This window comes from Camellia sinensis, chromosome 4 (genome assembly GCF_055761805.1).
Source record: "Camellia sinensis isolate YWXY chromosome 4, ASM5576180v1, whole genome shotgun sequence".
In the NCBI taxonomy this organism is placed as follows: Eukaryota; Viridiplantae; Streptophyta; class Magnoliopsida; order Ericales; family Theaceae; genus Camellia; species Camellia sinensis.
This window is the reverse complement of record NC_138964.1, coordinates 100,771,655-100,843,743: the sequence shown is the minus strand read 5'-3', so window position 1 is coordinate 100,843,743 and position 72,089 is coordinate 100,771,655. Positions and strand designations below refer to the sequence as shown.

General features: G+C 36.6%; 1 protein-coding gene across 3 annotated transcripts; it reads left to right on the top strand.

Annotated features, from left to right (window-relative positions):
* The first annotated feature begins 42,576 nt into the window (after window positions 1–42,576).
* Window positions 42,577–69,442, top strand: LOC114315627 (Ubiquitin-conjugating enzyme family protein). 3 transcript variants are annotated; one of them, XM_082925413.1, is made up of 12 exons: window positions 42,662–42,780; window positions 46,242–46,299; window positions 48,513–48,578; window positions 48,710–48,777; window positions 49,060–49,093; window positions 49,294–49,363; window positions 50,003–50,060; window positions 50,227–50,355; window positions 64,165–64,256; window positions 68,648–68,732; window positions 68,947–69,025; window positions 69,191–69,442. In XM_082925413.1, the coding sequence occupies exons 3-12, from the start codon at window positions 48,533–48,535 to the stop codon at window positions 69,268–69,270; spliced, it is 741 nt and encodes a 246-aa protein (XP_082781539.1). In that variant the 5' UTR covers window positions 42,662–42,780; window positions 46,242–46,299; window positions 48,513–48,532; the 3' UTR covers window positions 69,271–69,442. The 3 variants fall into 3 exon arrangements, with proteins under 3 accessions (XP_082781540.1, XP_082781538.1, XP_082781539.1); XM_082925414.1 differs by lacking the exon at window positions 46,242–46,299 and having other exon boundaries at window positions 42,577–42,780; window positions 48,524–48,578; XM_082925412.1 differs by lacking the exon at window positions 46,242–46,299 and having other exon boundaries at window positions 42,589–42,780.
* The last annotated feature ends 2,647 nt before the right edge of the window (window positions 69,443–72,089 follow it).

Genomic DNA, 72,089 nt, shown 5'->3' with positions numbered 1-72,089 from the left:
CTATTTTAAATCACTTTTTACATTTCTTTTCTCTCTCTTACTTTCCCAAAACCGATTTTTTGAGAGCTCCTCACTCTAAAACCTAACTTCTCTCTAGGGTTTGATCTAGTAGGAGTGTTTTCCTTACCTTGAGCCTTTGTAAAAAGTGTGTTTATCGTCGAGGGCTTCGTTTTGATCCGGAAATTTTGAGATTTGGAGCAACTTCGAGATTCTCCATCTTGTCCATTTGAGCTCCGAACTTGAGGTAGGGATTCTCCTTGTACTTTTTCAATACTCCGTCTATAGATAGACATGTGGTAGTTTTTGTATTGCATGAAAATGAAATCATGTTGGACTTGTTGAAAATCACGAGGTTGTACCTTGGGTTGGTGGTTGAAATTGGGTTTATTATCATTAGTTGTGGTTTGGGCTAATTGGAGTGTTAATTAGCATGTTGTTGTTGAAAGGAGAGGGAACCCTTATTTTTATTAGACCTAATAAATTAATAAGAGGGGTTTTGATCTTTGGGCAAACACTTATATATTTTGGGTCTTAAACGAGGTCATGGTTGTGTATTGTAGTTGATTGTGCCTTTTTGGTCAATATTTGGAAAGAGGGAGGAGAACCCTAATTTAAGGATTATGACTTATTTGCATAATTAATTTGGAATGGCTTTGGAAAGAATGTAGTGGATTAAAATAAGTTATGGCGTTATCGTCCATGGAATTGATTTTTGTGAAAACAAAAAGGAATGGGATTGGTTTTGGGGAAACAAAAGGGATGAAGTTAGTTTTGTGAAAACAAAAAGGAAGTGGAAACTCGTTTTGTGAAATGGGAAAGGTACTTTCTGAAATAAGTATAAACATTGAAATGTTGTATCTTGAGTGTTGAACACACACTTGTGGGGAATCGTAGCTTTAACTACCATGTTAATGTCGTTGTTGGGTTTGTGGTCTCATAGTAGTTGAGTCCTTAATAGTTGTACTAAATATTTGCATCTAGAGGTTTTGTCCTTGGTCATCGGTGGAGGATGACACGGTTGTGTTGAATTGTCGTGCATGCATTATACCATTATTGATGAAACATCGTATGTGATGAAGTGCTGAGGTACATTATATATGTATGCTTGCTCGGGAAAAGGTAGTTATGTGTTCATATACTTTAACACATTGTTTGTATCTGGATGGTTTATGTAGATGTGTTATACATGTTAGTTGTGCCTTATTGCATTTGGTTGGTGGTGTTATACCCTGCGCTAATAATCAGAGGTACCGTGACCTTCCAGCTAGCGCCTGGAGAACTGTCTGCGCTAATAATCGAAGGTACCATACCCCTCCAGCTAGCGCCTGGTAAACTGGCTTGTTGTTGTGAAAGGTGTATCTTTGGCTTACTACGCACATAGCTAGTAGAGCAAAGTTTAGCTGTTGTTGTTGTTTCAGTGTACCTGAGAACATCATGATTTGTGTTGGTTACAGTCTTAGAGGGCCGAGTTGCCTCATTGGTTTATCTTATGCATGTATAGTTATGATTGAATTGGAAATGAACCAAAATGCCTTTTGTCTTTTGGTAACGTGAAGAAGATCGAACACTTTAGAAACATGTTTTGAAAAGGGCACATCTATCGTATGTGTGAAAAAAAAATGGAAGAGGGTAATGGGCTTAGTGAATTTATTTCCTAAGAAATTGTTAATGTTATGAAAGATTGGGAACGGGGTTTAATGAAAGGAAAAGAAAGATGAATCATTTATAGCATTGAATGAAATGGTTGTTTTCGAGAAAAGTTCATACATATATATATATTTTTTATAAATTGTCACATTACTATTGTAACACCCCTGATAAGTAATATGCTAATTGGTCCCTAATACGTATGTGATTATATGTTTTGATAAGATTTTTGTATGCCATTATGTGAATATATGCGACTTTGGAATTCTACCTGTTCACCGTAGGAATATCTGTTTGAATAATCAGCTTTGGAAATTTAATTGAGGGCCTTATCGGCCACAGAACCCGAAATCGATTACGCCATTGTGGTTGGCATAATTTTTAGAGCCTACGGTGAAATTTAATTAGAAATTGATTCGGGTCAGATTAAGTTGATTAAATTGATAATTTAGTGCCCAATTGTTTATTATTATTATTTTGGAATAGTGGGGTTTGATGTAAAAGGGCACTACACCCTCAATTCCTTCCCTTATGTGGCTTTGACTGATTAAACTCTCTAGAGAGAGAGTGAGAGACCCAAAATGGAGAGAAAGAGAGAGCCGGCTGTAGAGAGGAGGAGAGAAGAGAATTGAGCAAACTTAGCTCAAAGCTTGGGAGCCTTGAAGATTATTCAAGTTTTGACCATAGATTGGGAGAATCAAGCCTCTAGGTAAGTGAATTCATGGATATTAAGTTGTAATTTTGTGAATTCAAGTTGAAATGATGGTCAAGAACATGATTTAGTTTGATTATGAGGAAATTGAAGTGGTTTGGTTGAATTGGAGGCCATTATGTGCATGCATGTAAGAAAGTACCTTGAATTTGCATGTGTTTGTATAATCCATGTATAATTTTAATTGAAGCTCATGTTATAATCATCATTTGTGCCATCTAAGTTAAGGATGTGGCTAATTCATCACATGCATGTACAATTTGAGAAGACATGAGCTTGAATGCATGAGTTTGTTATGTTGATGTTGAGTTTGACATGTTGTGAGACATGCATGTAGATAAATCAAGAAATTGAGCTCCATAATGTTATAATCTTGCATTGGTACCATGTTAGTATGATTATATTTGAGATTTGAGCCATTGCATGCAAGTATTGAGGCTGAGATTTCGAATTGGAGCTCAAGAACTCAATCTGGAAAACCCAGATTTTTGATGTCCGCTCGAGCGGGTGAAGTGCCGCTCGAGCGGGAAAATCGTGCTCCCAGCACTTTTTGCAGAGTTGGATGTCCGCTCGAGCGGGGGAATTTGACGCTCGAGCGGGGAGCTATGTAGACAGGCAGTACGCCCGAGCGGCCGAGTTCACGCTCGAGCTGGAATTGAAGGTAACCAGCACTTTTGCAGGCTTAAGGGTCCGCTCGAGCGGGGAAGTCCACGCTCGAGCGGGGACCTTGTTTTCTGAAACTTTGAAAATGCATTCTGTGATTATAATTTCTCCGTCATCTTTCACTTGTAAGCACTCTTAGGCATGCATTGAGCATTGTAAATGAGTTAGAATAAAGCCTAAAGAGGAATATGTGAATTAGAGAACGGATTGAACTGTTAGTGACCCTTTTGTGTTCATGAAATGTGTAGGGTCAAGCTCCAGGGCAAATCCACAAGCCGATCACTGTGAGTAATATCGATATTTGAATGCTTGTGAATGTCTAATTGTCTATTCCCTTATAAGCTTTATGAATTGCTAATTGGGATTATGGACGTAAGTCTGATATGAATAAACATAAATGGACCCGTGGTCGTTTTGAAATGAATGAATGGACCAAAGGTCGTTTTGATGTGAATGAATGGACCAAAGGTCGTTTTGATGTAAATGAATGGACCAAAGGTCGTCCTGATATAAATGAATGGACCAAAGGTCGTCCTGATGTAAATGAATGGACCAAAGGTCGTTTTGACACATGTGAGTGGGCCGAAGGCCGTTTTGACATGAATGAGTAGGCCGAAAGCCGTTTTGACATGAACGAGTGGGCCAAAGGCCGTTTTGACATAAATGAATGGGCCGAAGGCCATTTTGACAAAAATGAATGGGCCGAAGGCCGTTTCGATATAAGTGAACGGGCCGAAGGCCGTTTTGCCATGAATGGAAACCCAAATGGGCCAAAGGCCAGAATGTTGGAACTACAGTTACTTGATTTGCATTTCGTATAGTCATATATATATTTGCTAATTAGAAGTATGAATTGGGCCCAAGGCCGTTTGGAACATGTTGTTCTACATATTGTGATATAACTGTCATATTTGATATTATTCACTGGGCTATCGCTCACACTCATTCATGTGTTTGTAGGTGAGCCAAGAGAAGTCCAAACCCAGCCCCAGTGAAGTCTGCCAGGAACAACATGAGTTTGGAGAGTCAGCCTTGTGTCTCACGCACGAGACTCAACCTTGCCATTCTGTTATGTATTTCCATTTTTGTCTTGTTGGCAAGGATCTTGTGTATGTCGGTATGTAGTTGTGATATGGGTTGACTTAGTTTAGATGATCCTGTCTGTAAAGGATTTTCTGGTACTGTATTTTGTTGTGAGTTATTAACGTATATGTGCATGGTTTGTTTAAAAGTGCATATAAGCACGGCTCTATGGACAAAGTTTTTAAAATTGCTTCCGTTTGGCCCCCATTAACTCTGTTAAAATTTGTTTTGGTTTGGTCTGAGGCCGTAGGTAATCTCATGATTACTGGCCGGTTACGTCCTTAACCCACGGGGGCGGGTTCGGGTCGTGACAGAGTGGTATCAGAGCACGAGTTAATAACTCACACACTTGTCCAAAAAGAGCAATAAGCGTCTAGATAAGATCTAGGATGCATTCATGTGATAAATATGAGTTTGGAAGCATCGATTATATGCTTAAATGTTTTGATATGAACAATTGTAAGTTATAAGTTGTGAATTACTTGCATTGCAAATTACCTGAATATGTATGCTCCTTGTTACATGCATACTTGTGAATTTTTGTATAAAGTATAATGCAAGTTGAATCAGATGGTGAATAAGAACTCTATAAGGTTATGTTTAGCCTTAATTATTTTCTAATGATATGAAATGACAAGTCTCCTGAAATGCTATGTTTTGTATGCATTAATGATTGTTCAAAATTTTCCTTGAACATAATTGTGGTATCCTTAGTAGAGGCCCTCGCCCAGGGGACATAATACTGTGGCTTATGGTCATGAGGCCCTAGCTCGGGGGAAATAATACCGTGGCACAGGCCCTCGCCCGGGGGAAACAATACCGTGGCCTATGTATGAGATATGTTGATATGCTTGACCAACATGATATGTCACGCTAGAGGAAGTACCACACATGATTCGAATATGAGATATAAATTGTTACACCAATGTGTATAACAAGTTTGTTTTGTTATAATGCACATACATGAATATATGAACCATGAAAAGTTGTTTATGTGCATTCAATTCTGCCTACGGGTGTCTATGTGAAATATGAACATGATTTGAGTATATAATTACTTAGTAAATGTTCAACATGCGATATCTGATAAGTATGTAATTATTTGTTACGTATGTGATTAATTACGTACGGTATGTGAAATGAGAATATAAAGACGTGTCTATGTACGAATGTGACTGTGTGTTTATTTTTGTATTGGACATCCCAGTATTTGGTAAAGTTTGATAAGAATTTGTGTAGAGTATGGGCAAATTAAGGGCATACGGGTTGGAAGGTTCTTCCACAGTCCGACTTGATAGTCCGAAAAAAGTAGTACAAGAATTGGCAGAGATCTTGAGACAACTGCGTCAGTTGCCGCTACGGCAAGAACCTTTGCCACCACCAGTGTGAGAAACACCGAAGAGTTTGTTATCATACTTCTGGGGCTCGTTATAGATATGGTAAAATGGACCATACGGCAAGGAACTGTCCCCGGATTGAACGGAATGTGAATGAATCCTCTGCCTTGGCTAAATCCGTACCAGTGGTAGGAATTGCTACTCAGGATGGAGTAATCGCACTCATCCCAGAAAGCACTCAGAATATTGTGACTGTTATCCTAGGTATCTATACTGCTTACAAACGAATGCTTATGCATTGATTGATCTTGAATTAGTACATGTGTACATTTTTGCTTGGGATACTATTTGATTCGAATCGGCATATCCTTTCGTATCTGCTGCATGTGTATTTAGATTGGTTGGACTCACAAGATCGAGACCGTATTCATTGAATGTGTATGTTCCATCTGGGGAAATTTGTGAAATGTGTATTGGGGTTTCGATTAGCTCTGCACATGCACATGTACATCTGAACCAATGCTTAGGGGGATTTGTTATATTACAGTTTCGAAGACCAAACCACTGGAAGTATGATTCTGTGATCGTGTGACTGAGTTGAGCACCCTAAATGATGAACTCTATAAATGTGAGACCATGCATTTTGATGGGTAGAAAATTGACTGGATTATGTGACTATACTGGGCTCAACTCATAAACCTACATTTTGTGACTAATCTGGAACTTTTGTGTAACAGACCCTATCTTATGTACAACCGAGGGACTCTGTTTAATGTGTTACTATGCACCATGTGCTTGTATATGAGACTTGTTTGGGAATTGCTGTATTGATTATGCTACGTACATCATGATCTGAATAACTGCATGTTTATGTAACCACTCCTGAATTTATGTAGTCAATGCCATATTGTGCATGACTTGAAATGCTTTGATACGAACAGTTGTGATGAATAATTCTGATATGACTTTGAGAACTGATAAACTTAGGACAGTTATGAAACTATCAGCCGTGTGCCTGAACAGACGAAGTATGCCTTACAAGGCTGATTGTACCCCACTTGAGAAAACTTTTATCTAATTCAATCCGATAGAACCTTTGTCTGAATTGACCCGATAGAACCCTCATTGGATTTAATCTGACAAGACCTTTGCTTGGATTGATTGATAAGAACCTCTATCTAAGTTGATTTTGTAAAAAAAGGGGTTAAGAATTGTCTATAAATAAATGACTAGATTATTATTGGCAGGAAAACTGATGGACCCAAAACTTGAATCCGTTTGGAGTGCTTGACTTATTTGAAAGACCTTTTGTGGGCTATCAATAGATTGATCTACCTATGAACACCATTGAGAACCAACCTTCAACTAGTGAGGACATATGTGTTATAGATGAACTGAATTGTACAAATCCCGTGATTGGGTGTCTTAAGGAACGATGCTTGTGTATTGTCCCATCCTGGTTGGTTTGATGCTATGGGGACTGATGATGGCAGATTGATTTGACTATAAGCAGTACTGAACAGTTGTCCTTGACTGATCAGAATATGTTGCGTATGGGAGAGTGGTTGCTTCAGTGTTATCGGATTTTGGAAGATCAGGTTACGGTGAGTGGTATTATGTTTGTTTTGATGACATTCTTAGGGCGTCCTTTCGTGCTAGGGGACGTTAAGCCTATGTAGCACCTTTGATCGAGATACCTTTTGCCACCGACGGTTTCGTACGGGTGGGTTTGACTAATCGATCTCGAGTCGGCCACCGACGGTCGTGAACGGGTGTGCTTGATTACGAGACGATTATTCCTTTGTTTTGTTCGGAATGTCATCCTTTAGTATTATGTAAATGTTTTAACATCCAAGAAGCTTTGAAATCCTGATTATCCATAAGTGTGCGAATTCAGTACACCTTGTGAACGCCTGCCCGGCGCCATTATATTCTGTAATTGGGGCCCTGAGGATGTGTAAATTGTGCTTAACATGTGATTGACTCCTTTGATACTACCTTTGCCATTATGGAGGTTTATATATGAATTGCCTTATGCTTTTGATGACTATCAGATAATGTGGAAAGACTCAATAGAACAGGGAATTGAATATTGAACTGAATTGTGAACTGTAAACTGTTGAATGAATTGAGAACACGTGTATTATGTCAGAAATTGCCTGCTTCGATGTTATTGTACTTTACAATCAGTATTACGGGGATGTCTGGACTATGTGTATTGTGTGGGTAATTACTTCGATGTTATCTTTGTTGTTTCGGGAATCAGTATCTGGATCCACCTTATATTCCTGAAGACTTTTAATTAACCTTGGATAATTGTGATGAGCCACTGGACTAAATACCGAATCAGATCGTGAATTGGGGAATTATTGAAGAATGAATTGAACTTTTGTGACACGGAATAGACCGAACTTTTGTGATAAAGTTAGCTGACATTGAAATAAATATGTTGGTGACCTACCTTGAAGAGGTCAGTTGGTGAATATGTCTAAATATTTTCCGGTGCCAACAGGTCGAAGTTGAATTTCAGATAGTGGCGGGACTACTTCAACCTCTCCCCATTTTGGAATGGAAATGGGAATATGTGGCTACGAGCTTCGTTGTGGGGCTACCTTGAGTACCCAAGGTGTAAGTCCCATTTGGGCTATTGTAGGTAAAATTATTGAAGTTGCCCATTTCTCCCTATAAAATTTTGTATGATGCTTGTAGACTAGCCACTGTTTACATCGATAAGATCGCTCGGTTGCATGGGGTCCCAGTATCTATTGTTTAGACAGAAATTCTAAAATGTGCTTGAATTCTAAAAAGCCTTCAAGAGGCAATGGGGGCTCAACTTCTGTTCTGTTATGTTATCCGGACCCGGAGGTTCCCTTATGAAACTGGTTATTCGTAACCTCACGTGTATATGCTCTGTTCTGTTCTGTTAATGCTAATGGATGTGTCACGTAAACTTAATCATGACTTATGATTTCTGTATATGATCTGGACAAATTACGAATTTGATACGAAACTGAACTATGATTCGGCGCTGTTTTTCCATCCGCAAATTGATGTATGATCAGAAAGAACTTGTTAGACTCTGGGAGAAATGCTCCAAATGTGTACTTTAGATTTTCGAGGAATTGGAAAGATCTATCCATCGTTGGCAGACCTTGCTCACGACGACGGCTTACACTCTAGTTTCGGTATGGCACCACACAGGCCTTGTATGGAAGGAAAGGTAAGTCTCTGACTGAGTAAGAACTGAGTTTTGTTTGACTTTGGGGCTAAGCAAGTGGCTATCAAAAAGAAATGGAATCGTTGAATAAGAAAGTATTCCGAATTATTTTCGGCTACAGGTAAATTAAGTTTGGAGGACCAAACTTCCTAAAGGGGGGAAGACTGTAACACCCCTGTCCCGTAATATGCTAATTGGTCCCTAATACGTATGTGATTATATGTTTTGATAAGATTTTTGTATGCCATTATGTGAATATATGCGACTTTGGAATTCTACCTGTTCACCGTAGGAATATCTGTTTGAATAATCAGCTTTGGAAATTTAATTGAGGGCCTTATCGGCCACAGAACCCGAAATCGATTACGCCATTGTGGTTGGCATAATTTTTAGAGCCTACGGTGAAATTTAATTAGAAATTGATTCGGGTCAGATTAAGTTGATTAAATTGATAATTTAGTGCCCAATTGTTTATTATTATTATTTTGGAATAGTGGGGTTTGATGTAAAAGGGCACTACACCCTTAATTCCTTCCCTTATGTGGCTTTGGCTGATTAAACTCTCTAGAGAGAGAGTGAGAGACCCAAAATGGAGAGAAAGAGAGAGCCGGCTGTAGAGAGGAGGAGAGAAGAGAATTGAGCAAACTTAGCTCAAAGCTTGGGAGCCTTGAAGATTATTCAAGTTTTGACCATAGATTGGGAGAATCAAGCCTCTAGGTAAGTGAATTCATGGATATTAAGTTGTAATTTTGTGAATTCAAGTTGAAATGATGGTCAAGAACATGATTTAGTTTGATTATGAGGAAATTGAAGTGGTTTGGTTGAATTGGAGGCCATTATGTGCATGCATGTAAGAAAGTACCTTGAATTTGCATGTGTTTGTATAATCCATGTATAATTTTAATTGAAGCTCATGTTATAATCATCATTTGTGCCATCTAAGTTAAGGATGTGGCTAATTCATCACATGCATGTACAATTTGAGAAGACATGAGCTTGAATGCATGAGTTTGTTATGTTGATGTTGAGTTTGACATGTTGTGAGACATGCATGTAGATAAATCAAGAAATTGAGCTCCATAATGTTATAATCTTGCATTGGTACCATGTTAGTATGATTATATTTGAGATTTGAGCCATTGCATGCAAGTATTGAGGCTGAGATTTCGAATTGGAGCTCAAGAACTCAATCTGGAAAACCCAGATTTTTGATGTCCGCTCGAGCGGGTGAAGTGCCGCTCGAGCGGGAAAATCGTGCTCCCAGCACTTTTTGCAGAGTTGGATGTCCGCTCGAGCGGGGGAATTTGACGCTCGAGCGGGGAGCTATGTAGACAGGCAGTACGCCCGAGCGGCCGAGTTCACGCTCGAGCTGGAATTGAAGGTAACCAGCACTTTTGCAGGCTTAAGGGTCCGCTCGAGCGGGGAAGTCCACGCTCGAGCGGGGACCTTGTTTTCTGAAACTTTGAAAATGCATTCTGTGATTATAATTTCTCCGTCATCTTTCACTTGTAAGCACTCTTAGGCATGCATTGAGCATTGTAAATGAGTTAGAATAAAGCCTAAAGAGGAATATGTGAATTAGAGAACGGATTGAACTGTTAGTGACCCTTTTGTGTTCATGAAATGTGTAGGGTCAAGCTCCAGGGCAAATCCACAAGCCGATCACTGTGAGTAATATCGATATTTGAATGCTTGTGAATGTCTAATTGTCTATTCCCTTATAAGCTTTATGAATTGCTAATTGGGATTATGGACGTAAGTCTGATATGAATAAACATAAATGGACCCGTGGTCGTTTTGAAATGAATGAATGGACCAAAGGTCGTTTTGATGTGAATGAATGGACCAAAGGTCGTTTTGATGTAAATGAATGGACCAAAGGTCGTCCTGATATAAATGAATGGACCAAAGGTCGTCCTGATGTAAATGAATGGACCAAAGGTCGTTTTGACACATGTGAGTGGGCCGAAGGCCGTTTTGACATGAATGAGTAGGCCGAAAGCCGTTTTGACATGAACGAGTGGGCCAAAGGCCGTTTTGACATAAATGAATGGGCCGAAGGCCATTTTGACAAAAATGAATGGGCCGAAGGCCGTTTCGATATAAGTGAACGGGCCGAAGGCCGTTTTGCTATGAATGGAAACCCAAATGGGCCAAAGGCCAGAATGTTGGAACTACAGTTACTTGATTTGCATTTCGTATAGTCATATATATATTTGCTAATTAGAAGTATGAATTGGGCCCAAGGCCGTTTGGAACATGTTGTTCTACATATTGTGATATAACTGTCATATTTGATATTATTCACTGGGCTATCGCTCACACTCATTCATGTGTTTGTAGGTGAGCCAAGAGAAGTCCAAACCCAGCCCCAGTGAAGTTTGCCAGGAACAACATGAGTTTGGAGAGTCAGCCTTGTGTCTCACGCACGAGACTCAACCTTGCCATTCTGTTATGTATTTCCATTTTTGTCTTGTTGGCAAGGATCTTGTGTATGTCGGTATGTAGTTGTGATATGGGTTGACTTAGTTTAGATGATCCTGTCTGTAAAGGATTTTCTGGTACTGTATTTTGTTGTGAGTTATTAACGTATATGTGCATGGTTTGTTTAAAAGTGCATATAAGCACGGCTCTATGGACAAAGTTTTTAAAATTGCTTCCATTTGGCCCCCATTAACTCTGTTAAAATTTGTTTTGGTTTGGTCTGAGGCCATAGGTAATCTCATGATTACTGGCCGGTTACGTCCTTGACCCACGGGGGCGGGTTCGGGTCGTGACAACTATTCTAGTATGAGATTGAGCATTCATGATCATAGCTATCTGTAAGTTGTTGTTGTTGAGGGCCATGTTGAGATCCCTACTGGACTATATGTTCATCCCACGTTGTTGAATCTTTTTCAGGTGTTTAGCAGGATATAATACAAGATTTGGGTCTTCTTATTTGTTGGCCACGAGGGCTCTTTGTTGTTGGCGGAATACCATATATGTAAAAAGGGTTGTACCCTTCATTTGATTGTTTAATGTTGTAAGCCCGAGGGCAACTTATTTAGAATACTCATGTTGTATTTAATTGGCATTAAAAGAGAGAGTTGTGTTTCATTCCTTTTAGTTGAACACTTGAGTTTATCTCCGCATGTTATCTCTGAAATTGGATTAAGTTAATGAACTTGGTAATGACTTCGAGTAATAAAAAGTGAGGCGTGACATTTCAAATGAAATTCAATTTTGGAATTCATTTATAAATTTCAAATGAAATTGAATTTTAGAACTAAATTTCAGCTTTGTGCAATAAACAATTAATGCCCAAATACTTTAGGTGTTTGTGCGATCTTTAATTTCTTGTTTTGTTATTTCATATACAGTCAACAATAAAGCAAAAAGGTTTGCGAACAATAAAGCAAAAAGTTTTGCGAGCAGGTAAAGAACAAAGTTTTCCAACAATCAAAGCACATACAAACTCAATGTTTGAACTTTCAAGGAAGAAAAAAAAAGAAGCTTGAAAACAAAAACCTATTTGGTAAAAATTGATTTTTTTTACAATAAATCAAAAACCACCTATAAACCATTGAGTGTTCTACACAAAATTGGAAACCAATATGATGAATGTCAAACAAACCATATAGACAAACCAGTTTTCTGATCAAATAAACCATGCCTACTGTTTTATCAAATTTGTTGCTAAAATATAAACCATTAAATGTGTGTGAGAAAATGTAAAATACTAAAGAAATGAAGAAAAACCAATAAAGAGACAATGTAAAATACCTTTGATTTGGTGTTGAATGATGGGTCTTGAAGCCATTATTGGGAAAAAAAAATCAGAATATAAGTTAAATATTAAAAAACCTCAGGATTCGCAAAAAAAATAAAATAAAATAAAATTGTGGGTTTGGAAGAATGGATTGTATTAGATTGATTAAAAACCCTAAAATTTGTGGGTTTGGGACTATTTCGAAAGTTAACAATCGATTAAAGGTTTTTGTTGGGCAAAAGAGATTACCTTGAAGCACCACATAAATCAAACCAAACAATATAAAATGAAAAGAAATCATTTATCCCAGTCAAGCTATTTGATTAGCAAGCCAAAAACAATTAGCAGAATTATTATTAAAGGGTTTTGACACATATGTATAGACACAAAATCAGTTTGTGTACAATCAAACCCATTTTAAATGTATGTATAGACACAAAATCAGTTTGTGCATAATCAAACCCAGATAAACAGGTTATAAACCCAGATAAACAATCAAACCTGACCTCAGGTTATAAAGACGATAGGAAAAGGGAGGGTAACCTCAGGTTATAAAAACAACAGGAAGATAAAAAATGCTAGGGAAATAGAGAGAGAAGGGGAGCGAGTGAAGAGGGAGGGTAGAAAAGAAGGACAGAGAAGGAGAGAGAGATAAAGCCGAGTTAGAGAAGAAGAAATCTTACCTTGCGAGCCAATACTGGATAGCAGCGTCAGGAGCGAGCGAAGAGGAAGGGTAGAGAAGAAGAAGAAGAAAAATAAAAAGAAGAGAGAGAGAGAGAGAGAGAGAGAGAGAGAGAGAGAGAATGAGGAGAAGACGTGGGTGAGAATAGAGAGGGGAAGAGAGAGATAAAGATAGAATGGAGATGAGACGGGGGTAGGTGGAAGCCTAATGCTTAGGCGGGAACTACATAGATCTGAGCCATTGATATGTACTCAGGATTGATATAGACCATTGATTTAAAATGTATCTATCATACATTTTATATATTTTCAAAAATCGTTCTGTTTTATTTTATAGATGTTGGTAAAAAGTCAATTTTTTTAACATTTTACCAAGTTTTTTTTAGAGAGGGGAAGAGAGAGATAAAGATAGAATGGAGATGAGACGGGGGTAGGTGGAAGCCTAATGCTTGGGTGGGAACTACATAGATCTGAGCCATTGATATGTACTCAGGATTGATATAGACCATTGATTTAAAATGTATCTATCATACATTTTATATATTTTCAAAAATCGTTCTGTTTTATTATATAGATGTTGGTAAAAAGTCAATTTTTTTAACATTTTACCAAGGTTTTTTTAAAAAGTTACAAAAAAAGTCATCAAAAAAGTTAGTATTTTTTGCCAAAAAAATCACTAAAAAGTCAAAAAGTTAACTTTTTACCAACTTCCCAAAACACCCCAATAAAATATTACATATAATCAAAAGATGAAAAATCTTTATGAAATATTTTATGATATTTTTTTCATGATCCCTAATATTATTCAAAAAAATAAATTTGATTCAATTTGTTTGATTTGAATTTGATTCAGCTTCCCAAAACACCCCAATAAAATATTACATATAATCAAAAGATGAAAAATCTTTATGAAATATTTTATAATATTTTTTTCATGATCCCTAATATTATTCAAAAAAATAAATTTGATTAAGCTTGTTTGATTTGAATTTGGAAAAATTAGTGTAAGATCCCTCTCTTATTTTTAGTAATGAAAGAGATCCACAATATTATTTTATGATGTCTAAGGTTCCTCAACTCTACACCCACATATCACGGAGAAATTTGACTCTCTCAAATCAAACCTCATCTCTCTCTCTCTTTCTCTCTCTTCGCTCACTATCTGTTTATCAGATTCTCTTTCTCTCTCTTCAACAATGGCGATTCGAACTGCGACATCGATTCAAATTTTGAAGAATTTGTCGATCGCATCATTCAGAGCTCGATCTATGTCCTCTTCGTCGTGGCGAACCGTTGAGCCTGCTCCCAAAGACCCCATTCTTGGTGTCACAGAAGCTTTTCTCGCAGATCTGAGTCCTAATGTCGGAGTGGTAAGCTACGAGCTATGTTTAACTCCTTTTAATTTTCAGTCTGTGTTCCACTATTTCCCTGCACCATGCTCATTTACTTAGTTTTGCAACTATAAAATTGTCTCATATATACTTCATTTCCTTGGTTTACATGGTCACAGTACAAACGATGCCCAGTTACATAAATGCCTGCAACAGTAGACCAGATTAGAAGACTATTTCACGACGTGTAGACGAACCTGTAGTTTGGCGATATACTTCATTATCTCTTGTATGGTGTATGCAACAATCAAGTTCAATTTGAATAAGAGATTTATAATATGCTAAGAAACAAGTTGAGGAAATCATATTCTAACGGAAAACAATGCCCAAAAGTTTGGGATGCACTCGTATTACCAAACACATTGGCAATAGAATTGCATAACAAGAAAGTACCTCTCACTACCGAAGGCACTGGCACTGAATCTGGCGTTGTAACAGCATACACACATCCTATAGGTCTCTGCTCTACCTACTTACCCCTCAGAGCATAAGTCTGTCATGACCCAAACCCGCCCCTATAGGTTTAACATCGTAACTGGCCAGTAATCCGTGGATTACCGAAGGTCTCTTAAGCAGAAATCAAAATATTAGGGGCTAGCAGAAGCAAATAATAAATATGCAACGTCCATTGAGCTGTGCAGACTTATATGAGACGAAAAGATTTGAAACTTTTTATAGACATATTTACATATCATCCTCACGTCATCATATATATACAGATTAGACAAAAAGAGACTTAGCCCTATTTACAAAATAAACAAAGGCTTGTTTAATCAAATAAGAAAACAAAAGTTAAACTTTAATCATATAGCCATAACCACTTGACATATCCGGAACCTCCATGGGAGACACATAGATTGGCTAACAAAAACTAATTCCAGGAAGACGCCTCTAAGTCAGGTCATGCGCCTGATCACCTATATACATATATAAACAGTGAACTGGAGCCCAGTAATTAATAACAGAGTAAAGGATTTTAATGAATGTTATTGTCCATAATAGTTACAGAAAACAAAATTCAGTAGCTATCAGAAATGGATTCATAATAATGTTCAGAAATCATAGTCCATAACATGTACATATTCATGATCAGAATTTGCAGTTAATCATACGTGGTACATACATTAGCACTAGCAGAAACAGTTGACCCATTAAGGGATGGCTATAAAGGCATACAGTTGACCCATTAAGGGACGGCCATAAAGACATACAGTTGACCCATTAAAAGACGACCATAAAGGCATACAGTTGACTCACGTGCACGGAGACGGTATAGTTGGCTCATGAGACGTACAATTGGCCCATAAATAGGACGTATACAGAAGGATCCATAACAATTGGCAAATGAGATGTACAATTGGCCCAAAATTGGGACATAACAGAATAGACAACAGATGTCATCTGAAGCTAATGATGCCACAACACAATGAGAAAAAATCATTTCAAATTAATGTGAATATAATGTTATGGATATTCTTTTCAATTACATGATGTGAATATTCTGTCACGACCCAAACCCGCCCTTATGGGTTTAGTACCGTAACCGGCCAGTAATCCAAGATTACCGAAGGCCTGCTTAACAGTAATACAGTAATACAGAGTGCAGGGGCTGGCGGAAGCCAATACAGTAATTAAAAGATTTCCAATGAGCTGTGACAGTCTGTATGCAAAAAGACTTTTCATATATATGCACATTCAGAACAAAAGAGTGCATACATACATCATATACAGATATTTAGTCTATACGGTAATTACAAAACAGATACAAAAAGGGAAAAACTAAAACACCCTAAAAGCCGTAGCTTGACAGGCTCGGAACCTCGCAGTGAGGCACAATGGTTGGCTTTGACAAAAGGGAGTCTAACCTACGCTCCTAGCTCCGGTTTGGTGCCTGAACACCTACATATATATATATATGAGCAGTGAGCTAAAGCCCAGTGAATAACATAATGCGTAAAGAAGTTAAGAATGAATGTCCTTTCAGTATTGCAAATAGTCAATTGATTCAGTGTATCAATCATTCAGTCATAACGGTCATATGTGGTATATCCATTAGCAGAACAGTACAGTAAATAGTAGGTCTTGAAAGACCGAACAGTCAATGATGGCCATCATAACAGTAAATAGGAGTTCCAAAATAGGAACTGACAGAGATCTCTGTAACAGTAGCAGTAACAGTAATAGTAGTTGCTAATGATGCCACAATATAGTTCAGAATAGAGGACAAACATTCATTCATTTAACAGTAAATAGTTCAGAAAACAGTTCAGTTGATCATTCAGAAAATATTCATTTTCGAACATATCTTTACAACATTGTTACTCATAGAGTTCTGGGCTACAGATAAGCTAGTACGCGTCCTCGGATGCCAACCCTACACAGTTACAAAGTGAACACACACTAAGCTACACAGTTGGGAAAAAGTAACTTAATCCCTATCTTGACTCGGTGTGGCTCTACATCAAAATCCTCATTAAGATGCCCTAAACTAGGCCTAAGAATGCCTAGAATGGAATGAGGATGCAAAGATGCACTTTAAAAACATTTCTAGAAAACAGAAGTCCCGCTTGAGCATGATTTTACTCGCTCGAGCATACAGACAAACACAATACTCCGCTCGAGCGCGAGTTACCCCGCTCGAGCGGATTGTAAAACAGGCTAAAAGTACTGGATGTGTGAAAATCACGCTCGATTGGGCGCTCGATACCCGCTCGAGCGTGTGACACAAGTCCTCGCTCGAGCGTCAAATACCCCGCTCGAGTGGACTGTAAAACAGTGTAAAGTGCTGGATGCACGAATTTCACGCTCGAGCGCCAGTCACCCAGCTCAAGCGTGAGTCCAAAATCTGGAATTTCCAGATTTGAACCTCAAGCTCAAAAACAAGTTTCAATGTACCAAATTCGATCCTTTTAGGCTAATTTTCTGGAAAACACTTCAAAACTCATAATATAACATGTTTCAAAGATCAATTCGAGAAATCAAAGCCCAAAGGTAGGTCGATTAAATCCAATTTCAAACCAATTTTCATGAACATAACTCAAATATGACATGCATGAGTTTAAACCAATTCAAAGCTTCAATTACATGCTCTAATGAGCCTCAACTTCCAAAAACAAGAAGAAAACATGGACTATAACAATAATATGAACATGCATGTACCAAATTCCATGTAATCAACCTCAAAATGCAACAATGTAGACATGCATGCATGATATATGCTACAATTTAACATTTTAGGACCAATTCTAGGCTCAACTCTTCAATTTAGAATGAGCCATGCAAGAACTAACTTAAATACATCAATGAGAGGTTGAATATCCTACCTTGGGTCCTCAATCACAAGACTAGAAACTCAATTTGGCAAATTCTCTAACAATTCTTCCAATTTCCAAGCAAACCATCAAGTTGAACTCAATTCCCTCACTCTCTCTCACTCTAGTCGGCTATGTACTCAAAATGGCTGATGCAATGCTATGAAATAAAGGCTCAATATGTTTTATATGAAGTGGGCCACTAGGCATGGCAAAGTGGTAATTAGTCCATCTTATGTAGTTTAACTTATTTTAATCTAATTTAATTATACCAAATCACATTTCAGTTAAATATGCCATAAAATCACATAAATTATGATTAACACATATCACTAATCAATTTCAGATTCGGCCGCCGATAAGACCTTCAATTTGCAGTTTAAAACATGAACAGATCGTTTAACAGTTTAACAGATAGAGATGCACTTAAACAGATACAAACAATCAATCAGTTCAGGATTCAGTCAATTATCATAATCAGTCTCAGTTTAACAGTAATCAGTGGTGTATCAGTAATCAGTGGTGAGGGTTGTCACATATTCACATCATATAATTGACATCACAATGACAAAAATTTATTTCAAATTAATATGAATATAATAACAGTCAACATCCTGATGTATGGGAACTACCAAAACATAATAACAATCAACATTAAATATCAACATTAATAGGGGGCATGAGAGATTGGGGGTGTTTTCGCCTTCTTACCTCAAATAGGATCTAATGGAATGGTCGAAAAGAATATAGGTTAGATGGAATAAAACTCTTAGAAAGATGACTTATAAAAAAATGATCCCTTTTATATATACCTAACATAAATACACTAAAAAAATATATGGAGACTAAGTTCACCCCGACCTCGCGGGTTACACACTAGCAATAAAGTTCTATCCGCCCGATCCCTCAAGAAATAAAAACAATCACCATTGGAGGTACATACAGGAACCCTCTAACAATAACAGTCTATAACAGCCTGATAAGATGACAATTAATCCATACCCAATGCAAAAAGGAAGTTAGCGACTAGCAACCTCTATTTCACAACCCGACACCCTTGGTCTAACACAACCTCACCATCAATTGGTGACTCTACCCTGAGTGGAGATGCTAACTGAGTCACTTCTAACCCCAATGTCGATACAAATGTAGACGAAATAAAAGAATGGGATGCACTCGTATCAATCAACATATTGGCAATAGAATTGCATAACAAGAAAGTACCTCTCACTATCGAAGGCGCTGGCATTGAATCTGGCGTTGCAACAACATACGCACATCCTATAGGTCTCCGCTCTACCTACTTACCTCTCAGAGCATAAGTCTGTCACGACCTAAACCCGCTCCTATAAGTTTAACATCGTAATTGACCAGTAATCCGTGGATTACAGAAGGCCTCTTAAGCAGAAATCAAAATATTAGGGGCTAGCAGAAGCAAATAATAAATATACAATGTCCAATGAGCTGTGCAGACTTATATGAGATGGAAACGTCATCATGTATATACAGATTAGACAAAAAGGGACTTAGTCCTATTTACAAAATAAACAAAGACTTGTTTGATCAAATAAGAAAACAAAAGTTAAACTTTAATCACATAGCCATAACCATTTGACATATTCGGAACCTCCATGAAAGGCACATAGGTTGGCTGACAAAAACTGGTTCCACGAAGACGCCTCTAAGCCTGGTCACGCACTTGATCACCTACATACATATATATAAACAGTGAGTTGGAGCCCAGTGACTAATAACAAAGTAAAACGTTTTAATGAATGTTGTTGTCCATAACGGTTACAGAAAGCAGAATTCCGTAGCTATCGGAAATGGATTCATAATCATGTTCAGAAATCATAGTTCATAACAAATACAGATTTAGTATCATATTCATAATCAGAATTTGCAGTTAATCATACGTGGTACATACATTAGCACTAGCAGAAACAGTTGACTCATTAAGGGATGGCCATAAAAGCATACAGTTGACCTATTAAAGGACGTCCATAAAGGCATATAGTTGACTCATGTGTATGGAGACGGTACAGTTGGCTCATGAGACGTACAATTAGCCCATAAATGGGATGTATACAGAAGGATTCATAACAGTTGGCTCATGAGATGTACAGTTGGCCCATAATTGGGACATAACAGAACAGATAACAGATGTCATCTAACGCTAATTATGCCACAAGTACATTTCAGAAACATTGGACAACCATTCATTCATACAGAAAATAGTATTTCAGAAAACAGATCATCTTATATCATTCAGAAAATACTTATAAATTGAACATAGCTTTACAAAGTTATTACTCACAGATGACTCCGCTAGCAGATCAGATAATGCAGACAAATTAGATAGATCAGGCAAACGATAGCATGTAACATACACAAACACATAACATATACACATTGTAACACAATATTAATTCTTGATCAAACTCGACTTTTCTTGTCTTCTGTCTAAATAATCCGAAGGTCTACTACGCTTATTTTTTCTTTATTTAAATGAATCGGGTTTCCATTTCACATATTCTTTCATTACTAAATTATTCTTTTCTAAATAAATCAATTTCTTACTTGGCTTCTTAATCAATTATTATTAAGTCAATGACTTTTTTTTTTAACCAACTAATTTATGTTGATTGGTAATTTATTAATCTTGTTAAGTCATAATTCTTGTCTAAGAATGCTTAGAAGTGAAAGAGAACAAAAATCGGAACATAAAACAACTTTTCAAAATTTTCTGAAACAGGACTCTTTGCTCGACCGCAACATTGGTCGCTCGAGTGGACCCTTTGGTCTACAAAAATACTGGTTGCTTGCATTCTATGCTCGTGCGACAACTTCTTCGCTCGAGCGATGGTGACGGATTTTGGATTTTCTAGAATGTTGTTTAAACTTCAAAACACATTACCAACGCTCTAAATTCATGCATGACTCACTCGAATATGCAAAAACATTCTCAATTACATTTATTTATAGTTAATTCCACTTATATTTCAAAATTCCATAATTTTAATTCGCATTTAAACCTTGGATTTCACGTTTAAAATCATCTTTCAATTCTTTCTTTGTTTCATGAAACTTAAACTTGAATCTATAAGGCTCTTTTTAAAAATATTTGTATGTATAAAATTAAATCAAAATCAAACTAATTTTTTGATTCTCAAATATAAATTACAATTTATTTCCATATTGATTAACCTTAACCATGTTCATGAATTAATTCTTTAATTTCTCCAAATTACATGCATGTGACAATAAGATTCAAATTCATATAAGATATTGAAAATCAAACCCAAAATAATTAATTTCTAGTTTAATTTCTATAATCATGAACCTAACTCATCTTCATGCTAATTTATTTTTGTTTACATAAAATTGACTTCAAACTCTTTTCTATCTTCCTTCGAGACATGAAATTAAAATTATAAACTTCTTAGATAACTATTTGCATGTATGGAATTGACATCAAAATTACTAATTTTATATTTTTATAAATCTTTTTCCTTCTCTTCAAAACATGAAATTGATCATCTTAAATTTTTCAAAATCCATGATGCATGTATAAAACACTTATCAAAATCCAACCAATTCTATTTCTTCTTGATTTTCAAAACATGAAATTAAACATGTGAGCCATAATTTTGTTTTTGAAAACATGCAAGATACATACACTCTTATGTTATGCAAGATCTTCAAAACCAAGTTCAAAATGATGAAACATGAGACATGTGGCCATGGATGTGAACTTAGTTTACTATTCATCATCTTCTTGACATTTCTTAACAAATTTCATGTAATTAATACCAATTACTTCATGAATTCAACCCTTAGATGATTCCTTTACAAGAAATAATGGCTAAAATCTTACCTAGAGTCTTTAGCTTGAAGAGTTCTAGCCAAATTTCCAGTTTCTCCTACAATTCTTCTTATCTTCAAAACTTGGAACTCACTCTCTCTAGAGTTGGTCTTTCTCCTTCTCTCTCTCTCTCTCTCTCTCTCTCTCTATCTCTCTCTCTCCCTCTCTCTAAAGTGAGCTCTTAACACAACTAAATGAACAACTCATCTGTAACTCACCAATACATAACACTTATACACACAACACCTCTTCACACCACACTAGCACACGTGCACTCTTCTTGAATTCCAACACATCACTTACACACACACACACACACACACACACAAAATTCTTAGTACACCCACACCCATTTACACCCCCAATTCTAATTTAGTCCATAATTCAATTCTATGATTAAGATTAAGTTAATTAAATAACATTTAGTCTTTATAAATCTTGATTAACACATAATTAATTAATTATAACAATCTCAAATCCCACATAATTTAATTAGTTTAATATGACTTCCATTAGAGCCCAATTAATTATATTTAAATTTATTATTCTGAATCAGATTTTTAATCAAACTCCCAAAAGGCTCCAAATATCAATTTAAATTTATTTCCACCCTCAATTTTGGTTTCTTAAATTATTAAGGTCTTCAATTTCAAATTAAACGTCAATATCATCGTCAATAAATTACATACTCAAGTGAATACCTTAATTGAATGCCTCATAAATAAATTTAATTCATCATAATCTTAACTCCCAATTCTCAAAACTTAATTAACTCCAATTTGGACCCAATTAATCAAATCTCAGTTTTACAAATCTGAATTAGATATTCAATTAAACTCCTATACGGCTCGATACTCGAAAATAAAATGATTCAATTCACCAATTATAATCTTTTGAGCCATTTAGACTTTCAATTTCTAATCCCAAAACAAATCCTCAATAGAATCATATATGAATCAATCTCCATAATTTTCGTAAATCCTAGATTAAATTAGAATAGTTGGCAATTAAAATTCAAATCTCTTTAATTAATTAAATGCTGATCATTATACGTGGTGGGGTCGTCACAAAGTCTGATGCATTGACTGAGTCAAAGAGGCTCCCTAATTGGCCCTCGAGGCCTGTACTAACTGGGTCAACTGATAACTCTATATCTGTATCGAACCAGATGCACCAGGTGTGCCACTCAACTAAGGGCAAAACCTCTTCATATGCCTTGACTTTGGCTTTGAGGACGAGTCGAAGACAGTGCAGACTGTTGTCCTCATCTTCTCTGTGAGCAAGCTAGAGACTTGTAACCCAACTGGCCATACCTAAAACAGGTGAAGCCTTCCTGATTACCTCTCTTTGAACCTGAACTTGGCACAGGAAAGGTGCATCTAGACTGAGCTGCCTGGGACTACTATGGATTACAACCCCTTTATCTCTTATTGTCCCGATTATACACCTCCTGACTCCTCTGTCTGGAGTCCCTCATCCTCTCCTCCTCAGTTTGACTGGGTCGGCTGATAACTCTATGTCTGTCTCGAACCAAACGCACCAGGTATACCACTCAATTGAGGATAAAACCTCTTCATATGCCTTAATTGCCCATATTGAAAACAGGTAGGCGGCTGCCCTTTCCCCTGACTCTAGTTTTGAAGATGAGCCGAAAACAGTGCAGACTGTTGTCCTCCTCCTCTCTGAGGGAAAGCTAGAGACTTGTGACCTAACTGGTCACACTTAAAACAAGTAAAGCCTCCCTGATTACCTCCCCCTGAACCCGAATTTGGCACAGGAAATGTGAATCTAGATTGTGCTGGCTGGGACTGCTGTGGTTTAGAACCCCTCTACCTCTTACTATCTTGATTTTCCCCCTGCACCTCCTGACTCCTCTGTTTGGAGCCTCTCATTCTCTCATCCTCGATCTGAATCACGGTCTCTAAGTGAGCCGCCATCTCCATAAGACGACCCTAATCCCTAAACATGGACGAGGCCACTTTGAAAAGGAGTTCGATCCTCAACCTATTTTCAAACTCCAAGCAACAGCGTTCCTCCGTTGCTGTTAACTCCGATGCAAACCTTGACGAGCTAGTGAAAGTAGCCTTAAACTCGGCCATCGCTATGTTAAGATACTTGAGCTTCAAGAACTACTCTCTTAACTTCTTTCTAATAGTGAGAGGCAAAAACTTGTCCTGGAAGGCGTTGCCGAAAGCTTTCCAAGTCACCCCAATGCGTCCACGCGCAAACTTCCACCATTGACTCGTATCTTCTTTCAGCTGGAAGGATGCCAAGGTCACTCTCAGCCCGTCGTCCATGATGCCAAGCATCTCGAATGTCTTCACCATCTGTTCTAGCCACTCATCCGCCTTTAGTGGCTCCTTAGAATCACCTAAAAACTCATCCGAATTAGACTGGAAGAACTTTCTCTTCAAGAATGACGGCCTTGCTTCAGTAACTTGGGCTTGGACTTGATTATCAGCCTCGAGAATGTCTATAGATTCTCGCAAAGCTCCGGGCATTTCACGAGCTAAAGCGCCCATGGCCTACTGACCCACTAATTCGACCATATTAGCCTGACCAACCCCTTCTTCTTGTGCATGAATCTTATCCGATAACGACACTTCCTGCCGTCTAGGCCTGCCACGCCTACCACCATGCCCACATCCTGACATCCTAATAAAGATAGCACAAGAGATTAGCACATTTACAAATATGCCGAACCTAACTCACTTGCGTCCTAAGAGAATGGACAACAGTAATTCACTCCACATAAGCACGCAGTCACATAAACACATACGAATTTCCTTTCTAGAGATAATGATTATCCCACAACATTACCAGAGTTCCAATTAGAAATAGCAGTGATCAAGTGCTCTTCTAACAGGACTTCTAGAAACTCGTAGACCTAATCAATATCTTAGAAGTTAAATCTTATACCCATACAATTACATAAGCATGTTATCACATAGCATACCATACATACAAATATCTCTATCAAGCAAAATAAACCCATTTTGGTAAGAATCACTTCCTACGTACCCAAAGTATTCAAATCCGTTACGATCTAATACCAAGTTGTAACATCCCAAAATAAATTACCACAACCCACATAATACGTTAATTAAATAACAACCTAAGATGAAATAGTTATCTTTCATTAATCCTAATTACTTGTACAAAAGGGTAACATATGCAGGTATGCATTCACAAGTTTAACCCTAAATCTATAACATATGTTACAACAAGAGATAAGATATGAAAGTAAAACATGTAATAAATGCCCTAAAGGCTTACAACTTTCCAAGATGATGCTTGGTTACTGTCAAGACCCAAACCTGTCCCTATAGGTTCAGCGTCGTAACCGGCCAGTAATCCTAAGATTACTGAAGGCCTCTAACCTGAATAACAAGATGTAAGAGGCTAGCGGAAGTAAATATACATAAAATACATAGTCTATTGAGCTGTGTAGACATACATGGGATATAAATTTCAAAATTTTATATGCATACACATGACGTCATAAATACAATGGTCTTACGTCACATTCATTACAGATATAACCAAAACAGGACTTAGCCCAGTGTACGGGTGAACAAAAACAAAACAAAAACATCATTAACATGATTCACAAAACTTGACTTCTTCAAACGGAAACCTCACTGGGAGGCACGGTGGCTGGCTAACAAAACAAAACTCTTCAGGCGGTAACTTAGGCCTAGTCATGCGCCTGCTCACCTACTTACATAAATAACATAGTGAGCTGGAGCCTAGTGAATAATAACAGAGTAAAGGTTTTAATGAATGATGCCCGTAACAGGTTTGTAACAGAAATAGAGTCTAATACATAATCAGATTTTAAATAAAAAACGGATTCATATACATATTCATATTCATGTTCACAATTCATACATTTCTCAAGATCATACGTGGTACATCCATTAACGTTAACAAATTTGATGACCCATAGAGGGACGGCCATGAAGGCATTCCAATGACTCATGTGCACAGAGACGTTTCGATGACCCATAAAAGGGACAACCATAAAGGCATTCTGATGACCCATAAAGGGACGCATATCATATGATGCTAAGGATGCCACGATTACATTTCAAAAACTTGGACAATCATTCATTCCTACAAAACATAGCATTTCAGAAAACTGATCATTTCATATCATCAGAAATAATTAAAGTTAAAGATAACTTTACAGAGTTATCACTAAAAAAATGGCTCCAGTAGCAAAATAGAGACAGTGAGCAATTCAGATGGTCTATGACTCGTGACCTACACAAACACATAGTAGATACATATTGAAATACACGTTCGGAAGGCAGTGAACTTAATTCTTTTCGTTCCTAGTATGTTTCTAAGTTTTATCCTCATTATCATGTCTTAATTAGGGCTTAAGAATGCTTAGGATGGAATGAGGATGCAATGAGGATGCTAAAATGTGATTCAAAACACTTAGTCAAATTTGCTGAAAACAGGGTCTTCGCTCAAGCGCAACTTCCTTCGTTTGAGTGAAGGGTCAAATATAAAAGTGGTCGCTCGAATACAACTTCGGTTACTCGAGCGGTCTGTAAACTCTGCAAAAATACTGGTTATGTGAATTTTTCACTCGACGGCTGCTCGGGCATGAGACTGAGGTCTTCGTTCAAGCGCAACTCTAGTTGCTCGAGCGGTTTGCAAAACTTGTAAACTTCTGGGAGTGTGCATTTTACGCTCGAGCCAACTTTGTCTCACTCAAACAGAAGTGCAAAACTAAGATTGGATGCTCGAGCGCAGAATATGATAGACAAATTTCTGGAATTTTCAAATTTGCCTTCACGCTTCAAAACTCAACCCAAAGCTGCAAATTATGTGCTTTTAGGCCAAAACTCATGAAAGCATTTAGAAACTTGTAGGATATCATGAATTGAAGATCATTTCACAAAATCAAGGCCCAAAAGCATGCCAATTCTTCCAAAATCTAACTTGAAATTGATGTACAATACATGCATGTAATGCAATGAACTCAAAACTTCCATAACATGTATAAATGAAGTGTTTAAGTATAAAAACACAGTGAGCTCTCATAATATAACAAAAACAAGCTCTTGCATGTATGAATTTGTTAGAATTAAAACTTAAAATCCATGAATTATGCATGCATGCATGGAATGATTACATTTCTACATACTTTGTTCAATTCTCATGCTCAAACTACTATTTTACTTGCTTTCTCACAATTCATGACTTAATCACAAAGTTAGGGATTGATAACTCACCTAAAGTTTTGATTTGGCAAGAACCCCAGGTTGTCTATTCCAATTCTCAAGTCTATAGCTAGATTCCAAGTCAATTCCCTTCAAATCCTTTTCTCCTAGTGTTGATCTCCAATTCTCTCATTCTCTCTCTACATTTTGAGCTCAAAGATGAGGAAAAGAAAGTGTATCTAATGATCCTAAGTCAACAAGTTGCCTTATATAGGCTTGGCATAATTAAGCTTAATTAGACTTAACTTAAGCCAATTAAATTGACATTAATCTAATTTAAATTTGTTCCGAATCGAATTTCAATTAAAGCTACTTGTAGACATCCCATTTTTGACCGACCTTAAGACTCAGACGTCATCGATTGAGTGCTCGATGATTGCGCATGTTGTGCTCGTTCTGAGGTTTCGGAGTTTCGGCTGAGGTCCTTACCTTCGGACTTCGGGACCTTTTTATGCTTTGCCTCGGTTTGCAGACCGGGTCTTGCTTTCTCTTCCCGGAGGGAGGGAGAGGTCTTGTAGACCATCTCTCAGTGGCCGTAGGCTACTTTTTGTGGTCGCAGGCCACTGTTCCTGTTTGGAGACCAGTTTCTGATTTTCGGAGCCGTCGGTCGTACGCCTCGGTTCGAGACCGCTTAACATTCTCCGTTTGGCACGGTTTTGGCACACACCTTGTTTCCTCTGTCTAGAGGGACACTGCGGCCCGGGAGACCACCTTTGTGGTTACATGCCACTTTTGGTGCTTAACAGTCTATTTTCGGGGCACCCGGCCATGCGTTTTGCCCCCGAACCCTTGTTTTGGATCGGTGTTGGTTCATTTTTGGCATGAACCTTGTTTTCATTGTTTGGAAGGTGGTACAAGGGTGGGAGACCACCTTCTCTCTTGGAGATCACTTCTCTCTCTCCGTCAACCAGTTTTCTTGTCGGGAAACTGGTCTCCTTAATTTTTGAGCCACATTTGTTGGTCTCCCACCATACCACTAGCTTACATTCAGTTGGGAGACCATCAAATGGGCTGGCCGACCATTTTTCCTTGAGGGAGACCACTCACCCTGGCCGGCCAACCACCTTAACTGGTTGTCCTGCTCCCTCCAGTTTTGTCTCTGTGAGTCATTGCCAGCTGTGCTAGCTAGAAGGCACATACTGCATCCTCCATATTTGGCCTTGTTTTTTGGCTTCTTTGAGAAGCTTTGGCCTCCTTTGTCTATAAAGGAAGGCCTCCCCCTCCTTTGTGAGGGTTCAGATTTTTGGTGAAGGCAAAAGAATATATCCCTCTCTATATCTCACTATTTTGAGCTCCAAAGTGTGTGATTCTTGGCCCTTTGCACACCACCTCATAGCCTAACACTTCCACCATCAACCTAAGGTTCTTGGAGACCATTTTCAGAGGTTAAGGAGCTGTGTTTTTGGTCCAGAAGTTGCTGGTTTTGTTGAGCTTCAAGGGTAACTCATTTTCTCCCTTTTGAAGCTCTATTTTGATCCTTCTCTTAGCCCTATTTTCATGCATATTTAGGCTTTGTTGTCAACTGAGAAAAGCTTCATTTTTAAGTGTTTTTCATGTTTGTTTAAGGTCATTTTGTTGTTGGGGGTCATCTACCCCCCTTGCATGCTCTATTTTGCCTTGTTTTGAGCCATGCCTTAGGGCCTTTGTGTTGAACTTTGCTTGGCCCATTAGCCAATGAAATCTAGTGGATTTTCAGTGGTTGGTATGTGGTTTTGAGGGCCAAAATCAGAAAGAGGTGACCCTCTCTCTCCTTGTCTTGTCTACTAGCATTTTTGGCCTTACAAAGGAGCCTTTGTTTTCACACTTCCAAGCCTTGGTTCAGGCCCCTTTTGGTGACTTTTAGGGCCTGCCTAGGCTCTTTCCAGAGTTGGTGTTGTCATCTAGGGTTCACCTCTTGCATGTGTAGAATAACCCTCTTCATAGCTTATCAAAGGAGCATGTCATTCTTGCATGCATTGGTCATGTTTCAGTGGGTTTTTGGTCATTATTTGGCATGTCATACCTCTGTCTTTTGCTGGGTTAGTGGCCTCTTGAATGCTTCACATGCTTGTAGTGTAAACCATGCTCACTAGCTTACATTGCATGTGGTTTTGGCCCTTGATTCTAGCACATTTGGCCATGCTATAAACTGATTTTGTTCATATTTTGGGCTACCTCAGCTCTGTTTTTTAGGCCTCTTGGTCGAATGACGCTTGCCATGCATGGTTGTAGTGTAATACTCTTGTCTAGCCTTGTGTTTTGAATCCCATTGCATGCTTAACTTGAGGTGTTTGCATGTTTTAGCATCATTGAACATGATATTTCAGAGTTTATTTCTTGGCCATATTCTCATGTTTCTCACTCCTTCAATATGTTTGAGAGTTGCATCATCATGCCCTATTTATGGATCATTGCATGAGCTTCATTTTTGTACCTTTCAAACTATCATTTTAGTCCATTTTGCTACTGTTTTGGGCCTGCATAGGGACTGTTTGGGGTTGGTTTGGTCATTTGAGCATCGCTTTGCATACCTCTAGTGTAATGTGCTTCACTAGCTTCGGTATTTGAGCCTCCTAATATGCATTGTGTGAGTTGTTTATGTGATTCGGGACCATGTTGCATGTTATTTCAGAGCTGGAACATGTGCCATTGTATGCCATATTTCATCCTTTCAACGCTTTTGTAGAGTTGTATCTCGTACCTTAGGCTTTGATCCCTTGCATTGTGCATGCTTGTGTGTGTGTGTCATTGCCTGGTTTTCATCATGTTTGGCCACTGATTTGGGTGCGGCTAAGGTTCATCCATCTTGGTTTAAGTCCATCTTGCATTGTGTATGCCATATAGTCCATGTTATCGCATGTTCGATCATTGCATTGCGTATGCCTCGTTCATAACATTGCGTATGTTAGTGCATTGTGTATGCATGCCATATAATCCACGTGCATTGAGTATGCCCTTAATTAGTCCATAGCATTGTGTATGCTAGTTGCATGCTTGCATGTCATCCTTTGCATGTTTGCATCGCTTAGTCGCATCACATTTAGGATTGCATACTAGAGTTGCATTTGTACATGCCATGCCATTCTACTTGTTGTATTGTGTTTGCAATAGGAGTTAGTCCAAACACGGAAAACGAGGAACGTTTCATACTCCAAGTGATGAAACGTGCCTCGATTCCCGGTCGCCGACACTCTTGACCATCCATGATGGAGTTGTTGGTTTTAGTTGCTTATATGTGCATTCATGTCCCATTGAGTCGTGCAATTCGACTCCTCAGCCATCATACGTCGGGATACGTGATTGGTGGCCCGAGGATCGAGGACTACACTCCCTAGAGCTTATGCAATGATGAGGAGAATGGTCGGGCACACATATGCTGAAAATACCTTGCCTTCTCTCTCTCTTGCCTTTGTTGCAGAAAAAGCAGAAGCCAGGAGAATGAACTGGCCTGTCGACCAGGTTTTCTAGCAGGCCGACCACGTTTTCTGGTCTTCACCACCAAGGGTGGTCGGCAGGTGGTCTCCCTTGCCCATAGCTGGTCGGCAGCCTTCCCACAGCTTCCCCCCTGGGTGGAGTTTCATCTCTCTGGAGCCTCGTGCAACTTTCTGAAATCAATTGCAAACAAAGGCGAGTCGAGGCATCGCGATGGATTTCCCGACAAGGCGACTCGGGCATGCATGCATCCTTTATCATTCAAGGCAGAGCTGAGGCAATCCATTTCATATAGCTTGCATGCTAACTTATTTGCTTCCTTAGTTAAATTTGTTAATTAGCTAGTGTTGTGTAATAATTAGTTGTAATTCGTTAATCATTTGGATTATGTTATAATTAGTTTGATTAGCTTAGATTAGCTAGTTGGTTGTGTATTATTCATTTGGACCCTCCGAGGAGGGCAATGTTGTAATAAGTGTGCGTATGTGTGATGCATGTCTTTCAACCCCACGTCTTTCTCTCTTTCATTTACCAGCTTATAATGGTTAGTTTTAGGGCACGTTTCAATTAGCATCCTTATGCTCGTATGTTTGCATCCATTCATCTGTTTTACATGCACCGGGCTCGGCGCATCATACTAACTCCATTGTATTTCAATTCCGAGTTGAATACATGTTATCTGTAGCACCTCATATGCCATCTTAGAATAGCCAAGCCTATCTTAGTTGCATCTTGCATGTGTTGCATTAGCCATCTTAACATGAACTAGGATCATGCATTGATTACTAACTAGTTTCTGTTTTGGCTTGGAGTACTCGGTGAGTGTTTATGCTTTAGCATCCTTGCATGTGTGTGAGTGACTGCCATGATAGCATGCTTGCCATGAGGCTAACTGCTTATGTGATATAACTGCCTGAATGCCTGTGGGTGAAGGTTGGATTATTTGAATTAGAACAATTCATTGATTGCGAGTTTTAAGCCCACTTGAGAGTGGGAAATCACCATATTTTTCTAAGCCCACTTGAGGGTGGCAAAATCCGCATTTTAGCTTACTTGCAAGTAGCAAACCGCTTTAAAAAACAAACATGAGATGTTTTGTTCCAACTTAGGGGATCCAGTCTATACTTGTATGTTGTGCGCATCACATAGTAATTCTAGGCTAATAAACTGGAATAAGAGCGCATATGTTTTAAAAAACAAGATATCATGTTTAGTAGTGGCCGATCTTTGATCGGGCGAGCGGGGGTGCTCATTGCATGATCTTCCCCAATCGTACCCAAGTTCACGAGCCGAGGCAACTTTGTTGATGACGGACACGTGGCCTTAGGAGCGAGTCAGGGTTTCCTAAATTCCCCAAAAATAAAATATTTAGGTGGCGACTCTGTATCTGGCAAAGCAGTCCATGTTTGGCACTTCTTTCTAAAATTAGTTTTTCAAAACGATTTGCCGGATTTGGACTCTTTGGTGATTTATCGATCTTGCATTGCACTTTGCAAGATTAGATTCAGAACCGTGACATCGAGTCCGAACTGTAGTGAGCCCAATAAACAAAACAGGATTTTCCCGGGACGTTCGGGGACGTCTACAGTTTCTGGCGACTCTGCTGGGGATTTAGAGAACTTGACTTGAACTCGTGATATCTTGTTTTGATTACACTTATATGTCTCTTTGCATTGCATTTGCATTGGTACGCCTAGGACACCGTGTTTGCCATCTGCTATTCTTGAACGGTTTGCTAGAGGCTTGCTTTGAGAAGCGTGCCATAAGGCTGACCGGTTATGGGCTCTGCCACGATGGGAACACAAACCTCGATTTTTACCGGGGCACCCTTTTGACCATTCGACCTAGTGCATATCGGAATCCATAGTGACTGTCCCAAACTAGGACAGGTTGCTTACCAGATTATAGGTTGTTTGAAACTGCTGCGTGCGTAGTAAAACCCTAGCTCCTGCCAAAATAGGACAGGGAAACCCTACTCCACCATAGGGGTGTTTTGGCTCTCATTTGCTTGTTATGTGCTTTTAGAGTGTACCTCTACAAGGAATGCATGTATCAGTTTGCAAGTCTGGGTATCAGGCTTGAGGGCATCAGTATTTTGGGGGAATCAGTTTTACCTGAGGGTATCAGTTTACAGACAGAATTTTGGGCAGAATTCAGTAGAGAGTGTAGTCATTCAGCTATGCTCATATTTGTTCTGGTGAAATTAGGCTGAGATGCTGCCTGTTTTCTCTTTTGCTAGGGGGTAGTCTTGGAAGCATAGCTTCAGAAGGCTCAAATATTCCCCGGTACATTGGACTTGTGCTGATAGACTTTGTCAGGTCAGAGATTCAGTTCAAGGGCAAATCAGTGTTCCTTCGCCAGAGGCAGGGTAAAAAGGCCAGTCAGGCATAGATCATCAGTTCAACAGTCTTCGGATCAGCAGTCATTATCCATCTCACCTGTGTGCAGTTGGGTTGAGATATCTGCTTTTTCCACAGAGACAGATATACCGATAGATTAGTTAGATCAGGACAGTATGGTGGGAATGGAAAAGATGATGCATCAACTCCAGGAGAGTATGAAAACCATGCAGTAGGACGCTGCTCATTAAGCAGAATTTGCCAAACAACAGGGCGAGGTCATGGCTCAACAAGCAGAGTTAATTGCCAAGCTACAATAGCAAACCGGAGCATCTGCTTCACACCAGGTTCCTTCCCCACCAAGAGTCCCAATACCCGGGGAGACGGCAAATGTCCAGAATGTCCAGGAGGATACAGACATCCCAACAGGGCCACCTCCGCCCCCGATTCTACCTCAACTATCCAAGGCACCCACGCCTATCAATTTACCGAACTCCCCCTTTGAGTTTGAGGTGGACCCCACGGCAGTAAAAGTGAGCAAGCTTGAAAAGCTGTTCAAGAAATCTCAATGTGTGAAGTCCATTCTGGACATTGAGGATGGGTATACCGATGCGGCCGTAACTTTGCCAGACTGATTTAAGATGCCACATATCGACCGCTTTGACGGATCTGGGGATCCCATGGTGCATTTGCGGCTATTTTCGGACATACTGAGGCCGATGGGCCTCACCAGATTACAGAAGCTTTCTTTGTTCGGCCGGACCCTGTCAGGTGTAGTGGCCATTTGGTATGCAAAATTGGAAGATTCCGTCAAGAGGAATTGAGAGGAGATGACTGAGGCCTTCATAGCTCAATACTCTTTAACACGTAGATTGAGATTACAACCCGTGATCTTGAGACCACTAAGTAAGAGCCGAAGGAGACTTTCTCCGATTTTGTAACCCGGTGGAGGGCTAAGGCCTCGATGATGACCATCAGGCCTGTTGACCAAGATCAGATTCGGATGGTTGTACACAACCTCCAGCCCAAGCTCATGCAGAAAATGATCGTTCTCCCTCTTCCCACCTTTGCAGATCTACATGAGATTGGGGTACAGATTGAGGACGCTATGAAGTAGGGCCTTATTAACCAGGAGAAGGAGCAGCCCAGGAGGGCATTTTCCCGCAGTTTGAATGCGACCACCAGTGGTGATGCAGCTGCAAGATCTTCTGAAGTGGGCATGGTCACCACCACCACATCAAAAACAGCTACCCCATTCACCGGTGCGTCCGGAAGTAGCTCACAAAAAACTAAATATCCACCTCGAGTCAAGAGGATTTTTACCCCACTTTATATACTTTTGTCAAAGGCTCTAGAGGTCTTACTCTGGAAAGGACATCTGAAACCGTTGGAATAACGACCTCTACCCGATCCTATCCCTCCAAAGCATGACCAGACTAAGTACTGTGCCTACTATCAACAAACCGGTCATGACACTGACAGTTGCTTTCGTCTTCGCCATGATGTATAGGATCTTTTTGACAATAGGGTCATCGCCGCACCAGTCTTGCAAAGTCTATCGGCACTTGATCAGTGAACTTATGGGGGATAATGTAACTATGTGATCGAGAGATGAACCACCTGTGGATGGCGCTCGATTTACTCTAGATGTGGCGTATAGCACGCACTGTTTTGAGCATTTGCGAATGCTAGTTTTTGTACTTTCTGACTTGGGTATTGAGTCAGTCTTGTTGTGTTGTATTGAGTCAGTCTTTTTGTACAGAGTCAGTCCTTTCTTACTGAGTCAGTTGGGTCTGTCTTGTTGTACCGAGTCAGTCTTGTTTTGTTGGAGTCGGGTGATTTCGGGGGTGTTACCTCAGACATCACTTGCTTGTTTTGTGTTTGTCTTTTTGTTTTCTTTTGAGTCTGTTTCTACCTTGGAGCCAGTAATGCCAACAGATTTGAATGAACAACAGTGATTTTTACACTTTTGTGTTTGCTTCTGCCTTGTGCTAGTTGTGCCAAAAGTTCTGAATGAGATGGCAGTATTTGACTAAAACTGTGTCTTTTTTTGTGCTTTGAAATCATTACATTGACCTGAGTTTTTCAAAACTTTTTGAACATGGTGATGAAAACGAAGAGGAAGGAATTCAACAAATTTTTAGGAAAAAACATTATTTCTGCTGGGCTTTGGCAATAATAGTTCATTTTATCAGCACCTAAAAATGTTTTTTTCCTACATAGGGTGAGCCAAAGCCCAGTAGAAAATAATTCAACATGGTATATGAATTTTAACAAAAATATAAAGTGAATGCATATACAATGCTTGTGCCAAAACATTTTATATCTTTTCCAAAACCATGAAATACCAGATTAATATTAGAATTCATAAATCACTTCTTTTACAATAGAAAATAGGACAGTGAATCACACATTGAGAATCTCAAAGCAATTCCAACCTTTCACAGAAATTTCGTCCGCGGGAAACCATAAACCTGTACCTATGTAAACGTAGGCTCTACAAGCACTATTATTGCCTTTTCAAGGAAATTTTGTTTGCAAGATTGGCACCTATGTATACACGCAGTTTTTAGGACTTTCACCATGGACACTCAAACCAACTTATTTCAATAAGACAATACATACTTCTTAGATTCACCCATTTTTCTCAAAGTGATAAATATTTCCAAAGTATAAATATGAAATAATGCTCAATCCAAATGAATGAGACAATAGTTTCAATTCTTCTAATTCTCATGCAATTTCTACAACAACCATAGCTATTCTCCATTGATAGCCAAAATAGATATTTCTAAATAGATAAACAATTTTTGATAAAGATAAACTTTTCAAATTTCAAGATGTGAGTGATAATGCATATCTAATTCCACTATTCTCATCAATATCAACCCAATTTCACATTTCCAACATCAATTCATTATTTATATAAAACCAACGTTTAAGACATTTAGGGCAAAATCCATTTTTCTTCCAAAATCAATTCCAAGTATCAAAATCAACCACTTTATCATAACTCAAGTTTATTTTCAACACCACAATCATTTTCAAAAATCCATTTGAAAACCTTTCTTTTGATTTTTAACCCCAAACCCTAGATTTGTTTCAAAAATCTCCAAAATCGCAATATTGTTTAGAAATAACAAATAACTACATTAAAACTCATAGAAAGTGTGCAGAATCAGTACCTTAAGCTTAGAAGATGAGATAAATAGTGAAGGAACTTCAACAACACCCAAACCCAACTTCGTTCGGATCAAAAGGAAGCCCGCGGTGTGCTCTACCTTTTAACCAAGGGACATGGGTGAAGAAACTCGATGGATCAAGGCGTATTTGTAAAGAGAAGTAGAGTTTTTAGAGAGAGAGGGTGTAGATCTAGGGTTTTTAGAATGTTTAGAGAGAAAGAGAAAAATGAAAAAAGTGACTCAAAAATGGCTGTTTACGAACTGATAAACACACAGATTGCTTGAGCATAAGAAGTGTTGCTCGAGTGACTAGGTAAAATAAGTTGTACCGGTCGAGCATAAGAAGTGTTGCTTGAGCGAAGAATACCAACTCTCAGAAGTTTTACAAACAGAGAACCACCTTTTGAGCACAAGAAGGCTCGCTCGAGTGAACACCGCTCAAGCGAAAAATACTAACTTCCAGTATCTCTGCAGACCTGCAAAAGTACTAGATGCTCACAAAGACCGCTCGAGCACAAAAAATGTCACTCGAGCGAAAAAGTAAAATTCTGGGCAGCAACAATTTTAAAAAAAACAAGCTACCAACCTATTCCAAATGCAACCAACACATCCCAATAGCCAAACTCAAGGAGAAATAAGGGAAAAATAAGACATGAACAACTATATAAGACAATGAAATCCGGATCCAAAACATCAAATGGTTTAGGTCTAAACAAGAATCGCTATATCTCGTTACATCGGGCCATTTGAAATTCTTGAGAGATTTTACCCTGTTACCTACCGACTTTCTTTGCCATCGGAATTAAGCCAAGTCCACAATGTCTTTCATGTTTCAATGTTAAGAAAGTATATTCGAGATCTGACGCACATAATTGATCATTTTAGGATTGTGGTTAATAAAGATTTGGGTTACGTGGAGAAACCGATACGGATTATTGATAGGCAAGTGAAACAATTGAGGAATAAGTCGATACCGATGGTGACAATTAAATAGAAATAGCATTACAGCAAAGATGGTACATGGGAAATAGAAGAGGAGATGAAAGTCTGATATCCGGAGTTGTTCACGGGGCAAGAAAACTTAAGTTTGGGGACCAAATTTCTTTAAAAGGGGTAGATTATAACAACCCTCATTTTTCCTTAGTCATATTCTTGAGAATTTGTATGGTTTTTGGTTTGTTAGCTCCCAGCATCTCCAGATGCAAGCCTACAAGTGGAGATGCTGCAAGCTTTCATTTTGTGAATTTTGAAAATTGTCTAAGTATGGGATCATATCTTATTTTGTGCTGTTGTGTTTTTGTCTATGTGTAAGATCCATGCTTTGGTCTTTACTTTATGTATTGAACCTAGGCTATCACCATTGTTACCTCATATCTAGGTCACACCTTTGAACCTCTTACACCTACGTCATTGAGCGTCAACACCTATGATCATCTTGGAACCATGTTGGTTGACCTTCACATTCACCCTTGCACCTTGGCCGGGGTGTGTATTATCTAGACCAAGGTGTGCATCACCTAGACTGAGATGTGTATCCTCTAGGCCGAGATGAGCATTACCTAGGCTGAGATGTGCATCACCTAGGCATTTGAGATCTTTGATCCTTGAACCTTGTAGCCTTGTTGTGCACCTTAGCCAACACCTACCAATCTTGTTCCTTGACTTGTACAACCTAGGCTGAGGTGTGTCACACCTAGGCCAAGGGTAACCTCTCCTAGCCGAGGTCAGGAAGACCTTACCTGTTCGAAGCCTACGTTTTGATTTCGAATCCTTGCTTTATCAGAGTTGTCCATACCACCTTACTTGTGGAGAAATCCATATCATTTGCCATATCTTTGTCTTGAAGAGAGGGAAGCTTTAGGAAAAAGAAGTTCTTGGAGGGAGTTAGATTTTCCAAGCTTAATTTTCATACTTTGAACCATTTGATTTATGTTTTGAGGTTAGATTCTTGATGTACTTTTGTTGTTCTTTATATTGATCTGATCACATTGCATGATCTAGCATGATTCATGAGCCATGCATTAACTTAGAGATTTATTTTAGAGAGAGAAAGTGATGTTCTTGTGTTCTTGAAGAAAAGCTTTGTTTTGATTCAAAAGTTTGTATCAAGTTCTATGTTTTTGTATATGTTTTCATGAAATCTTCAAGTATGGGTACCCAGGTCTATGTTTTTGAATTCAAATAATGAAATCTCAGATTTTAAATAAGGAGTTATGATTTTGGCATTCATATTCTTTATCTTCTTTAAAGGGAAACCTAGATTTCCAGGTTTCATTATTTCCTAAGTGTGGTCACCGAGACCCACTCTTGTCCAGTTTCCACACCTAGGCCAAGCATTGCATCTCATTTTTTCCTACATTGTATGATCACTTGCACCTTGGTCTACCTTCCATGCACACCTAGGCCGACCACTGTACACTTAGGCCGACACCTTATAACATCCCGGGCAAGCAGCCCACATCTCGGCTAAGGAGATCACACCTCGGTCAATAAGTGTGGGACCTCATCCAAGACATCTTGAATTCACCTAGGTAGGCCATTTTGGCCTAGCTCATCTCTGTGCATCCATTCCGAGACTTGGTTTGTACCCAACATGCCTTTCCAAGAAGAAAAATATTGATTTAACTTCCAGCACATGTTTTGCTCTGTTTTAACTTGGTTTTGGAAAGAAATGCCAAGATTTATTTTACTTATTTGAAACTTGTTTTGAGAGTGCATTGCATAACCATCTTTGAGCATCTCTTATTGTCTTTTTGAAATGCATTCAATGGGATTTACCATGTATTTGTAGGTCTTGGATCTTGTCTTAATCCCCCTCGACCAAGAAGGTATTGTGAGTCGTATTTTTAATAAAGTTATGTTATAATGTTTTGACAAAAGCTTTGCTTTGTTTTGAAAAGTATTTGATAAAGCATAAATGATTATCCCTTGCTTTTTTGTATAAAGTATTATGTTTGTTTTGATGGTATTCTTAAAAGGTCATTGTGTGCTAGGGGATTCTAATACAACTAGTACCTTTGTTTGAGATATGTCTTTTGCCACCGATGGGTGGGCTTGTATAATCGATTCTAGGTCGGTTATTCTTTTGTTTTGTCAAAGAATGTTTGTCCTTTGTATTATGTAGATGTTAGTAAGCATCCCTTGAAGCTTTGAAAGCCTTTAATTGATGAACTTGGTTCACCCTTTGATTTTATTATAAGTTATGATATGTATTGTTTTGATAAAATCTCAGATATTATTCATTCAAGCATTTATTACTTATATGATTCACTGAGTTTTCAGTTTACCTTTATCTCTTATATATATGTAGGTGATAAGCAAGAAGACGATGTCGCCTAAGCTTTATTTGGAAAATGTTTTGGGTTCATGTTTTGTTATCATCTTGAAGATTATGCATCTTAGCTTTGTAGATCCTTTCTTTTGTATGTTTGGGCTTGAGAAGCCTTTTAATCAAGATGTAAAATAGGAATGTTTATGAACAAGCTTACTGTCTTATGTATCCAAGTTATAAAACCATATTAATATTTATGTATCTCAATATATGACATTTTATTTGATCTATGCACATCTTTTATGAATTATTTAGATTTAAATTTATTGCTCCCGCACATATATGTCCTATATATTTTACTCGGTATGTGTGAATCTTTGTGAGTTAGCCTTCGGTAATTTAAGATTGTTGGTAAGCACAACATCATTCTGTTAGGGGCGAAATGGGGTCGTGAAAGTTACAGTAGTCTTTATAATTTATGAGTAAGAAAAGAAAAATGTAAGGTTTTGTGTGGTGTTACTTGTACATATAATATATTGTTTGTCAATCTTTTAGCCTAAAAGTTAAAAAATCACTAAGAAAATAAAAAAATCAACAATCTATACCAAAAAGTCAAAGATTCATTTTTCTTTCTATTTTTTGCATATCATTTTTTGTAAAAAGCCAAAAAGTCATCCCAAACATATTATTTTTTTTTACCTCATATTTTAGTCAAAAAGTAAAAAAGTTGCTAAAATAACATATTTCCAAACAAGGCATTTTAATATCCTCCGATGACAAATAATTTATGTATATTTAATTTGTGTTGGTCGATTGTTTGGTGTCTTTTTCCAAATTTATTTAAATTTAATTCGAATTTTAGAATTTTTGTTATAAAATTCAAAAATAGTTTATCCAAATTTACTATTTATTTACTACTATTATAAAAGTATGAAGAGTCTGTTATGTTTTCTACCTTTTTAAATCCTAATTTAACCCTCTCAAATCTATTATATTTTCTAAATGTTATGCAAAGTCCTATAGAAACCAACTATTTCTTTATTTTTGGAAATTTTAAGCCTTATAAAAAGAAAATTTAACATTAATTTTCTATATATACATTTAGATAAAAATAGTTCCAAGAGTCCTATACAAATATAAACAAACCGTCCCCCTTTATATATATATATATAAATATAAGTCTCCATATTTTTTACATTAATGATAATTGAAGAATGAAAAATAATTAATCTTTATTATTTCTTGTGTCTGCTTCTATACCGATATACATAATATATACAATTGTTTATCATGAATCAAATCACTGTGAATAATTTTGGTTGAATATTAAAGTTGCATGCATTCGTTCAAATTCAAACAGAGGAAAGCATATGCATTTTTAAAATAGAAATTTGTGTTGCATCTCAAAAATTCACAAGTTATCTTCTTACACTTTCTTTTTGTTTAAATTATATTTTATGAACTATAATATTTTACATGATACTTTAATAACCAATGTACGATGTCAAATAACCACTTTTATTGGTTTTATTTTTTAAATCTATTTTTCAGTTTTTAGTTTTTAATTTTTCATATTTTCTTAGTTTTGGTTATTAAAGATGCTAGAATTTCTTCATAGTTTATATTTAAATTATACTTTACATGAAAATTTAATATCTAATAATCTAAATAGAATTAAAAAGTAAAATATTGGTAAAAAATTTATAAATTTAAACCTATACTAATTTTATTATTATTTTTTAATATTAATAATGTTTTTTCCCCAAAAAGAATACATAATAGATTATTTTCTTAGTGTATAAGTAAAATTAAAAAATTAAAAAGTATTAAATTAAGTGAATCTAAAAGGAAAGTAAAAAGGATTATTGAAAAAAATAGTATCAAAGACGAAAAACGTATAAACTAAAAAATTCAAAACAAAAGTTTAAAAAACGAAACTAAACCAAACACTATAAACTTCTATTTTTTTTAAGTCTTTTGTCATTAATATCTAATTTTACACAAATTATTCACAAATTTCTTTCAATTTTATGTGAATTTAATAATTTAATTAAAAAATAGTACATACACACAAAAATGTAACACTAAACGTTTACATTATTTACGACCTACTATTTAATTATGAATAATTAATTTCTCATCGTTACCTTATTATATTGTTGCAAAAAAATTCACATATTACTTTTGTGATATTATATATATGTTAATGCCTATATATATATATATATATATAAATATAAATGTAAATTTATATATGTTATTGTATTCATACATTGTCAATCTGTAATGTTATATTACCATCGGATACTTTAATTTTATAACATATATCGCTTTAGTAATATAGTTATATTTACCTAGAAAAAATTGCGGAATTGTATATTGCTCTCCTATCAACTATGTTCAATACGTATATACATATATGTCATACAAATAAATATCCACAATAAACACATTCAATAATAAACCAAGACTTTACAAAACACTTACATCGTGATAATAATTGTACTTTCTATATTTATTTTTTTCACGACAATTGGATAGTAATTGTATACTAAAGAATGACATTATATTTTTCATCATGTAAGATATTCGTGGCATAGGAAACGAGACTCAACAACTTTTGATGTATAAAAATATATTACATATTAATATTAATGTATCCTTATACCAATAATATAAAATAATATGCAAATAGTGAGTTTAATAAATTTGTATTATAAAATGAACTATTAAACAAAATTGTGTAATTGTGCAATTAATTTCATACCTTCAATAATATTATACGTATGGATTATGAAAAATTGAAGAGACAAGTTGATAAAAAAAGATTTATGTAAAACTATATATTTAAAAGATCTGTTTATTATTTATTATTTAAAATAAGATTGTGATTTCAACAATCTGACTATAAATTAATATTTTGATTCATAAAATTTTTCATATATTATTTAAATTCTTTAACCGAATAAGTATTAATTTCTTAGTTAGTTATATTTTTGATACAATTCAATTTATTTATACAAGTCATTATACTTTATATACATATTAAAACTAGTTTGGGGACTGACTATTTTAGCCAAAAAGTCAAAAAGTCAACTAAAACTAGTCACATCACCTCTCTACTTTTCTGCACATCTTTTCGTAAAAAACTAAAAAATTACTAAAATAGCCTGTTCTCAAACGAGGCCTAAATATCAATTTAAGAAATACGAATAATTATAATACTAATTGATGAAAAATTACACACCGCGTCCAACACGTACCCAACCATTAATCATAAAAAAAACTATTTATCCAAATTTCATACTTTATTAAATCAATCTTGCTATAGACCTCTAATTAGAGGTTATTTCGTACCGCTCTAATGAGCTGTCAGGGAATATAAAAAAAAAAAAAATAGTGAAGTAAAAGACAAAAGTAAGAGAAGAAAAAGACAAATTAAAGGGGTATTAGAGGTGTTTTTTCAGAGGTCCAAATCATTTTTGTTATTAAATTAATCTATATCACTGACCCTACTTCTGTGATCCAGACTTTTCCAAAAGAAAAAGTTTGTTTTGGTGGGTGAAGGTGTAATTTGCCCTTTGGCATTGGGCTTCCCTGCAAGTAAAAAGCAAAACGCATACACGGCGCCTCTAGCCCGACCCTCCGAACCAACGAAGAAACTCAGCGACCATGCCGACAGGTCAGAGAACCCTTCTTCCCTTCCTCACTTCGATTTCAATTTCTATGTACTATGATTCAAAATCGAACCTCACATGCTTGTTTTTGGAATCCCACTCTTTTGTTTTTGTTTCAGCTTACGATTTTTTCATTCATTTGCTGCATCTCTGTTTATGTTGTTCTTCTATCCAAGTGACATATAGGGTTTGATTTCTACTTATATCTTGAAATTTATGTATTGGGTCGGTGGCAAATTTGGAGCTCATTCTCTGTGTGTACTGGGTTTCTGTGAATGATTAGTATCTCAAATAACTGGCTTTTTGGGGTCTGGCAATATTTTAAAGGCTGTGTGAACCATTTTTTGGTGAATGATAGTTGCATGGTCTAAAGATTTCAATATTTCACTTCCATCAACTTCATCCTTGAATAATACATCTCTCATGTTTGGCACATTAAGTAAATGATTTGCAATTTCATATAAATCAGAACTCTCTAATAAATTAAACTTAGGGTAAACAACCAATAGGTCAATAGTTGAAGTTAATTCTCATAAAATACTATTAAAAATAAGTCCCTAGTAAAATCGTCGTTAAAAAGTATGTCGCTAAAAATTAACAATTAGTGACTTTTTTATCACGATTTTTATAAATTGTCGCTAAAACTTACAATTAATTATGTTTTTCTGTGACGAATTTTTCAAACAGTCGCTCAAAGTTGAAAATTAGTGACTTTTTTTTGCGACGATTTTTTTAAACTGTCTCTAAAACTTATAATTAGTGATATTTTTTGTGACAAAATTTGCAAATTATCGCTGAAAATTAGCAATTATTGACATTTTTTAATAGTATTTGATGAAAAATATCATTAATTATCATAAGACCTATTGGATAATAAGTCCACTCATTAGGACCTACACATAAGTCTCTCTTAAACTTATCTCCACCAATGTCCCATAGTTTGGTATACCCTGATGTACCCATCCCGTACCCATGGAATACCAACTGCCAAGGAATGTATAAAACATACCCAGTACGTATTTCAAGTATCCGATACTCTGTGGAGAGGAAGAGGAAGGAGAGGGAATGAAGAAGAAAAGAATAGAAAAGAAAAAAAGGGCAAAAGTTTCATTAGGTTAATAGTTAGTTTTTTGGCTTTTTTTTTTTTTAAACTTTTTTTTTGAAAAAACGTGTAAAAAAGTAGAGAGGTGATGTAACCCAAAAGAGGTTAAAAGTCAAAAAGTTGGCTTTTAACCTCTTGCCAAATGTATATTTCTAGATTCACACATGCTCAGTTTAATGTGTTATACATGCATGGTTAACTTAGCTAGAATCTGTAACTTCTGCGCTTCACCCTCGATCTCAAGGCCGTCATCAAGGAGGTAAATTTCTTCGAGCAAAATCATAAGGGGGTAAAATGTAATTAACCCTAGAAAGTATGCATACCACTTTGATATAAAAAATGAAATAAAAAAAGTGACACCTATCTCTTGTATGAATAAAATTGACTCTATAAAATTGATGCTATTAATTATAATGTGAAACAATTGGAGATAATCTCATTATACATTATGAAATGCTGATAAAATACAGAATTAATAAGTGATTTTCATAAAATAGAAGTCATCTTATTATATATTTTATAAATAATCAAGAAATATAAGGGTAGTAGTTGAATTTTCAAAAACATGGAGGGGTCTGTGGCCTCCCTCTGTCCCTACATGGTTCTGCCCTTGGCAGTGTTGCTTTTGTATAGAATGGATCAAATATACCTTATGGTATTTTGATGCCAAGACAAGAGCCTTATGGATCAAATATACCTTATGGTATTTTGGATAGAGTCACTTATTTGAAGGAGAAAGGGAGAAGTTTTGTCAATTTTGAAGTGGAGAGAAGCGAAAATAGAAGGACAAAAGTGGTTATTTATTTATTTATTTTTAAGTCGGGGAGGGAATAGGGAATGGTAACACGGTGGGACTGGGTTTGTGGCCTTGTTCTCGTCTTGTTTCATGTTGGGGTAGGGAAAATCTAAGAGGTAGTGGGGCTAGGGTAGGAGTGGGGAAGTGCCAGGGTAGGAGTGGGGAAGTGCCAGGGTAGTTTATCACGTTTAGGAGGGAAGATACTAATGAGAGATGATAAAGTATACTGATGGACAAAAATCATTAAAAAATCAAATCTAAGAGATAGAGAAGTGAAAAATGAGATATATGTGAATACTGTAGTGATTTACTCTTATTATATTAACTATATAATTTAATATATATGGGTATATACAAACAAAAAATATTTAATTAATATAATCGGGTTGGGTGGGGAAGCTTGGCTTGTCTCTAGTTCACAAGGTGGACTGCATTGGACAATTTGTGTTCATAAACTCACTATGAGCTTATTTTGATAATATGATATGTTCATCTTATAGGTTTTATGTAAATCATCATAAAAAAGTTAAAATTGATTTGATAATTATAGCCACATAATTTCATTATATTTGTCTTAAAAAATAGATTATTTATTTCAAAATGATAAGTATAATTTATATTTTGGGAAACAAATATAATAAAATCATTTTAATACAATTGTTAGATTAATCTATATATTTTTTTTATATAAATAATTTACACAAAGGAACCTATAAAATTTACAAATTGAATCATTGAGCAAAACTCCTGATAAATTCATGAGCCTGAACTATAGAGGTGGCACTAGCAAATTTACACTTGCCCTGCATATAAGGGCGCTCATGTCAATGGTCAGGAAAGAGAGATGTCATTTTTTGTTTGCAATCAACGTCTGTGATTTCCCAATTGGACTTCAAAAGTAAGCTCACATCAAGGTCACCTCATGTTTTGTGTAGAAACTTTTTAAACAAAAGGTATTACTTTGGTCTCTCGACTGGGCTCTTAGGTTTTCCTATGCAGCTTGAAGGGAGTCTCTACAGCTTTCATCTAAAGATCAAGAAATATTTCTCTATGAGGGTTCATAAATTTAAATTGTTTCTTTCTTTTGTAAGTTCTACAGACCAGGGAAAACAAACAACCATGATTGGTAGTAATCCCTCAAAAACTATTAGGTTGTTGCTTTATTTATTTTTTTATGGTAATGTAATATCTAATTTTGATTGGCAATATCTAATGTTTCTTTTGATAACTTGATGATGATGTTTGAAGGGTTGGTAATATTTTGGGAGTTTAGTTTGATACTTTTCTTGGTATAGTGTGTTGATAGGTATTCTTTTATTTTCTTTTTGTAAGTTGGTGAATTTATTTTGAGGAACTCTAATTAATTGTGAGTTACCCAGAAGCTTCAATGGTGATTGTGTCTTTCATCAACTTAGTTACTCTAAGAATACACATTTTGTGGTTTATATTGCTTGATGATTGTGTTTTTCATCTTGAAGACTTAATTTTGGCATATTTTCTAGCATTGATTTTTTATAGTAATGTAATATCTGATGTTTCTTTTGATAATTTGATGATGATTGTTGAAGGGTTTGTAATATTTTGTGAGCTGAGTTTGCTACTTTTCTTGGTATAGTGTGTTGATAGGTAATTTTTTTCTTTTCTTTTCTTTATATTTTATTTTTCGTAACAAATGATAGGTGAATTAATTTTGAGGAACTCTTAGTTACCCAGAAGCTTCAATGGTATATTTGTTTTGTAAATTTAGGTATTTTTCCCCCCCCCATCATTTGAGGATGTTAAGGGATATAGACATGGTAGTTGTGTGTCAATAATTTAAGAAATCATGGAAGTTATCTCATGATGATTGATTGGATGGGTTGAGTTTGCCTAACGTCATCCCTTTGATATCTCTTTGCTTATGTTGACACTTTTGAATAATTTATCCCATATATATATAGGGACAAAGCCATAAATTTTTGTTTAACGGGGCGAAGGTAAGTGTAGTGAAAAAAATTAAGTTAATCTTTTGGTAGAAAAATTTCTTAAATAAGGTTATGAAAAATTAATAAGAATGAATTGATCTATATCAACCGTTCTCTAATAATTATTTCAATTATTTGATATAATTATTATTATTTTTTTGATAAATAATTATTTGATATAATTATTAAGTTATATAATTAGGATCTTAGACTAGATTGTCATTTTAAGGCATTTTATTGGTTGATAAAATATATTTTTTGGTACATAGTTGGGGCAATCCCACGTACATTGTAAGAATACTCATGAAGTAGAGGATCAAACCAAACCAAACCAAACCAAGCCTTGTGTCTCAATCATGTAGGGTTGGCTACATTAATCCTTTCTCGTCATTTCGCTTTGTCATGGGCTATGCTCAGTTAAATTAAATGAATTCATATCATTTTTTACTGTCACAGTCCATGTTAATATAGGTCTGTCCCTCCCTATAACATTTCCATTTACCATCTTTGTTGTACATGACCAAATCATCTTAGTCGGTTCGCTCTCAACTTGTCTTCAATTGGTGCTACTCCCATCATTTCACAAATATAATAATTTCCAATTTTGTCTTTCTAAATCTTAACACACATCTAAGTATCTCCATCTCAGCTATACCCATTTTATTAACGTTTGTGTTGCTTTTAAGTAGCGCAACGTTCTATCAGGTAAAGCATTGCTGGCCTTATAGCAGTTCTATGGAATTTCCTTTCAATTTTGTTGGTATTTGTCGATTACGTAACATGCTAGAAGCACTCCTCCACTTGAGTTAATTTACTTTGATTCTATAGATCACATTTTCTCCAACCTCTCCATCATTATTAATAATCAAACCTAAGAACATAAATATTCACAGTTTGTTATACCTTGCCTTGCAATATTTACTCCTCCATTATTTGTAATTCTATTCACTCTGTTTGATTTTAGTTTTCAGAATTCACTTTTCAGAAAATTCTACTTTTTTGTTTTTCGTATTTTTTTTTTGTTTTCATTGAATTTTTTTAATATTTTAAGCATTTTTTTATTTTAATTTTTAGATACACCTAACATAAATACACTTAAAAAGTATAATATTTGTAAAAAAAAATATTTAAAAAATTCACTAAATACCAAAAAATAAAAAATAAAAAATACAAGTTCAATACATTTTTCGTATTGTTGTGTATTTATTAATTTTTGAAAATATTTTTTCACAAATATTTTACTAGTTTCATACATTTAAGTAAGTGCATCTAAAAAAGTAAAAAAATTGCTTAAAATTTTAAAAATATTTACTAAAAAAAAAAAAAAACAAAAAAAACAAAAAACTTAATTTCCAGAAAACTGAATTCAGAAAACTAAAACCAAACACACTGATTGTTACTAAAGTTACTTTTCATATATATATTTAGTTTTATTTATTTATTTACTAATTTTAAACCCTTTTGACTTGAGGGCTTCTCCTTCTCTCCAAAATGTTAATTTCTTGGTTAGTTTCATCCACCAGAACAATATCATTTGAACAACATAGACCATGAGATATTATCTTGAATGTGTTTAGTTAATTCATCGATGACTAAGCCAAATAGGTAAGGACTTGAATAGAGGGTCAATAGAACTTTTTTACAAAAACTTAAAGAGGGACCATCCCATATACATTGTAAGAATACTCATGAAATAATGGGTCAATAGAAGAATTTTTCAAAAACTTAGGGGGTCATTCCATATACATTGTAGAAATATCATAAAGTAGAGGGATAATTGACCCCGTAGGCCAATAGATTGCTTTGTCCTTGTATATATGTATAAGATGAGCTTTTTATTTTTGTTATTTCATCTGCACTAAACCTTTTTGGCAGACTATGTGCAGGAGCAAGAGATGGAAATTGAAGCATTAGAAGCCATACTTATGGATGAGTTTAAAGGTTTGTAAATTTGTAATGCATTTTATGTTTGAGCATATATTGCTGAGGAGCTAAAATCCTCCATCTTCCTTTTCTTAGTTCCTGACACTAATAAATGAAGTGCTGTTTTCTCATTGATTTTGTAATGCCAGAAATTCACTCTAGTGAAAGTGGACTAAACACTTCTAATCGGTGCTTCCAAATAACAATATGTCCACAGGTACATACTGCCCTTAGTGCCATTTGCTTTTCTGTAGATTTCCAATTAATCTTAACCATTACATAGTTGAAGCTATGCCACTGTCATAAGCCTAGAGTAACAAACACTGACACAGCGTTACACTCAGAGATGGGAAATTTTTGTTGTGTTATCTACATTAGAAAGGACAATGACAATCTTATGTAGGATTTGACAAAATCAAGAAGGCAATCCTCATCTTGCTTCTTATTCTAATGTTGTTTTACGCTTTTAGAGTTTCTTGACATATTTCCTTGCTTACAGGATGATGACGCAGACGAATCAACTGCCACTCCAGGTTATTCATTTTATTTATTACAATACCTTGCAAAATTTGTTTGCTTTTTTATTACATATTTTTGTGTATACACATGTACATATTTAGTATCATTGATGCTCAATTTGTTTGCTTTTTTGGAGCTTTGTTTACTGATTTCCTACTTTAGGATACTTAAACCCCTATCATCATAAGTTGTTGCCCTCGAACTTTTGTTGCAGTTTGCTTGGCTTTAATTTTCTCACATACCGAAAATTATCCAGATGAACCACCACTTCTGAATGTGCAAAGGTTGGTAACTGCATCTTTATCATGGAGATCCTTGTGCAAGTAACATTTTTGTCCATTGTCCTTCATTGTTTTACTTTCTTTCAGCCTTTTTTCCTCTTGTTACACTTCTTGCTTTGGATAAATTTTCTGAACTTGATTATCACTTTTAAACATTTGAATAGTACAAGTGGTTTTTTAATTGCCTACAACTGCAAATTTATTTTTGGGTAAAAGAAAAAAGCATCTGTTAGTTACCTTTTTTTTTTTGTTACTTTAGTTGCAACTGTGTTATAATTGGCCATTTCAGAAGCATCCGGCATGCAGTCCTCTAACATACTCTATGCCTCTTTTGATATTTGCCAAACTGTTGTCAACTTTGTGTTGTCCAAGTATAAATGGATTATTGTATTAGCCCCAGCAGCTGAGTTCCATAATGTCGCATGCTTGCAACTTGCTTTCTTATTTTATATATGTGTGTGTGTGTGTTTTAAAAAAAAACTATCGTGTTGCTCCTTTATTGCATTGTCAGTTTCTATAGAAAACCTTCTTCAGAATATTGGCTTTTCCGGCTAGAATACTGGCAAATTACATTGAATAAATCTAATATGATTTGAGATGAATGTTTGCCTTCCCTATGCCCATAATTGTGGTATTTTTCAGTTTAAAAGGAATTCAAGGAGCAGATCTTAAGATTTTGAAAGAAAAGCTTGAGCAAGAGGTAATTTTTCAAGCACTTCCTGTTTCAATTTGCTATTTGCCATTTCATTTATTTAAAATCTAGTTCAACTGTTCAAGCACATTTCTTTTGTGACAACTTTGGGCCGAAAACTTGGTATATGTGAAATTGATTCATGCAGATTTTGACCAATACTTGTATTTTACAGGCATCTGAAAACCTTGGGATGGCTATGGTCTATACACTAGTTTCATCTGCTAAGGAGTGGCTGTGTGAAAAATTTGCACAAGATGCTGGTATGGAGAACAATGAAGATGAAGAGACAGCAAAAGATGATGTATGGTTGTGTCATGCCTATGACTCCTACTAATTGGTATATGCTATCTAAATTAAAATTTGTATACTGTTGCTGTGGCCAACACCTTTGAAGTACCATCTGCCTGCAAGATTCCAACCCTTATAATTATTAAATGCATAATTTGCTACTATAAATCATAATGCATAAAATGCGTAGTTTTTGTAGTACTATGGGCTGCTGCCATCAAGGCAACAGTACCGACACAATAGCATGAGGTTTGGGATGCGCATTTGCTATGCCCATGGGGAATGTCATCTTGGACTGAATGGCATATCAAGCTGTCTGGTGTTGAGCACCTTGTACTTTGCTGTAGGTTGGTGTAGTGTTACTTGTGAGCTACAAATAAGATGTTGCCTTTACTCGGATGGCATGCTTGTCTGATGCTATGGGCGTGCAATGGCCAATGTTGGTTGGTGGTACTTGTGTGTGCTCAAGGAGTGTGTAATGGCCATGCAAGTGACCCTCAGTGTTAGTACAGGGCAAGAGTAGCTCCTTTGTTATTTAAGATGCGCAATAATGACCTGATATGTGGTGTTTGCTTGTCGGCTAGGTCGGGGCCTATACCACTAGTGTAGGACAGTTTATGGAGTTGTGGCATATGCATTAGTTATCATGTCATGTCATGGCTTCTAGAATATATGTGGTGGTCTAGTTGTGGGTAACACTTCTGGCTGTAGTGTGGCTGGAGCCTTAATGACAAGACAGTGGAAGCCTCAATCGAGCAAGTGTTTTGCTTGTGTACATGCTAGAAAGGGTGAAGCAACGGGTTGCCTGTGTGAATGTTGATGCAGTGGGAAACACGAAATAGCAGAAGCAAGGTAACAATCTTAGAATTCATTGATTCAAAGAGAATACTGGAAGGAAGGTCCTTCTCTAGATTCGTTGATTCACAAGGAATATTGAGAATAAAGGCTCAACAATAATTGATTTGAAACAATTACCCTAGGTTGGAAGAAGAGTAAAAGCTTGAAAACAACCTGAACACGCCTAGCTATTTAGTCAAAAACCTGCAATCCTTCTCTAGATTCGTTGATTCACAAGGAATATCGAGAATAAAGGCTCAACAATGGTTGATTCGAAACAAATACCCTAGGTTGGTAGAAGAGTCAAAGCTCAAAATTGTATTAATACTCTAAACAGATCAGTCATTAGGCTTACAATGGTTATTTATAAGTAGAAGCAAACCTAATTTACTTGGAAATAACTGGAATTAGTAGTTCCTAAACTAGCAAAACAAATTACCAAAACTGGAAATATTGAAATAAAATAAAGAAACTACTAAGTTAGGCTACTACGATAATATCGATTTATGACTTAGAGCATCTCCAACCCATACATCTCTATTTCTCTAATATAGAGGAAAAAAATAATATTTTTTATTCAAAAAGTGAGTTTAGAGGATCTTATTATTTATAACAACTCCAATCATACATCTCTATTTCTTCAAAAATTTGAACATTTTCTCACTTTTCTTTCAAATTTTACCCAATTTTTCTCCAAAAGTTAAATTATTTTATTTAATTTTTTGTTAAATATAATTAATATTGGTCTCATTTTAAAGGTATTGTTAATATCTTTTTAATGAAACTAATTTTATAAATATTGAATATACATATTAAGTTATAAAGACAAAATTAAAGATAAAAAAAGAGTAAATAGTGTTTTAGAGTGATCCTCCATTTTTTCATCCTCCCTCTATATTTGGAGGATCAATTCATCCTCCTCCATTTGGGAGGAAGATATAGAGGATGGGTTGGAGTTGTTTTTGGGAGAGGATCTTCCATATTTGAAGATATGGAGCATGCATTGGAGATGCTCTTATATACTAAGAGTAGTTGAAGTTGCAAATCTTTCCAAAAATGGCAAAATCTTGAAACTGACAGCCTAAATGATAGAATTCGCCCAAAATCCAATGGGGTCCTTGGCTTAGCGATGGATCTTGATCAAAATGACATTTTCCATCAACCCACCCAAGGTTTTAAAAAGCGGCCGCAACCGTTACGTAACGCCGTTACGTAACGGTTTTGGTGGTTATCGCCACCCGTTACGGCCGCTTTTGCAGTGTGATTGAGATTCATAGGTGTGTCGGTTGTAGCGGCTGCCGTAGTGGTCGTAACGGTGCCGTCACAGTCGTAACGGCCTGTTACACACCGTTACGTAACGGTTCCGAACTGTTTCTTTTCAAAAAACACACAAAAAAAAGCTAAAAATGGTGGAAGAGAGATAGAGAGAAGTGGGAAGATAAAGAGAGGAGATGGAAGAGCAAGAGATAGAGAGAGAAGAGGGAAGATGAAGAACATATTATTGATTTGTTGAAACTGTAAAACCTATGATATTCTATTCAGCTGCTATCACTCAACTATTTTATTTGCGTGTGTGTCTATCTATATATTGTTTGATAATAATAATAATAATAATAATAATAATAATAATAAATGTAGTCATTATCTATTTGGCTTGGTTAAAATATGTATATATATATATATATTTAGGCTCTTATTTATTCTTTTACTTTTGTCATTGTTTATTTTATATATAATAGTTAATGATGGATTTTTTGTATAATATAAAGTCATTAATTATTAAAATAAAATGTAAAAAACTCATTTTATAGTGATTTAAAAATATAAAATATATTGGATCATATTTAAAAATTTACAAAAATTGATCAATATTTATTTTAAACCCAATAAATATGATCATGGGAAAAAAATATGCGTATCGATAAGTTTTTTTTAAATTGTGCTAAAAATAAAAAAATTCACAGTTTCGGTTACCGCAACCGTTACGTTACGGCCTTTACACCCCGCAACCGCAACTGCGTCACCGCCACCATTACGGCGACCGCAACCGCTTTTCAGAACCTTGTGTATTGGACATGGACACGGGGTGGACATGTGTCGGACACTCTACCTTGCGTGTCCCCCACTCCGCTCCCCTCCACCGCCTTTTTTTTTTGAATTTCTCCAGTCGGACACGCTTAGGACACCCTTGGACACGTTATGGACATGTTGGAGACAGAGAGAAACCCTAACCCATTGAAGAAAGAGAGAGAAAAATCCTAACCCATCGAAGAGAGAGAGAGAGAGAGAGAGAGAGAGAGAGAGAGGGTGAAGAACCTGTTGAAGCCCTAGATTGAGGTATGTTCTTCTTTTCTTTATTTTTCTTCTTTGTTCTGCTTTTTCTTTGTTTGTTTCTGTTTGTCTCTCTCTGTATACGTCTTTGTGTTCGACTGTCTCTCTCGCTATGTGTGTTTGACTGTCTCTCTCATTGTCTCTGTGTTCGACTCACTCTCCTCTTTCTCTGTATTCGACTTTTTCTCTTCGTTTCTTTTTTATTTATACCTTTTTTTTGAACAAAAATCTTGTTTTCCCCTTTTTTTCTTTTTTTCTATTTTTTGGATATTTTTGATGAATTTGATTATTTTTAGTTGTAAAAAAAATTAATTTGTGAATGATATTTGTTTTTAAAGTAAATAAAATAAATACATAAATAAATAAATAATATAATTTTTAATTTTACATATAATAAATCAAATTATATATATTGAGCATGTCCACAGCGTGTCGTGCCCTGCGTTTTTTTAAAATTTGCTTGTCCGCATGTCGTGTCCTGTGTCCAAGTTTGTGCATCATAGCGCACGGCTCATGTTGCTTCATGGCACCAAACTCACCCTTGAGCAAGGCGCTCGCCTAATTAATGTTCAACTCAATCAAGGTGTCCCCCTGTCAGCGTGATACATAACTAACCTAACACAATGTTGCTCAACTGTGCACCGAACTAGAACCCTCAATTTAGTTGACAAGCTTTCACTCTTTTAAATACAGTCTCTTGTTGCGCCATCTCAGATAGCCATAGGTGATTGGGGTCGCATGCGCGGCCACAATTCAAATCCTTGCACGCATTGATATGCTAAACCATCCACCAAGGGTCATTGCGCACTTGAGGCGTTGCACTAGCGTGTAGCATGAGCATGACAACATATGTCAATATCCAACAATTAGCATTCCGCCGTCCCACATGCTCCGAACAATGTGCCTCGTATTATGGCAATGCTTCATGACATTCAATTGCTCCCACGAGTAGCGGCGTTGTCACCAAACTGCGAGTTAGGTTACATGACCCTCGTGTTCACGGCTGAACCCAAGCCTATGTTGACAAGTTGGCACACGAGGCCTTAATGATGGCATGCCTTGATAGCCCAATTTGTTCGATCCAAGACGACACCACAATATTCTACAATGAGCGGCATAGCGAGTGCATGCCGAACCTCTTGTTAGGAACTAGCGCACAGTATCAACACTCATGCCCCTTGATGACACTGGCCTTGGGGTTCCCAAACCCACATGGAGACCAAAGACAACTCTCAATAGTATGTCAGAGGCCCGCCTTGTGGTTGCCCACAGGTTACTCATTTGTAACCCATCACAGGTTGGGGAGACAGTCTTAAGCACACCATGCCCCCTTATAATAGCATCTTAAGCCCGTTTCTGTCTGGTACTAGGAAACATCCTGTAAGAAATAATGTATAGAGAAAGAGAGAGAGAATAAATTGTATGTATTATTATTGATTGATATATATTGATTTCTATTACAATGATTCATGATTCCTATATATAGAAGAGGGTGAGTGTGTAGTAGGTAAGGAGTAGGTGAAGTGGAGGTGGTAGTGGTGTAGTGGGTTAGGTTTAGTGGAGTAGGTGAGGTGGTAGTGGTGTAGTGGGTTAGGTTTAGTGGAGTAGGTGAGGTGTAGTGGGTTAGGTTTAGTGGAGTAGGTTTAAGTGGGTGAAGTAAGTGATAGGTTTTAACAGCCCCCCGCAAACTCAAGGGGGATAGGAACTAGCCAACTTGAGTTTGGAGAGAGTAACAAAATAAGAAAATAGACGAATACATAAAAGAAAAGAGGATAGGAGACACTGTATGGTCGTGTCAGACCGATGGTGAAGACACTGTATGGTGGTGTCATAACGTTGTAGAGGACACTGGATGGTTGTGTCAGACCGATGTAGAAGACAATGTTGTGACAGTTGTTGTGACAGTTTACGGAGTCTTGCTGGACCCTTGTAGAAACTAACCGGAATCAATGTCGGGACAGTTTACAGAGTCTTGTCGGACCCATGAAGGAGCTAACCGGAATCAATGTCGGGACAGTTTACAGAGTCTTGTCGGACCCTTGTAGAAACTAACCGGAATCTATGTCGGGACAGTTTACAGAGTCTTGTCGGACCCTTGTAGAAACTAACCGGAATCAATGTCGGGACAGTTTACAGAGTCTTGTCGGACCCTTGTAGAAGTTGCACCCTCAAAAGGTGTGCCCAATTTTTCAAAAGGCGTGCCATCAAAAGGCGTGCCCAATTCATCAAAAGGTGTGCCAGACATGATGGCGAGGCACGTGAGTGTCTTGGTTGGCGCGCCCGTTTGTCGTCTGGCGTCAAGTGGCGCGCGATACGCGTGGCTGCCTTGGTTATTTAACCAAGACGAAGGCTGAGGCTGAGGCATACCATTTTGAAACCTCTGAAACCAACCCTTCTCTAAAAAAAACTCTGCCTCTGCGGAGAGAGAAACTGTGGAACACTTTGTAGCCCAGAAAAATGGCTTCGTCTTCCCGCGGACTGCTCACCCTCTTTCCCGACCTCAACGAGTCAACAAGAGAGAGAACTGGTGCGGTGGCACTGGAACCTCAACCAAGCGCCCCGGAGTTTGCTCCGTTGAACTTTCCGATGCGGTCGGTGGAGCAAAGAATGGCAGTGCAGTCGGATGTGGAGGCCAATCAGTATACTTTGAAGTCATGTGTGGAAACCATGACTGCGGTCACAAACTTGTCGCACCGGCTGCAGAGTAGGACAAATGAGGTGCAGCAGCTAAACGCCCAACTGGCTCTGCTCCAACGCATGTATAAGGATGCGCGAGCAGAGATAAGTGTGCTAAAGGCGGAAAATAAGGAACTGAAGCGGAAGGCCACCGTTATGTTCCGATTTGGAGGTCCGCCATATGCTGCAGTGGAGGAGCAGGGAGTAGTGATCATGCCCAGTGGAGTGGGTGCGGGAAACACAGAGGTAGCACCGGTAAGGGCCGCCCAGGACGGAGGCAAGAAGAAAAGACCGGCGGAATAGGCGAGAAGAAAAATCCCACTGTTCCGATTTGTGTTGGTTGTGTTTTGTTTTGTTTTGTGTTTTTTTATTTTTATTTATTTTTTATTTTATTTTATTTTTTTTATGGTGTAAAATGCTGATCGGGGTTGATCCCCGACATGAAGAAATGACAAGTTTGTAAAATGTTGTTTTTTTTTTTTTTTTTTGTTTTTGTTTTTGTTTTGGGAGTGTTTTGTTGAAAAAATAACAATAAAATGAAAGAAAACAAGGGAGAAAGAAAATAGATAAAAAATATTTATAGATGGATTATATGAAAAACATCAGTGCGATTGTTTCAAAATAAAGTGGGGTATTTAAAAAAGCGGAAAAGTGATTTGGAAAAAATAAATAAAAATAAGTGATTTTTTGAAATCAAATGGAGGAGAGAGAGGGACAAACCCATGTGATAAAGTGGAGAGAGAGTCGGTGAGTGGGGTGCAAAAGGTGAAGGAGAAATGATGGATTGAAAATGGTTTGGGTCAAAAGTGGACACTGTTAGTGGGGAACATGAGTGCATTGATTATTTGATATAATAATAATAATAAAAATAAAAAGTTAGAACAGTTGGAGAGAATGAGTGGAGTATGGTAAGGGTTTCATCCAAAGCCAAAATTCCTGCAGCGAATCACTTCGCAAATCCTAGCATGAGCTTTTTCTCTTTCCAGGCTTATTCATGAATTTCCTGGTGATTTCAAGAGCCTCTGGTGGCATTGTGGCAGAGAACACCCCAACCTGGATTTTGGGTGGCAGCAACTGAGAACACCCCAACCTGGATTTTGGGTGGCAGCAACTGGAAAATATCATAGATCTGATTTTTAAAAACCTCGTGACAGCATTTCATCAGCTTCATCCAAGACAAACATTTTGATGCAAACAGGGCGAAGTGATTGTCTCCGCAACATGTCAAACACACGACCAGGAGTACCAACAACAACATGAACCCCACTGGAGAGAATGCGCTGATCTTCGCGCACACTAGTCCCTCCAACACAAGCATGAACCTTCACACTTTGCTGGGCAAGTTCAAGAGTGGGTGGAAGAACCAAAGCTTGGCACTCAACCAAGCTATAATCTAGCTGCTGCAGAATTCCAGAGCAGAATGTTGCAGTGTTTCCAGTTCCTGACTGTCTCGTCATATGAGGTGAAGAATTCTTCTCCATCAGCCTCACACATGACTACAGTTGCACAAATCTTTGTTGATTTTATCAGGGGAATAGGTTGAGGCCCGGCGGGCGACTAAGGTGAGGTTGCCGCCCGCCGGGGAAGCGAAAATACTAGGTTTTAAACCAGCTCTGATACCATGTAAGAAATAATGTATAGAGAAAGAGAGAGAGAATAAATTGTATGTATTATTATTGATTGATATATATTGATTTCTATTACAATGATTCATGATTCCTATATATAGAAGAGGGTGAGTGTGTAGTAGGTAAGGAGTAGGTGAAGTGGAGGTGGTAGTGGTGTAGTGGGTTAGGTTTAGTGGAGTAGGTGAGGTGGTAGTGGTGTAGTGGGTTAGGTTTAGTGGAGTAGGTGAGGTGTAGTGGGTTAGGTTTAGTGGAGTAGGTTTAAGTGGGTGAAGTAGGTGATAGGTTTTAACACATCCCCACACGTTTGAGGAGTCACATGAAATAATCCAATAATTCTGAATGTTATCCAAATATTAGAATTTACAGAAATGCCATAAAGGCATGCTTGACACCCTCTGGTGTGCAAGCATGGGCAGGTGTGCGTGCACCGGTGCTTGGCGCGCGTTGGACTACTGGGGCCAACACGCCATGTTGGGGTGCCATGCCACATGCAATAGTTGCGAGCTGAAGTCAAACTGTCAGTTCGTGACACTTAACCTTGGAGGGGAGCATATGCAAATATGTGATTGGTCCACATGTTACCTTAACAAGGCTGACATGCAGATCCAAGCCTATGGAGGTCATGATGTGGTGATGGTACGACGATGACGTGGCATTCCATGTAGGAGGTTTGGACACTTGTACCCACATCATTAATTTGTTTCTCTTTAGAACAAAATAAAATGCGTACCACTAATTACATGGTTATTTAATCCAACAAGCCATAATTTTCTACCACAACTCAGTTCAATATTTGTTTTAAAGTTGTTGGAGGATTACATGGGAGAAGTTGCTAAACCTAATTGCTTTTTGAACAAAATTTTTTAACATATTTTGGTTAAAATTTCCTTCTTTTTGGTTATAGAGTAATTTATCTTTTCTAAGGGTTTAATTTTTGTCCTCGAATAATTTAGAAGTGGTTTCATTTAATAATGATTAATGTATTTGATAAAACCCTTTTGGAAATAAATTAAATATAAAAGAAAAAAGTGAATAAGAGATAGAGAAGACCTCTTGTCAGTTTAATTCAAGGAGAATCAAACCTTTATAAACTTTGCAAGAAATAAATTTAGAAAACATCCAACATACCTTTGTTGTTTTGGATACATGAACAAACTTGGTTAGTAAAGCATCAAGACGATGCAAAGAATGCAAAAACAACTCATATAGGCTCAATAAGAAATCAAATCATCCACAAAATCTATAAAAGTCAAAACATTTGGATCAACCAATCCCATAACCCAATTATATAACACCGAGAGAAGCCGCTTCTCTAACCAAGAAACCGAATGAGACACCCCTTGGAAAACTTACCTATTCCACTCAAACTAAATCAACCACATCAAGCAATGAGAAGCAAGCATCCAAGCCTTCTGATGTCACTTCCCAACCCAACCCTTTGCCTAACTTTGCAAAACATCCAACACAGAACCGCACCCAAACCAAACCAAACCAAACCAAACCAAAAGTCGCAACCTATGAAGCATTGACATCCGTGTTGGACACACCGACATTTTGGGGACACACCGACACTTTGGGGATACTTATGAGACACACCACATGGCGTGTCCCCTTATTTAATTAATTTATTTTCAAGGGCCACTTTGGGGACACATTAGGGACATGCCAAATTGTTTTTTTCCCTCATTTTATTTAGTACTTTGATGAATGTTGAATGTTTATTATTTTTTTCTTAGATTTAAATACTTAATGTATCAGCCATAAAAAAATATATAGGCCATGTTTGGTTGTATGTTTTGATAATGGTTTTGGAGTTTTGGAATTTTGGATGATTTAATTTTTTTTTATTTTTTGTAATTGATTAGATGGGTGTGAGAGAAAAAGTGATTGATTGATGTGTAGGATGTGAAAAAAAGAGGAGAGAGAAAAAATGATTGATTGATGTGCAGTAGAGAGAAGTGATTTTGAATTTTTTTTTCCAAAAATTTTTAACCAAACAAATTTTTGGGATTTTTTCTCAAAAATTGTATCTGTAGATACAAACCAAACCAGACCATAAACTGTAAGTGTCAATTTAAAAGTGTTTTTTTTTTTTTAAAAAGAAAAAAGAAAAAAAGAATTAGAGTTAGTTTTTGTTAATATTGAAATTATCTTGTCTTTGCCGTGTTCGTGTCCCCATTTTTTAAAGATCATCGTGTCCCATGTTTGCATCCGTGCCCGTGTCCTCATCCGTATCTGTGTCCGTGTCCGTGTCCATACTTCTTAGGTCACAACAATTAACATCTAAAGTTGAGAAGCAACTAGACAATGAATAAATAAATGATCCACCGTCTCCGCATCACCACAACACAAGTAACACCAATTAACCAAAACATGCCGACGACGGATGAAATTATCAGTAGTCAAAATACGCCCTAAAGTTGCCGTCTAAACAAAGGAACACACCTTGGATGGTGTGCCCGCCACCCAAACATACTTCCAAGGAAACAAATTGGCAACGTCATACACAAGCGCCCCATAATACGGAGACACTGAAAAAATTCCTTTGGACCTCAGACAATCCCATACTATAGAATTCTCCCTTCCCCCCCCCCCCCCCCCCCCCCCCCCCCCCAAAAAAAAAAAGGCAAACCATGCAAAAACCCCAAAAGCTGCACCAACTAGTCCAACTCCCAATCTTGGACATCATGATGCAAATGAACATTCCAACTCCAATCTTGGACATCATGATGCAAATGAACAGATGAATATTCCAAACACACGACTGTCCCTATCTACTCCTGACAGCACCCACTGACACCTCCCAATCCTTTGCAATATGATAAATCAAAGGAAACCACAACTCCAAAGGTAGCTCACCACACCACCGATCCCTCTAAAAACGAACTCTATTCCCTACCCCCACCCTATAGCACAACCTCTTCCAAAACTCCTCCCAGCCTAACCAAATCCCCTTCCACAAACCTTGGCCATGATATTGAGCCACCCTTCTTGAACACCACCCACCTCTATCCAACCCAAATTTGGCCACCACCAACTTTCTTCACAACCGCTCTCTCTCCCTCACAAAACGCCACAATCATTTCCCTAAAAGAGCCAGATTAGAAGTAACCAACCTTCGAACCCCCAAACCCCCTCTTTTCTTCGGACTAGAAACTCGATCCCACGTTACCAAGTGATAATGAAACCCCTCCCTCCCATCACCCCATAAAGAATCCCTTTGTAGCTTCTTTGTTCGCTTTGCAACTGACACTAGAATCACATGCACCGACATAAAATAAGTCAGAATACTCAAAAGAGCGCTCTTGATCAACGCAAGCCGACCCCCTTTTGATAAATATTGATGCTTCCACCCTGCCAACCGCTGCTGCACACGGTCCACCACCCCATCCCAAACCCTTCGCCTTGAAAGTAGCTTCCAAAGGTAAACCCAAATATGAAGCTGGCAAGGTAGCCACCTTACATCCCAGAATGACTGCCAAAATCGGTAATCATGTCACCTCGGTGTTTATTTACATTTCATCAGTACCCTATATATATATGTAGATAATACATATTATTATATATCTATCTTCCCTAGCCGAATGTATCGTAAATACACCGGTACAGACTTTTTCGGTCTTTATTTAAATTTCAGTACCTTATATATAAGTAAATAATACATATTATTATATATCTATCGTCCCTTAGCTGGATGTATAGTAAATACACAGGCACAAACTTTTTCGGTCTTTATTTGCATTTCAATACTCTATATGTATGTAAATAATACATATTATTATTATATCTACCATCCCTTAGCCGGATGTATATTAAATACACCGGCACGGACTTATTAATGTTATCATTTCTACCCCTTTTATATTCAACCTTTCCCTCTAGGCTGAAACACAAATGTTATATAAATTCCACCTAGGTCTCATATGCTAATGAATGAATAAATGGAGAGGGATCATCTCTATAAACATGAAGTCATTGTCGCCTTGCTCTTCGAAGATCTCCAGCATAGCGTAGTTGATAAAACTCCTCTTTGCACATCTTGCTCTAAGAAAACATGACGAGAGGACGGATGAGAATCTTCACCAATAACTACTTGTTTTCAATGCAACGAGAATCAAGCTTTTTCTCTTCCAAATTTTCTCCCTTGATCAACATTTTGATCGAATCTGGAGCTTCTGTAAATTGTTTGATTCTCTGGACCATTTTCAAGATGAGTGCCTTAATCCATGGTAAATCTTTGTGAATTGGTTACAAGATATCTTATGGTATAGCCATTGCCAAGGTTCAACGGCCTTGATACCAATTGATATGTATTGATACAGCACACTCAGGTTTGAAGCAATCTTAAGCTGATTTTAGGGTTAGGTTATAGTGAAATAATGCTAAGAGTTGTTTTGGGTTTGGTTGTGAAAGGTTTGGGATTATGAAGAAATGAATTTGGTGGCAAATAAAGACTGTTTTATAGGTTGTAAATAGTAATCTTTGAACAGTAATAGAAAAGAAGAAGAAGAAAACTAGGAATCACTCCTAGAATCCCTTAAAGCATCACACCTAGGTTTGATTGCATCACACAATCCTTAAAAGAAAGCTTCAAAGCTCTAAAAATTATATAAAAGTCTGATTGTTATTGAATTAGAAGCAATACATAGCTTTATATAGAACTAAGAGATTGACTTTACCAACTACAACCAAAACAGAAACTACTAAAATGAAAGAGGAAACTACTAAAAAACTTTAACTTCTATAGCAAATAAAACTCAAAAACATATTAAACCAATACCAAGACCCATGGGTCAACATAACGACCCATTATTGAGAACCGTTCCAGAAATTTTGCAAATTACAAAATACTCTTGACACTAAATCATAAAACATAAATAGGACTTAAAATGACTCAAAATCAAATTATGCAAGTTCCCGTGAGTTTTAGGGCTTGTTTGGTTTGAATTTGAGAGATGAGTTTTAGAAAAAAATTTCTCAAAAATTGTTTGGTTTGAGATTTTTCTCAAAAAATTTTCAAAATCACTTTCTCTCTCTTACACATCAATCAATCACTTTTTCTCTCTCCTCTCTCATTCTCAATCACTTTTTCTCTCACACACACATCTACTAAATTCTTCCAAAATATCAAATCATCCCAAACTCCCACAAAAAAATTATCTCTCAAAATATACAACCAAACAAACCAAAAAAATTTCTAAAACAACTCTCCCAAATTTTTTTCAAAAACAACTCTCCCAAAAACAAACCAAACAAGCCTTTAGTCTTGAATGCAAGCCAAATTCAATAGTTCCTTGCATCTTTGAATTTGCTTTTCCTTGAGCAACTTATGGTTTGCATCATGTACCCTTTTGGAAATAAATTAAATAAAAAATAAGAAGTGAAGAAGAGGTAGAGAGAAGACCCACTCTGAGGGGGCAAGACCTCCTGTTGGTTCAATTCAAGGAGAATCAGATCTCCATAAACTTCACAATTAATTCAAAAACATTCAACATCCAACATCCTTTTCATTGTTTAACAACGTATTTAAATGCAAGGAAGTAGAACTACCTAGAAAACCTGCTAATACCATGTACTAGTTCACTACCTAAGAGACACTAATCCACTAATATCAAAACTCCTAATTACTAGATAAAGGCTAATAACTATAGAAATAAAATTTAGAAATATTTTAAAACATTTTTGATGTATCAGTATTAATATGGTCTTTTTACTAGTTTACTCTCCTCTTGAATCTGAGTTGCTTTGTTAATTTTGATTAGTATGGTATTAGAGTATTCGAAGTTTTACCATTATCCTTTGGTTGGAGAGTTTATTCTTTTTAATTATTCTTCTATATTTTAGTGACCTCACCTCTGGGTCAGAAGAAATCAGGCTATTGAATTTATCATTGCAAAGATAATGCACTTCTAGTTAAACTTATCAAACTAATAATAATAAATTCACTTCAAGCTAATAGTCTCTTGACCAATAAGTTGTTTTGCTTCCAAATTTTATCAATTGCCTTATTAATGATTCAAAAGATACTAGGGATGAGAAGGCCAAAGTACGTCTAGCATGGTGATATGTCTAAGTAATAAGATAATGGTCTTTCCTTTGGTCTCAACTAACTATTAGTCGTTTTGTCTATTAATATAAAGCTTTTAGCATCATAAATATCTAGCAAAAAGCTTTGAAGTGTTACATGTTGGCTTTCTCTGCATTTCATGTATTTTCGTGCAATTTAAAGTGAATGGATTCTGAATATTGCTTCGGCATTCCTTTGCCTTATTTTCTGTCATACAATTTTACCATTATTGGACTGATTTCACATGTTTTCTTTGTTTTTTCTTCCCGTATTTTGATTTCAGATAATTATACCCCATGGAGAACCAGTTACTGTTGATACATTTCTTGCATGGAGAGAAAGGTTTGAAGCAGAGTTAGCGCTAGAAAGAGCCAAGTAAGTTTCATGAGTTGCACACCTTTGATCTACTCTTCTTCTCAACACAAACGTTCACTTAGGTGGTGTTTGATAAAATTGAAAACTGAAAATTAAGTATCGAAAAAACTGAATGTTAAATTTTTTAGTCTAAAAAACTGTTTCATAAAAATTTAAGTACTGAACTATAATAAGTTGTTTCATATGTACAAAGATGAAATTTGAAATTTATTATTTTCAAATTTTCTTTTTGAATTTTTATGTTGTGGAGGTGGTGGTGGCGGTGGTGGTGGCAGTGGTGGAGGTGGAAGTGGAGAGTTGTGTTAGTGGTGGTGGTAGTGAAATGATTGCCCGTAACGATGATGGCAATGGTGGTGGTGGCAGTGATGGTGGTGGCTGGCGGCGGTGGGACTATGGGTGTAATAGTGGTTGCGGTGGTGGTAGTGGTGAGATAATAATAACAGTGCACGTCGATATTTATGCATAAGCAATTATAAATTTAGTCTGTATTAAGTAAGAATAGTAAAACTTGAATTTTTTTTAATTATTAGTCACTTAAATTTTTAAATGATACAAATCGTGGTTATCGAACGGACTTGCTTAATACATTCAATTTTAAGTGCTAAATTAGGTTATCAAACACCACTTTACTCATTACCTGACAATTTTGTTCAATCATTTTTGAGAGGTAAATTGGTAAATAATGTTGTTGGAGCAAAGCCCAAGATACTTATTGGAATGGTTAACTTGGTGTCTTTTGAAAAGAAATCCAGTTTAGTTGCAAAAACTTTTGCCACGCTTGTGCAAGTGCAACTTATCCTTGGGGAATCCTACTTCCAAAGGTGAGGAAGTACCCACGTAGGCATAGTGCTAACCAAGATATGCCAATATTTTATGGGCCCCAAATTGAGGACTATGGCTGAGATTGCATGAGCTGCCGGTAGCTTAGTACTTTGAGAGAGAGTGAGAGATAGGCACTCGAGATCATGGAGGATTGCAATGCCTCAGTTCGTCCTTGGTCCATGTTGGATTTACTAGAGCCACCTGGAGTACCTCATTGAGAACTAGCCTTACAGAAGTGGTATCCAAGGCCAACTGACTCTACTCTAAAATGCAGCCTTTGCAGAGGTCATTGTTTAAAGAACTTTATCTGCCTAAACTGTTATCAGTCCAAGAGTTGGCGCTAAATTTGCCTCAGCAGAAACAGCGGAGCTTAAGAAGATCCTTTTATATTCCAACTTCCAAGGATATTGACACTACTTTTTATACTGTCAGAATGGGAAGCCTGGCATTGGCACTTGTATACTTCAGCTTAGAGTCATAGGTACTTATCTAAAGGGAAACCATAGTTCTAAATAAGGCTAATATCTTCTCATATATTACAAAATACTGGTAATGAAAGGGCTTCCATTATATTTACCTCGTAGACTCAACAAAATAATGAAAATTACGTCAAGGTTTTCATTTGAAATATTGGAGATTACAGATGGTACATCTTCATCATTTGATATCTCAACCTCTTAGGGTCATTCCTATGCTGAAGTTCCTACCAAGATAAACGCACTACTGTAATCCTGCCTCCTAGAAAAGAAAAACAGTACAGAAATACAGCATTACAAGAAAACAATCTCAGACATTATTATAATGTTATTATATGGTTTGTACTACAATGTTGTTACTATATTACTATAATAGACCCAATAACAAAACATGAAACCATAAACATGAACCATGGGCAAACCCTTATCTTTTATGGACTACATCATAAGCTTAGGTGTTGCATTTCAATTTGGCTTGAACTTAAAATATCTGCACTGACTGCTCTTTCACATGTTCAACTTAGATTTCCTCACTTAATAGTTGTGGGTACTTATACCACATGCCTGACACTTAGCTGATCCCTGAGGCACTGTGATGTCTGGGACTAATTGGGGTTGTATGCTAGTATAAGCGGGGCATACACTCCACAAGTATGTCTTTTCAGCTCACTGGCAGCTGAGTACACTGTTGCTTCTCAGGCAAGAGTTCCAAACTGAACGAGTCAAAGTATGAAGAGCTCGATGCATGGCTCGCAGCATATATGTCGTGAAGCCAAGTTCACTCACTCAGCTATAGCTCGCTCAGCAACATCGTAACTCTGGAGCACCACGACTCACTTAGAACCTTGGCTCACCATGGGTCTTCATACCTCATTCTCATAGGGAATGCTCGGGAGTGATCACCTCCTTCTCTCAGTCACTCCCACCCAACAACATGGTTTGGCCCTTGGCTTTGCATAAGTCTCCCTTGTGGATTCACTCACTCCTTAAGTTGGGATTACTCTGCTTACTACTATCATAGCCATCACTTGGTAGCCTAGGCTAGGAGTAGGGCCTAGGCATTCACTGCTTGGGATCATCAGAAGATTGTGGATTGGAGACTAAGATCACGGATTTGTCAAGGTTGCCTGGCTGTCCTCCAAGGAAGACAGCTATGCCCTGACTACTGGGAGAGAGGGGACACTGACCTTACACTCACGCCTGCTGCATGCTATGATACACCTTCCAAGATATCACTGCAACTCCTATGATGCGGCCTTCCCAAGGTCTTAATCATAGGATGTAGCAGTACGCTTGATGTCACCAGCCTGTTGAGTAGAACTTGCCACCTGTCCACAGGTGACTTGAGCTCCCATACTCCTAGAGCCTATAAAAAAGGCATCATGTATGCAGCCACGCAACAACACAACACTTGTATAGCTTGTGCATAACAACCCCATAACTAAGTGTTCAAGGTCTTTCAATGTCACCCCCTTTATCTTTAAGGCTGCCTTGGTCTTCTCCTCCGCTGCTTCTGGTGATCTCTAGCCATTGAAGTCCTGCTTGCCATCTTCCTAGAGGTCCACAATTGACCACCTCTAATACCTACTACCTACAAATAATTAAAATGTTTCCGCTGTAATTTTGTCTTAAATGTTCTGTTCAGCAAAGCATGTTTGAGGTGTTGCTTGATTCTAGAATTATATTCTAGTTAACATAATAAAAACAATCTCTCATATTTGAACATCAGATACTTGAGCTTATGTCATATGTCTATTTGTTTTTGTCCAAGCTCTTCTAACAAGGAAATTATGTAATACATCTGTTTGGATTGTGGGCTTTGGTGAGAAAAGAAAAGAAATGGATAGAATGAAGTTTCTTATCATTTGTTTGGATGATTAATGAGGTGAGAAATGGTGAGAAAGGTAAATCATTCAAACCTTCAGTTCTGAGAAAACCAAAATTACTTAGAAAAATTTATAATACCTAAACTATCCCTCTAAATACAAAGCAAATAAATTAAAAAGATACATGTATCCTCTTTTAATCATTGTTCATCTAACAAGAAGGGGAGAAACCACAATCATTTCCTTTTCTCTTCTCACCTAGGTGAGAAACTACAATCATTTCCCTTCTTTACCTTCCAAAAAAGTCCATGATTTTAAAACTTTTAGGATTAAAAAAACAAAATCAAGTCCTTCATCATTTGCTGAATTGATAATTGAAAACATGAGATCTCAAGCAAAAACTTGAGTTAGTAGGATTATTATTATATTGGTTTTTCTTCAAAATCTTTTCTGAAAATGTGGGTCTTTTTTTATTTATTTTTTGGGTATCATTGTTAGAAGAAGAAATAGGCTTCCTTTTTTCCTTTCATATATACATATATATATATATATATGTATATATTTTCCTTTGAAAATGAGGGTAGGACATTGGATTGGTTGCTGGCTCAAGCAGTTACTTCATTTCTTATTGACTGTTACACTGCCATACTTAAGGGAACAGTGATACTCGGTATATAAATTATAGAAGAGTGATCTTAACTTCATGCAATGCTGAACATCCCCTTCTTTTGTACCATGTACATGATGAACTTCAAAATTTGGAGTCAAAAGCAGGAAAAGAAATAAGTATTTATGGATTTGAAATGCATGTATTTGGCATTAATCAGTCAAGGAGAAAGTAAGAAGAGTAATTTAAATTTAGATATAATAGTTTACCCAAGTATTTCAAGATCATATTAAAGAGTTTTTATCATGATGCATTTGGAAATACCTATATAAAAGTAGTTATTTGAAATTATGCTAAGAATTCTCCTTTTAGCTAGAAAGGTCTTACTAAAATACATCTTTTTAAATTTTTCTGTCCACTTATAATAGCTAACTTTTCAATATTTTTATACAATCCAATCTTCAAATCCCTTGATTTGAAGTACACGTCTACCCAAATGGAGCCTAATATTCAATGTCAACAGCGGTTTTGGACGTTGTCCTAGAAACTTGAACAATACTAATCAATGTTTTTTTTTTTTTTTTAATTCAACTAGATTACTGTTTTTTATTTGCTAGCAACCTTTATCTTCATGACAAGTGACCATGCACCAACTCTCAGGCTAATGCCCGAGTCAGCACTATCTGCACCCAAGGAAAAGAGGCTCACAGGCAGACAGTATTTTGAAAGCGGAAGAGCTAGTCTGGTACTTATTCTTCTGAACTGTTTTGTCCCCTTGTATTGTAAATGCATGGAAAAATGTGGCTGCTACACTCTAGCTTTCTAGTTTTGCAAAAATTGAATGTGCAACTAAAAACATGCAATTAAGTGCACTATTTCATTTGTGTGTGTGTGTGTGAGAGAGAGAGAGAGAGAGAGAGCATATTTGACATTTGAGAGGTTTTTTTCCTCTTCTGCAGAAAGGTGCCACACAAATTGCTGAAGGATCTGATGTGGAAGATGAGGAAGATATCGATTTTGACGACGAAGACTTTGAAGGTGATTCTCACTTCCCACTGTGCCCATAAATTTGAGTGTGTTAGTGGGTGGATAGGTTTCATGCTTTTTTGCACCTACATGCTTGCGCATGAACATGATGCTTAAATCCCATCAAAAAATTAAAAAAAAAAAAAAAAAAATCTAATATCTTTGCTGCAATGGCAGATGATGAAGATGATATGCTTGAGCACTATCTGGCCGAGAAATCAGATGCATCCGCTCACTCATCAAAAATAGGCAATTAAAAGGAACACTATTTATCTTGTAGTTTGACACATTGTAATTTGGTTACAAGGCATGTCTGGTACGATATAATTTTGTGAACAATTTTAGCCTTCTTTTCACATGTACTTTTAACCAGCTTTAGGTTGAGAGAAGAGAAAATGTATGAGCAGCTCATCAAGGTTTTTTTCTAAATTTTATTGTATTATATTTTTATTTTTATTATTATTGTGAGAAAGTGATGTGAACTTGATTTGCTAGAGTAGTAGTTAACTTAGATTGTATTGTTTTGAGTCAAGTCATAAGAGCAGTTGAGCATTTGAAGATAACTGATTGATGTATTTTTTGAGAAAAGTTATAGAACTTTAAATTTTTATTTTTTTAATTTTTTTTTTGTTTTAGAACATATTAAAATAAAAGTTAAACATTATACAAAACAATTATTTGGTGGTCCAGGGGTCCAATGTGTCCCTAACCCTCATCAATCACTAAATGTCCAGTCCTCTGCTGATTCACACTTCTTGACACAATATCGGGGGCTCTATTCTTTCATTCCTTCACCAATCACAACTTTCGAGGGGTAAATCAAATAATTTCTGTAAAGATTCAAAATAATTTCTCTGTAAAGATCCAAACTTCTTGAACAATTAGGGAATGTTTCATTGACAGGATTAGAGCATAGGATTGAGATTATTAATCTGTGGGTTCAGTAATCTTGTGTTTGTTTTGAAATTTAATTTCAGAATTATTAATCTAATGGATAATTAATCTAACAAATTTGTAGGATTATTAGTAATGGGGTAGGGGTGAGATTATATATCCTGAGTTGGGAAATAAAATAAAAAAATTCTTTTACTCTTGACTAAAAATTAAAACACTTATTATTTTTCTATAATTTTATATTTTAGAAGGCTAAAAATAATTTTTAAAAATTAAAAGAAAAAATTTGATATTTATTTTATCAAATTAATTTATATTTAAAAAAAAAATTAAAAAACAAACCAAATATGGCCTTTGTATTTTGTATTTTTAATTTGCTTTTACCTATTTATTTATAATTTTTTTTCAAAATCATGTTTATGAATAAATTTTGATAAAGTAAAGATTGTGAAGAAAGATTGACGGAGGGTAAGATTGGAAAAGAATATAAATATAGTTATAATCTTGCATTCATATGTTTTCTTATTCAATGTAAATCAAGCAATGGATAAGGGATTAATTTATCCTACTAATCCAATTGGATAGTGAATATCATACTAATTTGATGGGATTATTAATACTTTCACTATTAATCTTGTAAATCAAACATGACCTTAATGATTACGAGGGAAAACCATCATGGGCGTTGTAACGCCTTCAAAATAATACATAATTCGCACATCCAATCCTTCCATAAACATGATAGATAGTTTACATTGCCATACAAACATCAGAGTTAATATTACAAAAGTGTATGTCACATTAATTACAAATGTTCACAAAAATAATAGATTGCCTTGCAGAGGCTTACATCTTTCCAAGTTACTACTTGGTTAATCAAAAGAAAAATTCTAACTCTCTTACGGATAAAGCCCTAGGCTTGCATTTGCATATAATTAACAAAATAAATAACAAAGCAGAGTCTTCAACTCCGAAGACCTCCCAAGTAAAGATCTTGAATTTGGCACGTCTCCTGTACTTGAAAATGGTGTCCTAAGTAGGGTGAGCCAAAACCTAGTAGAAATGTACTAAACCCAATATGAGAAATAACTAAAACATTATCACATAACAAATGATCGACACGTATAAATATTATCACACTCTTCTCATAGCCCAACAACAATTACATCCATCCTACCATTCACTTCCCTTATTTGTCCAAATCAGTTCCTAATTATGGTTCAATATCTAACCAAACAATTTAGGGAAGGCTACAGCTCGACTCATTCATACTTCCGTTATCTATGATTCAGAATGAGACTACAACTCATGTAATTAATACTCCAATTAACAACTCTATTGATGCACTTCAATTTATAAGGTTTCGGGAGTTTCACCCCGGACGTTCTAGCCAGCTTAGTTATCTATGGAATCCATCCCTCATTATCCCCCAATCAAGGATACATATACAATGTATTTAAGCATATAATCACATATGGAGTACATTCCCCATCTCTTCCCAAACAAGATACTCAAACAATGTGTTAAAATATATGAACACACATGGAGTACATCCCCTATCTCCTCCCAAACAAAGATACATAAATAATGTGTTAAAGTATATGAACACATATGGAGTACATCTCCTATCTCCTCCCAAACAAAGATACATAAATAGTGTGTTAAAGTATATGAACACATATGTGTATGGAGTACATCCCCTATCTCCTCTCACACACTGGAGTACATCCCCTATCTCCTCCCAAATAAAGATACATATATAATGTATTCACGCACTTCATCACATACCATGATCAATCAATACACATATTTGCTGTATTTTTCCAACCATCACATTCAATGACATAACACGTTCGATTAGTTTCAGTTTTCCCTAATCAACATACAGTGTCTACAACAATCAAGACTATCCTCCACCGATAACCCAAAGCAGTTATCTCTAAACAGATAATAAATTCATCAACAGATAAAATATCGACAATCTCATAGGTGAGTGATTAAATTATCCAACTGCACCATTTACTTCTATAATTTTCCAATTTCATTATTCTCAACTCAATTTCACGTTTTCCCAAATTAATTATTTAAATTAATTTATTACAAAAATTAGGACATTTTCCATTTTTTCTCAAATATTGATCCTAAGACCAAATTCCACCAATTTAACTCTCAGACTCATATT

Bases quoted from the DNA above. Each gene is read 5' to 3' on its own strand.
- LOC114315627 (XM_082925412.1), top strand. The intron at 64,257-68,647 runs GTAAGTTTCATG...ACCAACTCTCAG, and splicing joins TTAGCGCTAGAAAGAGCCAA to GCTAATGCCCGAGTCAGCAC. The intron at 69,026-69,190 runs GTGATTCTCACT...CTGCAATGGCAG, and splicing joins TGACGACGAAGACTTTGAAG to ATGATGAAGATGATATGCTT.